This window comes from Cetorhinus maximus, chromosome 31 (assembly GCF_964194155.1).
Source record: "Cetorhinus maximus chromosome 31, sCetMax3.hap1.1, whole genome shotgun sequence".
Classification (NCBI taxonomy): domain Eukaryota; kingdom Metazoa; phylum Chordata; class Chondrichthyes; order Lamniformes; family Cetorhinidae; genus Cetorhinus; species Cetorhinus maximus.
This window is the reverse complement of record NC_135909.1, coordinates 21,516,878-21,588,966: the sequence shown is the minus strand read 5'-3', so window position 1 is coordinate 21,588,966 and position 72,089 is coordinate 21,516,878. Positions and strand designations below refer to the sequence as shown.

General features: G+C 43.9%; 6 non-coding genes across 6 annotated transcripts; 2 read left to right on the top strand and 4 right to left on the bottom strand.

Moving 5' to 3' along the window:
• Positions 1 to 21,398: 21,398 nt before the first annotated feature.
• Positions 21,399 to 21,470, bottom strand: trnaw-cca (transfer RNA tryptophan (anticodon CCA)). The gene has a single exon. It is a non-coding gene; the product is annotated as a tRNA-Trp (tRNA).
• A 3,675-nt stretch (positions 21,471 to 25,145) lies between these two features.
• Positions 25,146 to 25,218, bottom strand: trnaf-gaa (transfer RNA phenylalanine (anticodon GAA)). The gene has a single exon. It is a non-coding gene; the product is annotated as a tRNA-Phe (tRNA).
• Positions 25,219 to 27,009: 1,791 nt separating this feature from the next.
• On the top strand, positions 27,010 to 27,091 carry trnas-gcu (transfer RNA serine (anticodon GCU)). Its single transcript has one exon. It is a non-coding gene; the product is annotated as a tRNA-Ser (tRNA).
• Positions 27,092 to 35,747: 8,656 nt separating this feature from the next.
• trnaw-cca (transfer RNA tryptophan (anticodon CCA)) lies at positions 35,748 to 35,819 on the bottom strand. The gene has a single exon. It is a non-coding gene; the product is annotated as a tRNA-Trp (tRNA).
• A 2,886-nt stretch (positions 35,820 to 38,705) lies between these two features.
• Positions 38,706 to 38,778, bottom strand: trnaf-gaa (transfer RNA phenylalanine (anticodon GAA)). The gene has a single exon. It is a non-coding gene; the product is annotated as a tRNA-Phe (tRNA).
• Positions 38,779 to 40,579: 1,801 nt separating this feature from the next.
• On the top strand, positions 40,580 to 40,661 carry trnas-gcu (transfer RNA serine (anticodon GCU)). Its single transcript has one exon. It is a non-coding gene; the product is annotated as a tRNA-Ser (tRNA).
• Positions 40,662 to 72,089: the final 31,428 nt, after the last annotated feature.

The window sequence follows — 72,089 nt, the reverse complement described above, 5'->3', positions numbered from 1 at the left end:
GTATACCATCTCCATGATGCACTGCAGGAATTCACCAAGGCTCCTTGGACGGCATCTTCTAAATCCACGAGTACTACCACCTAGAAGGACAAGGAGGGGACATCATCACCTGGAATTTCCCCTCCAAGTCACTCACCATCCTGACTTGGAAATATATCTCTGTTCCTTCACTGTCGCTGGGTCAAAATCCTAGAACTCCCTTCCCAACAGCTCTGTGGGTGTACCTACACTACATGGCCTGCAGCTGTTCAAGAAGGCAGCTCACCACCATCTTCTCAAGGGCAACTATGGACGGGCACTAAATGCTAGCCTAGCCAGCAAAGCCCACATGCCATGAATGAATAACAAAGAAACATTTTTATTTATCCACCATCTCCCCACTTTCCATTATCAATTGCCCAGACACATTGTCTTGCGGGTCAACGCTCTCATTTTGTTACCTCTTCTCTTATTTAAGTAGCCATATAATCTCTTGCTATCCAGCTTTATATTAGTATCTGACTTTCTCTCGTACTCTATTTTTTCCCTCCTTGTTAATCTGTCTGTCATTCTTTGCTGTTATTTATATTCTTTCCAATCTTCTGACCTTCTGCCCGTCTTTCAGTTTGATGTTTTCTTTAACTTTGGTAATTAGCCACGGATGGTGGGCTCTCCCCCTTAGATTCTTTTCTTTCTCATTCTATTATATGTATTCTGTGTATTCTGAAATACCCTTTCAAATTTCTGCCACTGAACTTCTATTGACATATGCCTTAACTTCATTTGCCAGTTCACTTTAACTAGATCTGCTTTTATGCTCTCATAACTGCCCTTATTAAGGCTTAAATATTTGTCTAGGGCGCACTCACTTCTCCTTCAAACTGAATGTACATTTCAATCATATTACGATCACTGCTACCTAGGGGTGCCTTCACTAAAAGCTCTTCAATTAATCGTATCTCGTTGCACAATACTAAGTCCAGTAAGCCCTGTTTCCTGATTGGCTGCAGAACGTGTTGTTCTAGGAAACTATCCAGAAAATCCCATTAAAATCCCACCTGATTATTGCTGTACCTTTCTAGCAAGCACCCATGATCTCTTCATTTATTCTCTGCATGATTGTGTCGTACCAGGGAGCCAGTACACCACTCCCACAAGTGACCTCTTGCCTTTATTATTCCTCATCTCCACGCAAACCATTTCTACATCCTGGTTCCTTGAACTTAGGTCATCCTTCTCAAATGTGCTAATACCACCATTAATTGACAGGGCCATCCCTCCTCATTTTCCTAATTCCCCATCCTTCCTAAATGTCACATAGCTTTCAATAATAAGGTCCCAATCAACGTCATACTGTAGCCATGTCTCTGTAATGTCTATCAGATCACATTCAGTTCACCTGTTTTGTTTCGAATGCTACGTGAATTTATGTACAGAGCCTTAATCTTTGTTTTTTTATTATTTTTGTTGCATCTAGCCTTATCTGCTGAGTTACTCTTTGATTTAAACACTCTGTCACTTTCTGCCATAGTCTGTTGAACATTTCCCATATTAAAGCCTGCCTCTCTTACTTTGTCTCCATTCTTTGGTTTAGCCGATCTTGCTAAATTTGACCCCTTGCCTCCACTATACAGTTTTGGGGGCAAGGGGTCAAGTATCATCTAAGACCTTCCCTCATGCACAATACATCCAGCCACCCATTCTCTGTGTAATCATCTCTTTATTCATCCAGCCCGAAAGGGCCTCTTCTGCTCTTCTGTGATCCCATTTCTGCACCCTTCTGGGTGTTGGGAGAAAATTGGGAATGAGTGCTTTTCAGTGCCTGCTTGAGACATTCCTGCATTGCTACGCAATTTCTGACTGGAGGGCCACATAAACATTTCTCCCCACGTCGTTTGTGCTAATAATCACATTATCACAGAATCTAGCAGTGCAGAAGAGGCCCTTCGGCCCGTCGAGTCTGCACCGACACCTGACCTTCCTACTTAATCCCATTTAGCGGCACGTGGCCCACAACCTTGAATGTTATGATGTGCCAGGTGCTCATCCAGGTGGTTTTTAAAGGATGTGTGGCAATCCACCTCCACCAGCCTCCCAGGCAGTGCATTCCAGACAATCACCACCCCCTGGTTAAAAAAGTTTTTCCTCACATCCGCCGTAAACCTCCTGCCCCTCACCTTGAACTTATGCCCCCTAGTGACTGACCCTTTAAATAATGGGAACAGCTGCTCCTTATCCTGCCTGTCCATGCCCCTCATGATCTTATACACCTCGAACAGGTCGCCCCTCAGTCTTCTCATTTCCAACGAAAACAACACAAGTCTATCCAGCCTCTTTCATAACTTAAATTTGTCATCCCAGGCAACATCCTGGTGAATCTCCTCTGCACTCCCTCCAGTGCAATCACGTGCTTCGTATAATGTGGCGAACAGAATTGCACACGTTACTCCAGCTGCGGCCTCACCAAGGTTCTATATAACTCCAACATGACCTCCCTACTTTTGTAATCTATGCCTCGATTGATAAAGGCAAGTGTCCCATATGCCTTTTTCAACACCCCACTAACATGCCCCTCCGCTTTCAGAGATCTATAGACACACACGTCAGGGTCCCTTTGTTCCTCAGAACTTCCTAGTGTCATGCTGTTCATTGAATACTCCCTTGTCAAATTACTCCTTCCAAATTGTATCACCTCACGCATTTCAGCGTTAAATTCCATCTGCCACTTATCTGCCCATTTGAACATCCCATCTATATCTTCCTGTAGCACAAGACAAGCTCACTGTTAACGGCCCGGCCGATTTTTGTGTCATCCGCAAACTTACTATTCTTACCCACCACGTAGTCACCTGTGTCATTTCTACAAATGAAAATAATTGGTGACCCAGCACAGATCCCTGTGAAACGTCACTGGACACTGAATTCCAGGCGCTGAAGCATCATTCTCTCATCATCCTCTGTCTCCTACAACTAAGCCAATTTTGAATCCATCTTATCAAATTACCCTGTATCCCACGTGCATTTGCCTTCTTTATAAGTCTCCCATGTGGGACTTTGTCAAAGGCGTTGCTGAAATCCATATAAACTACATCAACTACACTACCCACATCTACACACCTGGTCACCTCCTCAAAAAATTCAGTCAAATTTGTTAGGCATGACCTCCCTCTGACAAAGCCATGCTGACTATCCCTTATCAAACCTTGCCTCTCCAAGTGGACATAGGTTCTCTCCTACAGAATCTTCTCCAATAGTTGCCCAACCACTGACGTGATACTCAATGGATTTAATTTTCTGGCAGTGGGATTTTACGTTCCTGAGGAAGTCAATGGTTTTTAGTATGGCTCGCCGTATTAATGGCCACATCCCCATTGTGACCGGCCCATATAAACCCGGCCAATTGCCTGCTCATTGAGTGTGAAGAGTGGTATTCTGGATATCTTTTGATGAGCAGGAATTTCCTCTCATTCAGAAGAGATTTAATTGTTCACTGAATATTCTACAGTCTGTAACCCTGGGGTGAGCGGTGAATACTCTTAGAGTCCGATGGGGTTTACGTTCTCAGTGATGGCACAACCTCGTGTGAGAAGGATGGAAGGAGTAGTAGTAGGAAGAGGAGGCGTAGGGGGAGAGGAATATGGGAACACAGGGATGTTCAGAATGCTGTGTTTACTCAGTAATGGGATAGAGAAGCAGCGACTTGGCCAGGAGGGGGCCAGAAACCCTCACTGGAGGTTCAAGTGTGCTTATGCCGCCAGAAAGGTATGCAGGCAGCGATTCAGCTACCTTGGTGTCAGTGCAGAAAAACACTGAGGATTTTCAGGACATAAAAATGTGAGACACTCTCAACTTACTGCTTTGGGAGTCACCCAATGCCTGTTGCATTGAAGTTGCCAGCGGAGCTTTACTTCTTTGCAATAGGTTCAGTCAAGCATGCCTGTGGAGACCACAGTGGGATAGCACAGCCAGCTGCAGGCATATGCATCAAGACGTTCACAGATGGAATGCTTCGAAGGGTTGGGAATTGCATCTCCTTCCAAAGTTAAATAGATAGAGCCTGAGGATCTGCAGCACTTAGATTTCCCAAGGGTCCGTGGAGCCATTGACTGTATGCAGGTAGCCATTATGGCTCCGCCTGCTGGACAGAGATGCACCTACATAAGCAAAAAGAGCTTTCACTCAGTCAGTTTACAGTTGATATGCGACCACAATCGACGGCTCATGCAAGTGTGTGCCAGGTACACGGGTAGCAGCAACAACTCAGATATCCTTTGGGACTCACACATTTCGCACGTTTTCACTGGCCCAAATTCCTTGTCACCTGGTAGGTGATAATGGCGATCCAATGAAAAGACTGGTCAATGGCGCCTCTGAGGATGGCCTGAACTATCGAGAGGTGAAGTGCAATGAGCGACATAACAGCATCAGTGCCACAGTGGAGGAGACCATCAGCCTCCTAAAGGTATGCTGCCTATGCCTGGACAGATCTGCAGGTTCATTGCATTGCTGCACCTCACGTGTGTCCCTGGTGGCTGTAGTTTGCTGTGCACTCCATAACATCATTATCCAGCGAGGCGTTGCCCTAGAGGGTAACGAGATGCCAGATGCCTGCCAAACCTCTGACGACAACATTGATGATGGGTTGAGAGACGACAGTTGTTATCCTGCTGTTGGTCTAGGCCGTGGTTGGCTCTGATGCCTGAACAGTACAAATGGCTTTTGTTGGGCGTCTTGCATCTGCAACAGGAGGAGTTTGGTGAACTTTTGGCCCACCTGTTCTCCAGCACTCAGCAGAAGCTGCTCATGTTGGTCATGTGCTACACGCAAGCGAGCACCAAATGCAGCTTCACGGAATTTGGGGCAGGTTTGCCCCCTCTAGAACGCCTCTCCCATTGCGCCAATAGCACAGACATCGATGGATGGAAATACATAATAAATGTGCAAGTCATCAATCCAAAAAGGTGTGAGACTTGCTGATTTTTAAAATTTCTGCCAGCTATGAAGGTTGACACAGTTGGCAAAGATTAGTCGATATATAAATAGACTTACGTGGCCAGACTGGAAAATGCACAAAACTTCACTCTGCACAGTCGATGCACTCGAGCTGATGGGTCACCTGACACTGTCCGGGGGCGCTTTAACATGCTGGCCCTTACCTTGTTCCAGGTCACTACCTGCAGCCTCAGAGTCCGGACACCCCCCGGTCCAACGCTCATTTTGAGGGATGGCGATCCCCAACCCGCCCTTGCCGCTTATTCGGGGCAGTTCGCGTTTTCTCGGTGCTCACTGACCCCGGGCCCGGAAGTTGGAACCCCGCCGGCTTATGGGTGCAGAACACGGCATGGGCGCGGAACCGTATTATTCAGCCCATTAGCTATGTTTTTCCCTCCACAGACACCGCCAGGCCTGATGAGTTTTTCCAGCATTTTTGTCTTTATTTCAGATTTCCTGCATCCGCAAATACTTATATTTTAGCTGAGCATTAAATTGACGTACCGGACCAGAGTGGAAGACGCAGAAATCTTTATGATGTATGTGGCAAATGCATTGGACTGATCATCTGCTGGGTCACCTGAAACGGTCAAGTGGGAGAGAGACCCTTTCAAATATTGGCCATTGCCATGTTCCAGGGGCGTACAACTTTCCAGGCGGGACCTCCCTCCAGCACTCTGGTCGGGGTGACGGCCAGTAAATCGCCTTTACGGATAATTCGCACCAATTAGCGTTTTATCGGGCGGGCACCGAAGGCAGACCCCGAAGCTGAAAGTCACCAATTTCCGGTTTCGGAACCCACCATCGGCGAATGACTGTCTTATTCTGCCCTAAGAGTGCACACATTTAAAGTAACCGGAAAAATGAGCAACAGCGACATGAGGGATAAGGTGTTCACACAGCTGGCGGTTAAGGTGTGGAATGCACTGCCTGAGATTGCAGTGGAAGCAGGTATAATTGTGACCTTCGAAATGGAAGCACGCGATGATCTGAAAGGGAAGAGTGTGCGGGGTTACGGGGAGAACATGTGGGGAATGCCGCTTAAGTGCATTGCTCATTCGGAAAGCCGCTCCAGGCACATTGCGCCGAATCGCCTCCTTTCTTCACAGTGACAGTTTTGTGATTCTATGACTCTACGTGACATGTGCTGCTGTCATATTAACTGACACGTGCAGTGCTATTATTTTTGACCTGGGTTGTGATTTTAAGTAATATTTGGTGTGGCTTTTTTAAAGAGATACTTGCTTTGTACAGTTTAATTTCTATTTGCTTTGACAATTTGGGTCATATTGGATCAATTTGTGACATGCGCTGGACCCTATTAGGTTTTGCATTTTGCTTTGTTATTTTAGTTGATATTGGCGTTGTCATTTCAAATTACCTGCGCTGTGGAGAACAGTTCTTCACCCCAAAAGATATTTGTTGTTCTCCGAATATTTAAAATATATTTGCAATGTTCATTTTAATTAATATCTTGCCGACGTATTTGGGTAACATTCACTAGTCAGTTAGAAGATGTGCGCCACGTTTTGTTATATCCCTGTCGATGATTTCAAGGCATGTTGTGAATAATTGAATTCATATTTGTCCTGGTTATTTTAAGTGTAATGCACTGTGGTGACTTAAACATTGGCGTGAGCAATGACTTCAAGAAATATTTCCTGTGACCAGTTTTAATGATAGTTGTGTGATAATTTTAATTTTAATTTATATGCATTGCATTTTTACTGATATATAATAGCCATTTTAGCTGAAATTTCCTATCATTATTTTAATTGATAAGCGCTGCAGGTATTTCAACTGGTGTGGCCTGTGACTGTTTTAAGAAATATTAATTGGTCTAATTTTAAGTGATATTTCCAGTAATTGTTTCAAATGACGCTAATTTGAAGTTTTATCCATGACATGTGTAAGTGTAAGACATGTGTGTTCCCACAATTTAACTTGATACACATTCTGGTTGAACACCCGAATGATACACGAAAATGTACACAGGGGTTAGTTCAACTCACACTTTAATATATTTCACAGTGGAAAGCAGAGCAGCTCCATTCTGTCTCCATGGCAGTACCCAGCGCAAGGCTGGCTGATTCCATACGGCCTTTCCGACTGAACCCTGGGAGAACAGACCGAGCCCAATGCCTCTGCATGACGGAGTCAGGGTAGAGCGGACCGCTATCACTGTGTCTGCATTATAAACTAGCGGGAGAAAATACTTTCTTTACTTTGGTTTTATAACAGACCCCAGGGAAAGCAGACTGAACAGACTGTGCCCTTGATCACTGACCCCGGGAACAGCACATTGACTGCACTCTGTCTGCATGACAGACATCGCAGGAGAGCAGCTTGTCCTCACCATGGATCTATCACATGTACTGGGAGAGAGCAGGTCCCTCACTGAGTCTGCTTACAGAGTCGGTGTAGAGCAAACCACTAGCACTGTGTGTGTCACTGAGCGCGGGGGAAGCAGTTCAGACCCATTGTGTCACCATCACAATTCCCGAAGAACAGAAAGATAAAAGCAAAAAACTGTGGATGCTGGAAATCCAAAACAAAAATGAAAATAAAAATATCTGGAAAAACTCAGCAGGCCTGGCAGCAACAGAAGCATCGTACGGACTCGAAACGTTAACTGTGTTCCTCTGCGCAGATGCTGCCAGACCTGCTGAGTTTTTCCAGGTATTTTTATTTTCATTTTTGTTCCCGAAGAATAGGAGACTGTTTCTAACTTGTTATATAACAGACCCCAGGGAGAGCAGGCTGAACCCACTCTCTCTGTCTGGCTAACCCCGTGGACAGCATATTAACCGCACGGTGCTTGTAATTCTGACCGAGTGTCAACAAAATGACTCCACTGCGTTTGCTTCCTAGGCACCACCGAAGAGCAGAGTCCCCACTGTAGCTGTATCACAGACACCGGGAGGGAGCAGACTGCTCCCAGTGTTTCTGTATCACTAACCCGAGGGTAAGGAGATTCACCCAACCGTGTTTGCAAGATGGACCCCGGCAGAGATCGTCAGTCTGGCCGCACTGTGTGTGTATCACAGACCACGGGCGAGAGATTGTCGGTTAGGAAATTGGCGTTGGGTTCACCTGCTGGAAGTTCGTCAGCTCTTCTGATCCTTAATGATCTTAACAATTACAATTAAGGGATATTGCACACAATTAATCAACTGATTCCTGAATTTTGTCTGGGTGACGGCATAAAAGCCAGTGTTCGTGCAGCAACTCAGGATCTGGAGCATGAACCCCATCTCTTGCACGAATGCATGCAGGTAGAAAGATTCATAACCCATCCAAGACATTCGGTACCATATAGAATACACCATTAACACCGCCCATAACAGGATGAAATTCCCCGAGATGACAAAAAGTAAAATCATGGATTTTCTTCTGTTTTCCATCTCTGGGTCTTTGGGGCTCTCGCCGCTGCTGTGAACCCGGAGCCTGCGACGGGCTCTGCTGGCGAGTGCGACGTGTCTGACTGTCGAAGCATTGAGCAGTAGAATGAGGACAAATGGGACACACGGATTTAAAATGTAATGAAGGGACTCGACTGTTATCCAGACCCGGGATAGCAAAGCAGCTATTGTTACAGCGCAAAACCAGGGGCTGTGCCCAAGTAAATACCTGTCTGTTAGCATGAAATACCAGAAAATGTTACCTAAACAGCTCAGCACAGTCACTGTTCCCAGAACGATAGCCGCCGTTTTCTCATTACAATATTTACTTTTCAGCTTCTGGCAGCAAATAGCTACAAATCTATCAAAGGTGAAAGCCACAGTGAACCAGACAGAACAATCTGTGACTGCATAAAGCAGCGTGCTGTGGACATTGCACACGGGGATGAAATACAGGAAATGAAAATGATCACGAAAAACAATCGGAATATGCCTAAATATCAGGTCTATAATAACGACCAGTAGATCCGCTACTGCCATAGCAACGAGATAGTGAGTGACACCGCTGGAGAGACCACATTGACGCCGAGATGGGATGATTATCGTCATTAAGTTGACTGTAACAAGACCAATAAGCAGGATATAAATCATCAGGCTTCCAGCAAAGTTATACGTTTGATAAATTACGTACTGAGATTAGCAAATATGTTACGGGAACTTGCAATATATTAAAATGATAGCACATGTGATAGGATGATCTGCTGAAGACAGGAATCACCAATCACTGGAATCAAACATTAAATGGCAACATGATTTTGGGATGACACAGCACCTGAAGAATGTCAACTGATAAGGGATCAGATAAAGAACAATTAACTTGTATTTGGGGAAGTAGAATAAAGGACAGTGACTCAGGTGAGAGCCAGGCCAGTTTCCTGTTCCTCGGCATTCCCGAGTGACCGCGGCTTATTGTTCGGCATCAGTACAAATTCCTATTCTTGGTACTTACCCGATGACGTTGGCGTTGAATGGGTGAACCAGGCCAAGTTCCTGATCCTGACCATTGCTCAGTGACTCTGGTTAACATGAAGCGAATGAGGATAAGTCTGCCTTTCAGACCTTTACGCAGCGATTTTTGGTACGTTGGAGTATCAGTCCTGTATTAAGCTGTCGTTCACTGATCAGTTTTTATTTTTCCTTTGGAAATTGATTGTGCGGATGTGTTTGCTTGTTTGCTAGGTCCACACTATTTCCCTTTGAACAGATCCTATGCGATCCTACGTCAGTTATAATCATAGACATATACAATAAAAAAGTGCAAGAAGTGATGACAAAGGTTACGTTGGAGCAGGTATTCTGGAAATACTCAGCCGGTCGGGCAACATTTCTAGAGAAATCAATTGTATTAATATTTGAAGTCAGCGACAATATGTAACAAGTAGAAGTGCTTACAGCCTTTGCGAGAAGGAGTGAACGGGGAGGGGAATAAAATAAAAAGGGAAGGTCTACGGTAGTGTGTTAGACAGGAGAGACCAGGGGGTATTTGTGCACATATCGGTGGAGGAGACAGGACAATAATACATTAAGATAATGCAATATATGGTGCACTTGGATTTATTAATCGAGTCACAATGTAACAAAATGACATAAAGAAATGTCAAATATTTCGAACTCATTTGTTAAACCTCAACAGGCGCATTCTTTCCAAGTCTGAGCACCAACATTTGGCAAGGATGTTAAAGTACTCAGCAAAAGTACTGATAAGGCTGATTAGCATGGTTCTCAGGATCTTTGAATTCTGTCTAAAGGGAATACTTGATAATCTATGTTTTTTTCTCTTTGTAGCAGTGAAATGTAGGCAATGATGTGATAAAGAAGTTCTAAAACCATGAGCGAAATTGGTAGGTTAAAGTGGGAAAAACATCTTCGGTATCGGAACGTTCTGTATGAAGACGGCACAGATTTAAAATTATTGGCAACGAAATGGAGTCTGATGGGGCGGGGGGTGGAATTGATGGGGTGGGGGGGGGGGGGGGGTGGGGGTGGAGGAGTGGAACTATATTTTCTTACAGAAAAAGTTGTTTGGATCTTGAATTCACTATGTGCAAACGCGATGGAAGCAGTTTCAATTATTCTCCACTATGCCATTCTGTGGTTGTATGAGTGACAGAAAGAGAAAGGGAGAGAGGTGTTATGTATTAAGGAAGACAGGGAGAAAGAGAGATAAAAAAGACTCAGGGAGAAATGAAGGGAGAGATACAAGGGGAAATTCCATTAAAACTAGAATTGGGATATACTTGAAGGGGAAACAATGATGGATGCGTGTAGTGAGCAGCGTATGTGGGTAATTAGAACTGTGAGGCCTGAAAGAGTTTGAAGACAGCCGTGAGAATATCAGACCGAAACATTGTTGGATCAGGTGCCAATGCGAATCAGTGACAACAGGCGTTATCGGTGAATGGAACTTGGTGTGAGTTAAGAGGGGGCTGCATTTTGACGTGTTAGTTGTAAATTATGCAAGCTTCTTACTGGAAGAATGACCATTGAAATGTTGGAATCGGCGAGTTTGGATTTAACAATGGCACAGATGAGGTTTTATTCAGCAGATGGGCTGAGGCAGGACTGTGGACGGACGTTATTCTTCAGGCTGCACTAGATAGAATTACTAAAGGAGAGGGTATTGATTCATAACTCAGGTCGGATTAAAGGGACTGCTGCGGTTGTGAAAAGTCTCATTCAGCTTCTGTCATTGATCAGTGTGGGAAGTAGATTCGATGCATAAGGAGCGGAGTTTCTGATGAGGATCGAAGAGAATGTCTTTTGTCTTCCCCAGATTTAGATGACAATAATATTATTAGAATGCAAATGGTTCACAGGATTAATGGACATATATGTGTGTGTATATATATATATATATATATGTGTGTGTGTGTGTATATATACATATACATACACATATATATACAGACATATATATACAGACATATATATACATATATAGATATACACATATATATAGCGAGAGAGAGAGAGAGAGAGAAAGAGAGAGAGAGGCTTACCAGAGAAACAGAAGAAAGCTTGGAGAGCGTAATGACAAGAACAGTAATGCACTTAAGCATAATTTATAAGATTAATAGCTAGATGGAGAAGCTTACCAGGGACACCAACAATAACCAGTATGGGGAAATACATGTACTGAATAATCCCGAGTGTCCAATAAATTCGTGATGCGACTGGTAGTACATTATAATTTGCAGTAAGATAGTTTAACTCCAAGGAAAAACTCTTGCCATTTGCTGTTACGTTCCATTCTATCAGTCTCACGTTCCAAACCGTTGTTGAAGCATTCGAATCTATTGGTCTCATCTCTGGAGCTGCTGATCCTTGTAAGTGCCTGAGGTGATGCTCCCGTTGACACTGTGTGAAAAGCCGTTGAAGAAGTTCCTATTAATAGAAAAAAGAAACCCTCCAGTGACACAATTAGGGTCCATGGAAACTGACATTACTTAGAGTCACTGAACAGATTTTGTTAACCCCTATCGATCCGGCACCTTTTGTAACAACCTAAAGGTTAGCATGTGATGATATGTACGAGTGTTCCTGAGCGGGGGAAACAGGTAAGGCAGCAGTGTAAATTTTCCGGATATTTCAGCGATGCAGTGCGTTATTGGTAATGACATTCGGCCAGTAATCGATGTTCTGGGACACGGGTTAAAATCCCACCACCGCAAATGGTGACCTTTAAATTCAAGTAAGAGAACATGAGTTCAAAGCCTTAGAGAAGGCAATTACCGTCCTTACTTGGTGTAGCCTACACATGCCTGCATATCAGCAGCAATGTTGTTGACTGTTAACTGGCCTTACAATTCACTGTGTTGTATCAAACCGCTACAAAGTCAAAAACAAATGAAACTGGGCGGACCATCTGGCATCGAGCTACGCACCTGAAACTATAGCGGCAAACCGAATCCTGTCGACGCTGCAAAGCCCCCCTTCCCTGTTTGCCAAAATTGGGAGAGCTGTCCCTCTGTCTTGACAAGCAACAGCGTGATATAGTAAAACACACGGAATAAAACCTTTCAGTCAATGTCCTTGACACAACCATCACCAACCTTGGTTATGTAATGCAGCATAACAGGACACACCACAAGATGTAGTGGCACAGTGGTGTGCAGTCAGGAGGGACTTGCCTATTGAGTCCTCAACATTGACTCGAACCCCATGAAGTCTCATAGAGTATGAGGAAAAATATGAGATAGGGGATTTCATTATGCATATCATGTACCGCCCCCTCAACTGGCGAATCACTACACCTCCTTCTTGATCACCACTCGGAAAAGTAGTCAGGGTGGAAAGGGTACATAGGAATTCTGAGTGGGGGACCACGATGTCCATTACCAAGAATTGCTTAGTATAACCAACCAACCTGCTGTAGATGCATTTGTCCTTGACAGCATTGGTAGAAGTGATAAATGCGCTGTTCCTGTCGATCAGAAGTCCCATGTTCAGATTAAGGATGCCACCATCGTTTTGTGTAGCACGACAGTCACCATTATAAATGATATAGACTTTTATTGGATCTAGCAGCTCAAGACAAGGCATCCACGAGGCGCCATGAGTCAAGATCAGCAGCAGAATTGTAATTAACACAATTTGCAAATCGATGACCCAGCCAATCCCCAATCTACCAGTACCATCAACCAGGGGTATTATTATTGATAATAAAGAGTGCAAGAGGGCAAGCCAGCAGGAGAGCAAGTATTCCTAAAAATGAAGAAACAGGCTGGTGAAATGAAAACGCAGGACTACTTGTATGCTGAACAGTGGAATCAGCCTGGGAGAGACAGAGAGAGAGAAAGAGAGAGAGAGAGAGAGAGAGATAAACTCTGCAGCCTGTCACATCCTGATTGCTGATGGACAATTAATCAACTCACTTCAGGAGGAGACTGCACAAGTAATCCCATCCTCAATGATGGGGGAGCCCAGCACACCCCTGCAAAAGATAGGGCTGAAGCATTTGGAACCTTCTTCAGCCAGAAGTGTCGAGTGGATAATCCAACTCAGGCTCCTCCAGAGGTCTCGAGCATCACAAATGCCTGTATTCAGCCAACTTGATTCACAGCACGTGATATTCAGAAACGACTTAAGGCACTGCACACTGCAAAGGCTATGGGTCCTGACAACATTCCGGCATAAGTACTAAAGTTTTACACTCCAGAACTAGCTGCAACTGTAGCCAAAAAGTTCCAGTGCAGGTACATCAGTGGCATTTATCCAGCAATGTGCAAAATTGCGTCGGTATGTTTTGTCCAAGAAGCAGGACAGAGAGATCCCAGGGAAGAGCTTCCCCACCCTGCCCACTACCAGGATCGCGTCCCCCCCTCATCATTCTATTCTCGATCATCAGTACAGAAATGGAAGGGGTCATTGATATTGCTAACAAGTGGCACTTCGTCCGAAATGACAGGCTCACTGACGCTCAGTTTGGTTTGCACCAGGTGCACTTAGCTAATGACTTCATTACAACCTTGCTCCAGAAATGGACAAAGGAGCTGAACTCAGGAGCTGAGGTGATAGCAAGGCAGGAGGGTAACGCGGTGGCGTACTGGCATTTTCACTGAACCAGAAATCCGGACACTCAGGGCAATGTTTTGAGGAATCGGGTAGAAAGCCCACAATGACAGACGGTAGAACTTGAATTCAATAAATATCTGGAATGGAAATCTTAATGATGCCCATGGAAACAATGATGATTGCTGGAAACAACTACCTGTTTCACTAATGCCCTTTAAAGAAGGAAATCTACCGCTCTTACTTCGTCTGGCCTAAATGTAGCTCCAGGTCCATTGAATTGACACATAAATGTTCTGAAATAAAATAGAAAGTTCCTCAGTTGTATCAAAAGTGGATGAGGAATGAAAGCGGATCGGGCCCCCAGCATCGAGCTAGGCACCGGAAATGGTAATGGAAAAATAAGCCCTGTCGACCATGCAAAGTCTTCCTTACTTACAGCAGGGGGCTTGTGCTAAAATTGGGGGAACCTGTCTCACAGAGGAGTCAAGCAACAGTCTGACATAGTCAATAGCCAAAGATAATAGCTTACAGGCAATGTGCCAGGCGCCACCATCACCATCCCTACGTCTGTCCTGCCCCACGGGCAGGGAAAATCAGAAGAACTGACGTCACAGTGGTATACAATCGGTGGGGAGTTGACTTGGGAGCCCTCAATAACGAATCTGGACCTCATGAAGTCTCATGGTATCAGGTCAAACATGGGCAAGGGAAACACTTGCTAAATACTATGCACCGTTCCCCCCTCAGCTGATCAACCAGTGCTTCTCATTGCAGAACATCACCTGGAGGAAGCAGTGAGGGTGGCACGGGCGCAGGATGAACTCTGGATGGGGGACTTCAATGTCCATCACCAAGAGCGGATCGGCAGAACCACTACTGACCGAGCTGGCCGAATCCTTAAGGGCATAGCTGGTAGACTGGGCCTGCGGCAGGTGGTGAGGGAACCAACAAGAGGGAAAAACATGCTTGACATCATCATGACCAACCTGCCTGCTGCAGATGCATCTGCCCATGGCAGTATCGGCAGGAGTGAGAACTACTCAGTTCTTGTGGAGACTATGTCCTAAAGTCGCATTGAGGATACCCTCCATCGTGTTTTGTGGCACAACCACCATGCTAAATGGGATATATTTCGAACAGATCTAGCAAATCAAGGTTGGGCATTCATGAGACGCTGTCGGCCATCGGCAGCCACAGAACTGTACTCAACCACAATTTGTAACCTCATGGCAGGGCATAACCCCTACCCTGCTGTTGCCAGCAAGGAAGGAGATCAACCTTGGTTCAATGAAGAGTGCAGCAGGGAATGAGATTGAATCACACACTCACAAACAGTAACAGAGACTGAAAGATACAATCAGGCACCCCCTAAGAGTTGCATAGACTGACAGACTCAGAATAAATCCAGCACTGAAGCAAAGAATCAGAGGCTTCCAGTAGTGGCAGAATTTTGCTTTTCTTTTGACAGATACAGAATGTATCCCGCATTCAAACCAAGACTGATATTTACAAAATGACCCCAAAATTCACATACAGCATCCAATTCACAGAATGATGCTACACAGTCACATGCAGCACCTGAGACTGACAGACATGGAATTAATCCCAGACCCGCATGCAATCGCACATATAGAATGCTCTTTGAAATTTGCATCCACGCACCCCAGAAATGACAGATACAGATTCATAATTACTCCCAAATCCACACAGGCAGCCAGAAACCAACAGGCACAAAATGATTGTCACCTTCACATAGGGTACCAAGAACTGATAAATAATTAACCCTATGCCCTCACACAGTATCAGAGGCTGTCAGAGAATATATTCTACATTTGCTTATACCATTTCAGATTAACAGTAAAATAATGATTCGCCACAGCCTCTCTCTCTCTCTCTCTCTGTCACACACACACAAACACACACACATGTGAAAGATTTGGAATGATTCTCACATTCACAATTTGTACAAGAGGCAGACAGGCAAAGTAATGATTTTCCCTGTCATTTACAATACCAGAGATTGATAAAAGCGGATTGAAGTTTACCGTCACACAGATTTCCACAGACTGAAATATATTGAATGATAATACACTCTCATACAGCTCCAGAGGCTCTCGGAAAGGGATTTGGTCCCAATACCAAGTCAGAGATCCACAGAATATAATTAATACTCATATGAAGTACAAGAGTCTTACAAATATTTAATGAAGCCAGCAGTGTCGTGCAGTGCCAGAGGCTGAAATGTACTGAAATGAAAATACACTCACTTCGAATATTGGAGACAGAGCGATACAGAACGAATACGACGTTCCAAAGAATGCCACTGACAGAACCAGGGTAAATGCTAAACTCACTGAAAGTATCAGTGACCGTGAGCTGATTCATGTTGTCAACACTCAGATAGAAGACCACATAGATAATAGCGTAGAGATCGTGGAAAATGTAGACTATTTTCCACATACTGGGAGCCTCAGTTCGACAAAGACAGATATAGACGACAACATTCTTCATTGCCTGGGAAGAGTCAGCTCAGCCTTCAGCCGACAGAGAAAGTGTATTTGAGGAGCAGCTCCCTGATAGTATCGGTAGGAGTGACCATCCCGGCACAGAGAAGGTCCTGTCTTCACATTGAGGATACGCTCCATCGTGTTAGGTGTCACTAACATCGGGCTAAATGGGATATATTTCAAATTGACCCAGCAGCTCAAAACTGATCATCCATCAGGTGCTGCGGGCCTTCAGGAGAAGCGACCACAACTGGCATATCACCCACTCTACCATTACCATCAAGCCAGGGAATCAACATCTATATCGAGGGTCTGCCTAAAAATAAGAATTTACCAGAGACATTCTGATACCGAATTATTCCCACTTTTCCTATTAGCAATGGCGGCTGATAGACACAGAATGATTCCCACATTGACATTGACTGACACAGAATTAATCCCACCCTCACATACAGTGCCAGGCATTGACCAATAAAAATGGAATCCTACTCCCACAAACTGTTCCAGGGACTGGGGTACAGAACCAATCCTACACTCACAAACGCTACCTGTGGCTGACAGACACAGAATAAATCTCATTCAGGTTCAGTCGCAGAGTTTGATGGTTACGACATGTATCCCACAATCACATTTACTACCAGGGATTAACTGATGCAGTTGAGGTTGATGACATTAATCCCGTTATGGTTTAACCAGAGTTTCACAAGAACTGAGAACATTAGTGTTTTTATTTATTTTTGACGAGATTGGGCATCGCTGGCTAGGCCAGCAGGTATGTATTGTTCAAAAAAAAGTAGGATAAATCTAAAGTGGTCAACTACCGCACCATTAGTCTATTCTCGATCATCAGCAAACTGATGGAAGGGGCCTTCGACAGTGTCATCAAGCAGCACTTACTCCGCAATAACCTGTTGATTGACGCTTAGTTTTAGTTCCGCCAGGGCCACTCAGCTCCAGACTTCACTGCCGCCTTGATCCAAACATGGACAAAAGAGCTGAATTCAACTGGTGAGGTGACAGTGACTGCCCTTGACATCAAGGCAGCATTCGACAGGGAATATTGTCAAACCAGGAAGAAAATGTTATCCCACAGAAAACATCTTCACAGAACAACAGAGAACATCTTTACACAACAGGAAACATCTTTCCACAAGACGAAACAGCTTTCCCGAGCAGAGAAACTTGCACAAGACGGATCACATTTACACAGCCGGGATCATATTGGCACAACAGGGAAACATGTTACACAATCACAGTGAAATAGTGTCAGCGGCAGAGTCACAGTTCCACGACAGAGAGAACAGATTTACAGCAGAGAACACAGTTAGGCAACAGGAAATACATTTAAAACGTCCGGTCTTTATACAACCGAAAGCATCTTTTCATAAATCATAGTATCTTGCTGGTTTGCTGGGCGCCTCCTGTATGCCGTTGCGTGTCCTGATATTCTCTCGCTGCGTTTCTGTGTCTTTCTCTGTCTATTACATTTGTGGTGGTGTGACGTGGAATTGTGCAGCCTGGGTGAGTTTCTCAACACGTGAACTCCTGTGGAAACTGTAATGGCTGTGTGAATAGTTGCCTAGCTACCATGCAGCACTAAAAAGCAGTCAGGAATTGGTGCTGCACAGCCAAAGAGTGCTGGGCCCCGAACCCAGCGATCGACGGCTCAACGCCATTCTCTGCTGTTCAGATTATCATTAACACCAAATAGAAACTCTTGGCTGCGATCCCAAAGAGTACATGCATTTTATTTGCTTCTTTCTTCCAGTAAACGCTTTAGTGTAAAACCAAGCTCTCAAACCGATTTTATTCACACATGGACACAAGATGTAAGCGCTGAAAAATACACCAGCCCAGGATTTGCCCTTTCTCTCAGCCCATTTCAGACCATGGTCCGAATGGCCTTCCCTTGTTATGTATCTCTCCATGATGATCTGCATACAAAAATAAGAAAACAAATCTCTTAGACGGAAACATAGTGGAGTACATATATATATTAGCTGCGGTATGTCCGCCCTACAGGACACCCTGCAGTAATGTTTATTTGGAGGGCAGCTCCTCCCTGAGCCACGTTCCATGGAGACAGACAGGAAAATCAGCATAGCGGAAACAGCATCACGGCAAAGACGCGGATGATGCGCGGAGCTTCTCAGTGTTTACTCATCGATCTTCACAAGTGTTGATTCAGTTTTGACGGTGACTTGTTATCTGTTGTCGATTTATTCGAATTCCTCACTTGATTTCTCTAATTTCCAATGAGGCTAATACACCGTTAATCATTACTTGGATAGCTATGATCATTCATTCTTAATTACTTGTTTAAAATATGGAGTTCCTTCCCCAATATCACCATGAACTGGGAAGGATTCGTTCCTTCAGGTTTGCGTTAGATTCCCATTGTGCAAAGTACTCTGCTCAATGAACTGATGATGCACGGGCCCTTCAATCATTGATCTTCGCAAAGGTTGATCCATTTTCGATGTTGACTTGCTCTCTGGTGAGGATTTATTGGAATTCCTCACCTGATTTCTCTGATGTCCGATGAAGCTCACTCAGCAGAATTTTCAATAATAACTGGACATTTCCTCACAGGATTTCAATCACCATGTTGTTTTTTAACAATTTGTTAAACGATTTGCACACAGCTAGCTTCCAGGAAAAGCAACAATAGAGGACAATAGAATCTGCTTTGAAGTGATGTTGATTGGGGGAGAAATGTTTGCTCCAACATAATAGAATAACTCCCCCCCCTCGCTGAAATGTTGCCATGGTATATTTTACCTGAGAAGGCAGATGGCACCTCAGTTTACCATATCACCTAAAAACTGGCACCACTGATCACGCATTCACTCAAAACTGCACTAGGGTGTCAGCCTGAATTTGTTCTCAGGATTCTGGAGTGAGTTTTGAACTCACGACCTCCTGATTGTAAAATGCAAGACAGAAACTGAATGACCATAGTTCAAGCAGATGGAAAAAAGACAGAAGAGATTGCACTCTGTAAGGAGGGACAGAAGTGGATTGTTAATTGAAGAGATGTGACAGGCAATGAAATATAGACATGGACTACAATGGATCAAGATGGCAGCCACCGACACCTTCCCAAGGGCAACTAAGGACGGGCAATAAATGTTGGCCCAGCCAGCGAAGTCCCGTGAATGAACTATAATTTAAAAAAAAACACCGTTGAAAGTGACGGACTTTATATCACAGCAGGGGGCGAGAGAGTAGCAGGAATTTCCATTCTCAGGGTAGATAATACAAAACCTTAACTTTGTATTAAATATTGGATGTGACAAGCGATCAGAAGATGACTGACCATAATGACAGCAACTGTATCAGCCCGATTCACACAGGGACGGAGTGATTATTTCTGATTCTCACATGTGTCCCAGGAATGAATCAGACAGAATTACGAGCTTGATAAACTGAAAGTAACAAAACGGGGAAACATTTAATCGTCTCAGCCTGAGGGGGAATAAAGGACAACATCTGCTGTGGTGTGTGTGTATTATTGGTGCCTGTATCATATCTCCACTGACCGGAGGAGGTTATGCTTTATTAGCACTGCTCACGTGAGTGTGTAAAAGGAAAACCAGGAGTTTTTCATTATTTCCAGCTCCTGGAACATCGAGAAGAGGCAGGTATGGACCATAATATCCTGTAATGCCCACAGAGAGACATTAAAGATATATGACTATTCCAGACACTAAACGCAATAAAAACCGAGAACGCATCATTGCCCCTCGGAGGAATGTGAAAAATCCACACAGGATTTTTACAACAAGAGAAGAGGAGTTTTACCGAGAGTCCTGGGATGAATATTAATCACTCATCGTGATTCGCTGAAGCAGGTTATGCAGTCATTGACTTGGTCGCGGCCTGAGGATCTTGCTGTGCATTTCCAAGTAGGAATCGTATTTATCAAGACACACCGCCGCTCCCCCGCCTTTGGCCGTGAGGTTTTCGATATCCCTGAGGTTGCAACACTTTCTGGAGAAATTTATGTTCCCCCCCTCTCCAGCCCTCCCCCCAGCTGCCTCGCTACCTCATGCACAGCCCTTCTCTTACCCCTCGCTTTCACCCACGCTGTCTCCCTCCGCCTCTCCCTCCCTGGCTCTTCCTACCACTCCCACTAACTGCCCCACCCACTCCAACACCACCACCCCCACTCTACCACGCCCCCCACCCCCTCACCACCACGCACCCCACCCCTCTCTCTGTCAAATCTTATTTCCTTCCTCTGGGATCTGTCTTCTCCCCAGGCTGCCGCTGACCCTGGGCTCGGGGACTCTCAGACCGGCCAGGACCCTTTAGCCATCTACATTCACAGGAAAAGTGGCTTCTTTTTCAACAATAATATCCCCTCCCTGTATACCCACAAAACTGAAATTCAGGTCAATAGTAAAGTGAAGATTGCGGTCTGCGGTTTCCGCTCCTGCTGTTTAATACAACTCGCTATATGTGTGTACGGTGAGCAGAAAGCAATTGCTGTTGTTTGTCAACATTTCTTCTTGAACTCACTGTCTTTCTGTTTTAACAGGGCGAGTTTGAACCTCCTGATATATTAGAAAAATAATGACGCGGGATTGCAGCTTATATAATAAACGATTATTATAATGTTACTAACACCGCGCTCTCCTTAAACAACTGCACGAAGTGGCTGCATAGACGGAGGCGGTTGTGGATTTAAACCGCATGGTGGACAGTTTGTGTTTTAGTACTCTTACTCGGTAACAGAGCAATTGCACAATTAATGCACACACCACATCCCTGAAACATTGATATAAAACAGCGCAACAGAAAGACTGAGTCTGTAAATCGGGAGCATCTGGAGAAGAATGCTTTCATCATGCTTTTGAAATTCAACATTTCGCGAACATTCCAAAACAATGAACTTTGTCCAGATATAAAATACAGGAACTTAAGCTGTCGGTAAACGTCGTGAGCCTGACGTGATTTGAACACGCAACCTTCTAATCTGGAGTCAGACGCGCTACCGTTGCGCCACAAGCCCAATCACACAAACGCCACTCAAACTCCTTCTTAGATTTTATTCTTTAGACCGTGATTATATTCCGTGAGTTGGATCATGAAAGGGAACACGATATTCCCTCCTTCCTTTTTTTCCTTCTTTAGTTTCTGTGGATTTGCATCGAATGGCAGAGTAACAGGGAAAGCACATACCGAGAGAGCAGAAGGTCAGCATTATCCTGTGAAAGAAATTTATCTTCAAATGTTCTTGTTGCATTAAGTGAGTGAGAAATACTTTGCAGGTGGAGTTCAGAATGCATCTGAGTCTGATGGAGGACACAAATGATCGAATTTAGTTTCGTTGTGTTTTTAATTATTGAAATGCTGCAAACTGTGGATGAGGAGAAACCCAAATACAAAGATAAAAACAAAAAGCTAAAAGCTACTGCGGATGCTGGAAATCCAAAACAAAACAAAAACAGAATTACCTGGAAAAACTCAGCAAGTCTGGCAGCATCGGCGGAGAAGAAATCAGTCAACGTTTCGAGCCTTCATGGCCCTTCGGCAGAACTGCAGCATAGTTTCAACAAGGGAGAAATATAAATTGGTTTAAGGTGGGTGGGTGGGTGGGGGGGGGGGGTGGGGGGGCGGGGGGGGGGAGGGGGAAGAGACACATTGAGGGTGTGGTGTGAGCAGATAATAATCAAAAGATGTCACAGACAAAAGGGTCAAAGAGGTGTTGAAGGTGGTGGTCTTTGTCTGAGAAAAGTGCTAATTAAGAATGGAAAACAGGATATTCAAAGTACAGCTCTAGTGGGGGTGGGGTGGAAAGACTAAAGGTTTTAGTTTTAGATTTAAAAATAATGGAAATAGGTGGGGAAAGAAGAATCTATATAAATTATTGAAAAAAAGCGGGTGGGGGGGGGGGGAAAGAAACGGGGTGGGGATGGGGGGAGGGGGAGTTTAAGATCTAAAGTTGTTGAATTCAATATTCAGCCCAGAGGGCTGTAAAGTGCCTAGTCGGAAGATGAGGTGCTGTTCCTCCAGTTTGCGTTGGGCTTCACTGGAACAATGCAGCAAGCCAAGGACAGACATGTTGGCAAGAGAACAGGGTGGAGTGTTAAAATGGCAAGGGACAGGGAGGTTTGGGTCTTTCTTGCGGACAGACCGCAGGTGTTCCGCAAAACGGTCGCCCAGTTTGCGTTTGGTCTCTCCAATGTAGAGGAGACCGCAAATACAACCCAAATACAAAGACTGAAATTTAGCAGAAAGGTAGGAAAACAATGATGCAGGATTTGTGAGAGACCATTAAAGAATGATCCAGCGCGGAATCCGTTATTCACATTAATTTAAAAAAATGAACATTCTGGAAACATTCAGCCCATCAGGTAACATCTGTGGAGAGAGAGAAAAAAAACTGTCAACGTTTGAAGTTTGTGACCTTTCATCATAACTTTTGTATCCGGTAAATAACAATTCGACGTCCCACATCAACAATTCGTTGTTGAGCCGGAACATTCGGAATACTTTCCCGGTCCCGCTCTCTGGAATCACCCACTCCATGTTTGGACCAAACCTTCAATGATGTCAGGAGCCTCCCGGTTCCCGTGAAAGTAAACTGGCGCCAACAATTTGAATCAGATAAAATTCCATGTCGGGACGTGTGAGGTCATCAACTGAAGACCTCGGGAAGATGCATCAGGATTTTGTGTATCTGGTCACTCTGGAGAAACTGAGAGACTGAGGATTGCAAATGCAGAATTCAACAAATATAGTCAACAATTACCACACTTTTAAAAGACAAATACAGTAACAAAGAAAGAACAAAGAGCAAAGAAAAGTAAAGCACAGGAATAGGACCTTCTGCCCTCCAACCCTGTGCCGATCATATTACCTGTCAAACTGAAACATTTTGCACTTCCGGGGTCCGTATCCCTGTATTCTATCCTATTCATGTATTTGTCAAGCTGCATCTTAAACACGACTATCGCACCTGATTCCACCACCTCCTCCGGCAGCGAATTCCAGACACTCACTACCCTCTACGTAAAAAAAAAAATCCGCATATCTCCTTCATAGTTTTCTCCTCTCAACCTAAATCTATGCCCTCTAGTAATTGACTCTTCCACCCTAGGAAAAAGCTTCTGACTATCTACTCTGTCCATGCCACTCAAGTTTGTAAACTTCTATCAAGTCGCCCCTCAATCTCCGTCGCTCCACTGAGAACAATCCGAGTTTCTCCAATCTCTCCTCATACCTAATAAACTCCCGAACAGGCAGCATCCTGGTAACCTCCACTGCACGTTCTCCAACGCCTCCATATCCTTCTGATAATCTAGCGACCAGAATTGCACGCAATATTCCAAGTGTGGCCTAACCAGGGTTCTATACAGCTGCAGCATGACTTCCCAGCTTTTATACTCAATACCCCTGTCAATGAAGGCAAGCATATATGCCGTCCTGACTACCTTATCAACCTGAGTTGCCACTTTCAGTGAGCTGTGGACCTGTACACCCAGATCCCTCTGCCGGTCGATGCACTTCCTCCCCGTAGTAGACCTTCCAAAATGCATTAACTCGCATTTGTCCGGATTAAACTCCATCTTCCATTTCTCCACCCAAGTCTCCAACCAATCTATATCCCTTTGGATCCTTCGACAATCCTCTTCACTATCTGCAACTCCTCCAACCTTAGTGTCGTCTGCAAACTTACTAATTATCCCAGTTACATTTTCCTGCAAATCATTTAAGTATACTACAAACAGCAAAGTTCCCAGCACTGATCCCTGCGGAATACCACTAGTCACAGCTCTCCATTCTGAAAAGCACCCTTCCACTGCTACCCTCTGTCTTCCATGATAAAGCCAAATCTGTATCCATCTTGCCAGTTCACCTCTGATCCCGTGCGACTTTACCTTCTGTACCATTCTGCCATGAGCGACCTTGTCAAAGGCCTTACTGAAATCCATGCATATAACATCCACTGCCCTTCTATCGTCAATCATCTTTGTCACTTCATCCTAAATGGCTTTCCAATAAACATGCAGAAAACTAACATCCGGTTCCAATATCCCTGACTGAGGAACACCACTAGAAACAGCTGCACACAGAGCGTTTACTGAAGGGTCAAATTATATTGTTTCAATGAACCATGAAAGTATCCTGGCTGTAGATTTAGCAGCATTCCCTGTGTTTCAATGAGAAATTCTGTTCTGAATTTAAAAGGAAAGAGTTAATATTTGTAATACTCAGGAGGTCTGTCCGCCACGTGACTGAGGCGAGCTCGCTTCTCGATCGAATCACTGAGAGATCAAGACACGAAGAAAGATGAATAAATTAGCGGGAGACAGTTGGATTCCAATTCCGCTCCCATGGTTAATGTTAACAAAAGCACCATTGAAATGGATCAACAGAAGGATTTTTCAGGATTTACATTCCCAATGACTGAGCGAGGAATCAGCAGCTGGGTACATTTGTGAGTTGCAGGATAGTTTAATGGCAGCTGAATTGATTAGCGTTTGTTCATTGTTTTTTAAGAAAAACTAAACCCCTCTTCATTCCAGTTACGTGGGCAAGCGTGCACAGAGCTGCACACGTGCAAGGCGGGGAGGTAAGTTTCCCCTACCCTCAGACAAAGGGCCGAATCTCCCCTAAAAATACTAACACCCTCACCCAGCAATAACGCGGAGACGCTAAGGAAAGTGGAGTTGAGGCTCTCTGCCGAAACCCGGGATTGAACCAGGGACCTTTAGATCTTCAGTCTAACGCTCTCCCAACTGAGCTATTTCGGCCGCCTTGCTGAAACTGTGTTTGTTTCCAGTCAGAATTGAACCAGCGACCTAATGATATCACTTTTACAGTCACCTCCAGTCTTCAGCTTACCCTCGAGGACATGACCTCATAATGACAAAGGACAGGCGCTTCAGTTCCCTCCAGGTTTCGATTTTTTCTTCATAACTTCTCAACTCACGGGTATGTAAGCGTCACAGCGGGAGCACATCTAACTGCAGATCAGAAAACTGTGTGTATCGCACATGGTCATGGCTACTTTTGCACCAAATCTGTATCTGAATTAATGGAACCCGATTGCTTTAAGAACTGTTGTCTTTCACTGCTTAGCAGATGAGTTTCATGGAGCCACGTAAGTGATTCCCTCAGTTCTGCTTTTGCACAAAGCTCGGGAAATGCATCACAGGTGTCAGTTTTCAGCCAGCTCCATTCACTCCAAGTGAAATCAGGAAATGGCTGAAGACACGGGTAATGCAAAGGCCTTGGGCCATGACACCATTCCTGCAGCAGCACTGAAAACCTGTGCTCCATAAATAGCCTCGCCCCTCGCCCAACTGTCCCACTACAGCTACAAGACTGGCATCTACCCGGCAATGTGGGAAATTGCTCAGGTCTGTCTTGTCCATAAAGAAAACAGAAAATCCAACCGGCAAAAAACACCCCATCAGTCTTCTCTCTTTCATCAAGAAAGTGAGGGAAAATTTATTCGACAGTGCGATCAAGTGGCCCTTACTCAGCAATACCCCGCTCATTAGGCTCAGTTTGTTTTCTGCCAGGGTCACTCAGCTCCTGACCTCATTGCAGCCTTGGTTCACACATGGAGAAAACAGCTGTACTCAAGAGGTGAGGTGCAAGTGACTGCACTTGAGCTCATTGAAGCCTCTGATCGAGTGTGGCATCTAGGAACCCCAACAATACTGAAGTAAATGAAACTCAGGCGGTAAACTCTCCACCACATGAAGTCCTACCAGGGGTTTCTAATACATTCCACGAGATTGCCAGCATTAACACTAATTGGCTTTTAATTGATGCACTATGGGTAGCAATGAAAGGATTCGTTAAGGACACTTTGGATTGAACGTGGTTCGTTGGTCTAGGGGCATGATTCTCACTTTGGGCGTTTCATTGAGTTAATATCCAAGAAGTCCCGCGTTCAACTTTCGACGAACCCGTCAAGCATTTTAATGCTCTAATTTTTCGCGCTCGAGCTGGTGGCAGTTCCGGAAATCAGGACCAGGTTTCAACACCCGGTAAGTCATTGCAGGGAATGCATCACCTCAACACACGTGAAGAAAATGAACTCAGTAGTTTAAAGAACGTTTCTTCGTTCCATGGGCCTCCAAATTTATCCTAATGCATCAAATAAGGGAACTGTCTGCTTGTGGATTCAGTGGGAGGCTGATTGCACTCAATTACAATCTTGACTGTTTGGCCAAGCATAGCTGGGACCCACAAAGTTTTATTTTAATTTACCACATTTTAGCTGTGTTCCGGTACTTGCAGTGAGCTGGGAGGGGTTTCCTTTTGCTACCAAATGCTTGTATGTTCCGGTATTTCCGCGGTGGTTTTTCCCAAGTTGGATGCCATGTTGAAGTATTGAAGTGATTCACATCAATCAATTTACAACAGTCTCTTATCTGATGTGATGGAAATTTATTTTATTGACAGAAACTACTTTTCTATCTTTAGGCACCTGACAGAATATTCAGGACCTGTACAAAAGAGGATCACTTATTTGAACAGTTCATGAATGCAAAAAGTATAGAAGGAGATTTAATGAACACATAGTACTTGACGAGGTGGCCGAGAGGTTAAGGCGATGGACTGCTAATCCATTGTGCTTTGCACGCGTGGGTTCGAATCCCACCTTCGTCGTCGCTTTATCAATTGTTTCTTCTGAAGTGCGGTTCTTTTGCAGAATGTTTGTCTGCAGTCACTGATGTGATTCTCCGACCCAGAGTGTCTTCTAAGAGCTTTTACTAACAATAACATGGGGACCCGAATTAGATCCCACTCTACTTGATATTTTCATCTCTGTCAATACTGACTCTAAGGGGAGACGATGACGTCATGGGAATATTCCGGGAACTTGGGTTCATTTCCCCCCATGGCTGCTGGTGGAAAGTAAACTCAATAATTTGAATCTGCAATTAAACGCTAATCTCAGTGATGGTTCATTGATCTCTTCGCTCGTCTGTCCTACATCTGTTGTTGATTCCTAACTGCCAGCTGAGTTCAACGACAAGTTTGGACGTGTAACAAACACTGGCCTTAACAGCGACGCTCTCATCCCATGAAATACTATTAAAGGTGGTGACTGCATATCTCACTGATTGGTTCTTTCATCTGACCTGTGATGGACTGATGTGTTGAATATTAAAGCACTTTGTGACTTAAAAACAAAAAAACAGAATATCTCAGTGAAACACAATAAATTATCTTCAATCTGCTCCAGGGTTAGTCTCACGACTCACAGAAACAATATAATTTCTCTCCCCTCACGGAATGAAGCCAGTCAGGAGCAGATACATTTGTCTCAATGATCACACAATGTCGGTCAGGAATTGTGTGTTCCGATGGCCGATGGATTCCTCTGTGAGGAATCTCTGGGAGGGGTTTGTTTTTGCTGTGAAATGTTTGTCTGTGTCAGTCTTTCCGCAGTGGGTTTTCACACTGTAGAGATACATGCTGGACATGGCGTTGAAATGTTTCGCATTAGTCCATTCACATCAGCCCGTGAACTGAGGCGATGGGAATTTCGTCTGCTGACAGAAACTCCATTTCCATTTTGAACATCTGGCTGAATATTCAGGACCTGTGCCAAAGAGGATCATTTAGTTCAACAGTTCGTGGATGCCAAAGTTACATGACGTCATTAGATAAGTGTCATGCATGTGGCGAGGTGGTTCAGAGTTTAAGGCTGCTAATCCATTTTGCTTCCCACGCGTGAGTTTGAATCCAGGTTATGTATGGGACAGCGTTATGCAGAATGGGAATCTAAAATTAACATTGTGACATCAGCCCAATTTAGGAGAACAGACAGATTGTCTGCACATTTCTTGTAATACCTTGAATATCGATATTTAAGGGGATGTGCACGATCATTAAATTACCTGCTCGCTTCATTATTTAGTTTGGCGGACAGTGTGCAGTCCAAGGGGGAATTTACCTTGGTCAGGGGTGTTGAGAAGATGAACTTCTTCACGTGAAGTGTATTGGAAATCAAGAAGCCTCCCCCACAAGAGTCACTGCGGACGAAAATCATTGGAAAATTATAAACAAGAGAATTCGTATTGTCCATGATTATTTATTTCTTCACCGGGGTTGGCTCTCTCTGGCTAAGCCATCAGTTACTACGCATCCTTACATTCCCCTGTTGAATCGCAGCAGTCCATGCGGTGTAAGTGCATCCACAATGATGTTAGGAGGAGAGATCCAAAATGTTGTGCCAGTGACAGTGAAGGAACTGCGATATAGCTCCAAGTCAGGATGGTGTGTGGCTTGAAGAAGAACATGCAGGTGGTTGTGTTCCCAGGCATCTGATGCCCTTGTCCTTCTAGGTGGTAGATTTCAAGGTTTGGAAGTTGTTGTGGAGGGAGCGTTGGTAAGTTACAGCAGTGCATCTTGTAGATGGTATACACGGCCGCAACTGTGCGGCATTATTGAAGGGAGTGAATGTAAATGCTGGTGGGTAAGGTGCCAAGCAATTGACCCGTATGGTGTTGAGCTTCTTGAGTGCTCTTGAAATTGCATGCATCCAGGCAAATGGAGAGCATTCCGAACAGTCCGACCAGTGCCTTGTAGATGTGGGAAATGATATAGGCTGGCAGGTGTTGAGTCACTCTCCACATAATTCGCAACATCTGTACTGCACTTGTACACACAGTATTTGTATGTCTGATTCAGCACAGTGTCTGCTGAATGGATACACCCAGCATGTGAACGGTGCATTATTCAGCGATGTTAATTCCACTGAACTTCAAGCAGAGAAAGTTGGATTGTCTCTTGTTGGATATGGTCATTGCTTAGCACTGATGAGGCGCAATTCTTGCTGGCCACATATCAGGCCATGTCTGAATCTTGTCCAGGCTTCGCTGTACATGGAGCGGAATGCTTCACAATCACATGACCCGCTAATAGCGCTAAACATTGCTCAATCACCTGCCAACATCCGCAATTCCAACCCTATATTGGGAATGTCATTGATGAAGCAGCTGGAGATTTTTGGGCATAGATCTTTTATGTAGATCCTGCAGTCCGGCTTTACCAGAAGGATTGCGGGGGACGCTAGACTTGCAGGGGAATAGGAACCTGAGTGAAGAGACATAAGAGACGGAAACAAAGGTAGAAATGAAAGACAGAAAAACAAAAAAAAAACAGAAGTGTAAGGCAGAGGAAACGGGGGCGAGCAGCTAAAACTGCCATAGTACATAGAAATATTTGTAAAAAGAGAAGTCTAAATGCACTGTATCTCAATGCACGGAGCATTGGGAATAAGTTGGACGAATTGACACTGCAAATAGATGTAAACGGGCACAACATGATTACGAGAATAGAGACATGGATGTAGGGTGACCAATTCTGGGAACTGAATGTCCAATGGTTTTCAATATTTAGGGAAGACAGGCAAAAAGGAAAAGGAGGTGGCATGGCATTTTTCTTTAACGATGAAATCAGTGCAATATTGAGAGAGGATATTGGTTCATAAAATCTAGATGTAGAATCAATCTGTGTAGAGCTAAGAAGCAACAAATGGCGGAAAACATTAGTGGGAGATGTATATAGGACTCCAAGCAGTATTGATAAAGTAGGGGATGGCATTAATTAGGGATTTAGAGATAAATGTTTCGAGCATACGGCAGTGATCAGGCGTAACTGAAGTTTCTCAGATAAATCATTTTTTTCCCTATGTTTCCTGCGCACTCTCTAATGTCGCCACATCTTTCTAAAGTGTGGTGATCATTGTTGGACACAATGCCCTGCTCCCGGCACAACCATTATTTTATAAAGCTGCAGCGGTTCAAGAAGACAACTCACAACCTCCATCTGAAGGGAAATTAGGGTTGGGCTATAAATGAAGGCCAACCAGCGACGCCCACATCCATGAATAGATTAAAAGGAAGTAGCTCGGATGCTAGAAACCTGAAATGAAAACGGAATGCTGGAAAAAGTCAGCCAGTCAGTCAGCATCTGTATAGGGAGAAAGGGAATATCCGGCGAAGAGTCATATTAGACTTGAAACGATAACTCTGTTTCTCTCTCCACAGATGCTGCCTGAACTGCTGAGTTTTTCTAACATTTTCTCTTTTGATTTCAGTGTTTATAACGATTCTCCATTGCTGTTTTGCTTTGGTGCTCGATGCTTCTACTTATAAAGCCCAGGAACCAGTGTGCCTTTTGTTCAGGTCTCCGTGGAGACCAATAGAATCAAATTTACCCAATGACATCTACGAGAAAAACAAAAGACAAGATTTCGCTTCTGATGTTTTTACTTCTTACTTTGTTTTAACAAACAAACCAAAATCAACACCAATTACACATGAATTAACAGGCAGATTGCTGTCGATGTAAAGTATAAATGAGTTATTCGGATTGATTTCACCTTGAAAAAATGTAGCCTGTTCACTCAATTTGGTGATTTCTGCATTTGAAACTCTCAGTCTCTTTGCTCCACCAGAGTTCCAAGCCCCTCACCAGACAGGAAATCAGCTGATACAAAAACATAAATAACTGGAAAAACTCAGCAGGTCTGATAGCCACTTTGGAGAGGAACCAGAGTTAACGTTTTGAGCCCGTATGACTTCATCAGAACTGAAGAGAAATAGAAAAGAGGTGAAATAAAGCCGTTTAAGGGGGGTGGGACAGGCAGAGCCGGAGAGACGGCCAGTGACAGGTGGAGACAAAGGAGAGATTGCCAAAGATGTAACAGAGAAAAGGACAAAGGGGTGTTCACGGTGGTTTTATGAGCTAAAGGGTGTGCTAATAGTGACATTAAGGATAGAAAGCAGGATAAGCAAGTGACAAATGGCCCTAGTGGGGGCGGGGTGTGGTGAAGGTATCGAAATAGGCTAAAAGGAGAAGATAAAACAATGGACGGAAATAAATTTAAAATAAAATAATATAAATAGGTGGGAAAAGAAAAATATATTTAAAAAATTATAATTATCATTACTGGAAAAAAAAAGGATCGGAATTGGGGTGGAGATGGAGGAGAGAGTTCATGATCTGAAGTTGTTTAACTCAATGTTAAGCCCGGAAGGCTGTAGAGTGCCTAATCGGAAGATGAGGTGCTGTTCCTCCAGTTTGCGTTGAGCTTCACTGCAACACAGCAGCAGGCAAGGGATGGGCATGTGGGCTTGACAGCAGGGTGGTGTGCTGAAATGGCAAGTGACAGATATTTCTGGGTCAAGCTTGCGGACAGACCGAAGGTGTTCTGCAAAGTGGACACCCAATCTACGTTTGGACTCCAATGTAGAGAAAACCGCATTGGGAGCAGTGAATGCAGTAGACTAAATTGAGGGAAGTGCAAGTGAAATGCTGCTTCACTTGAAAGGAGTGTTTGCGCCCTTGGACAGTGGGCAGGGGGGAAGTAAAGGGGCAGGTGTTGCACCTTCTGCGGTTGCATGGGAAGGTGCCGTGGGAGCGGGTTGAGCTGCAGGGGGTGATGGAGGAGTGGACCAGGGTGTCCCAGAGGGAACGGTCCCTATGGAATATCGACAAGGGGCGTGAAGGGAAGATTTGTTTGGTGGTGACATCATGCTGGAGTGGTGGAAATGGTGGAGGATGATCATTTGAATTCGAAGGCTGGTGGGGTGATAAATGAGGACACGGGAGACCCTATCATGGTTCTGGGATGGAGAGGGAATTGTGAGGGAGGAAGCACGGGAGATGGGCAGGACAAAGTTGAGGGCCCTGTCTATCACCGTGGGTGGAAAATCTCGGTTAAGGAAGAAGGTAGACATGTCAGAATAACTGATTTGGAAAGTGGTATCATCGGAACAGATACAGCGGAGGCAATGGAACTGACAGAATGTGATGGAGTCCTCACAGGAAGCAGGCTGTGAGGAGCTGTAGACGAGGTAGCTGTGGGAGTCAGTGGGCTTGTAATGAATATTTGTGGACAGTCTATCACCAGAAATTGAGGTAGAGAGGTCAAGGAAGGGCGGGGAAGTGTCAGCGATGGGCCTTGTAAAAATGATGGAGTGGTGGAAATTGCAAGCAAAATTAAGTAATTTTTTCCAGTTCCAGACGAGAGCATGAAGCGGCACAGAAGCAGTCATCGGTGTTACAGAGAAAGAGTTGTGGGAGTGGGTTGAGTAGGACTGGAACAAGGAATGTTCCACATACCCCATAAAGAGACAGACATAACTGGGGCGAATGTGGGTACCCACAGTGACACTTTGTATTTTGAGGAATTGAGACGAGTTTAAGGTGAAATTTTTCAGTGAGAGAACAAGTTCAGCCAGACGGAGTAGAGTAGTGGGGAATGGTGATTGTTGTGGCTTCCGGTCGAGGTAGAAGCGGACAGCCCTCAGACCATCCCGGTGGGGGATGAGGGTGTAGCGGGATTGAAGGTCCATGGTGAAGAGGAGGATGGTGGGGCCAGGGTTCTGGAAATTGTTGATATCATGTAGGGTGTCAGAGGAATCACGGATGTAAGTTGGAAGAGACTGGACAAGGGGAGAGTGAATTGAGTCATGATAGCAAACAATGAGTTCCGTGGGGCAGGAACAGGCTGACACGATCGGTCTGCCGGGACAGTCCTGTTTGTGGATTTTGGGTAGGAGGTAGGAGCGGGCCGTCCGAGGTTTGGGGGTCATAAGGTTGGAAGATGGTCATCTGATGCACCTTCTTTAGGTCTTAAGCAAACAATCTCACATTTCCCTACATGGAACCCTATCTGATCGCATCTACATTTTTTACGGCTTCACCCAACTCGATGGCGCCAGTTTACTTCCACAATAACCAAGAGGCTCCTGCGCTTATTACAGCGTTTGTCCAAACACAGAGCGTTGATTACAGAGAGTGGCACTGGGATAGTATTCCGAATGTTACTGCTTAAACAGCAAATTGTTGATTTTGTGACACGGAATTGGTATTTACTGAACGCAAAAGTTCTGGTAAAAGGTCGGACACTTGAAACGTTAACTGCTCGGTTTTCTCTCCACAGATGTTACCTGATCGCAGAGTGTTTCCAGCTTTTTCTATTATTTTGTGAATATGATCAACGCAGTCGGCGCCGTCACAATTGTTGCATCGTTATTTTTTTCTACCTGTTTTTCAGTTTTTCTTTTTGGATCTCTGCTCCTCCACAGTTTACAGCATCTCACCAATTAAAAACAAAACGGAACAAAACTCGATCATTCGTGGCCTCGATCAGATTGGGCATCATGATGAGCTCCATCTACCCAAGTATTTCTCACCCCCTTAACCTATTTGGAGGACTTGAAAATGCATTTAACCCACAGGATAATGTTGTGTTCTGCTTTCTCATTATTTGTATTTCCTTTTACTTTTCCATTCAGTGTAAATGCACAGAAAGGAAAGGAAGAATGTGTAGAAGGAGGGACAATGATTTCAAATTGCCCGTCGCAATTTCCATAAAAGATGGTTAATTCTGGAACCTCCAGTTTGATGAATTGACAGGAATGTGATTCCAGGGCTACTTTATGGAAAAGGTGATCAAATGCAAAGAAACAATGCGTTAAACATTCCGGAACATAACGACGAGAGTAGAATTGGAACACAGGCCTACAGGCCACAACAGAATAATATTCGATCACCTTATTCGCATTGCCATTTCAATATCGATACGTTCTGAATCAGTCTCGTCCCATTTTGTTCCATCCATGAGAAGTTTGGGAAGAAGATCATCTTCACCGTCCGTCATGGATGTACAGCAAGATGGAATATGTTGGGAATGTAGCTGCTTAACACAGAGGAAATTCCTTTCACATCAGGTCAGTGGCTGTTGGGAATGGGCCGGTGTGAAACATTTCCAGAACATGTCCGACATGTTTCTCCTCAGCATGAAAGGTCACGGCGGAAACAGTGAAACATACCCTCATCTGACCACATCATGATTTACATCACTCAGGCACCTTACCATGAGGCCGCTGGTGAAGTCCTGATCACTTCAAATTTCTCCCAAAATGCAAATTGAACACATTAACTGGCAGAATCGCAATTCCCACGTGATTGGCGAGGCGCAACCACGGGCCGACTTGGCTGGTGGTGAAAACTGATATCACTGCTTCGGATATTCACCGGGGCAGATAGTTAAATGCAACACTGTTCACTAAAGTTTCTTATTCTGTCATTGCGTCGTGAAAAGATAGCATTTGTGCGTCACTTTTAGAGAACTGTCTCTTTGGCCTCGGGGTATGATTCCTGCTGCGGGATTTTTCATCGTATTAGCGTGCGACATGCGTTCGCAAAATACTTCACGCTCCAGATGATGACAATTTCTGAAGTCGAGGCGATGATTGAGCAGCCAGGAAGCCATTGCAGATATTATAACACAGCAACGCACGTAACGTAACTGAACGCAATGTTTAAAGTACGTTTGTCCTTGTCTTGTGACACTGAAACTACCATGATACACCAAATAAAACAACCTCATGCTTGCGGGTTCAGGTAGGAACCTTAATACAGTCGGTTGCCATCTTTTCTGAAAGAATATACAAACTGACAGAGCTGCCAGTCCCGCAGTGTGATTTGATTTTCTTCTTTCCATATTTTAGCTGTAATGTAACGGAGCATTTTCCTGCGTTTCAGCAATCAGGTTGAAGAGGAATTATTTAGAGTATTTGAGAAGGAATGAAAACAATTACTGGGCAGAAAGTGTCGATGATGCAGCTTCTTAGGGCAACAATTGTTCGAATTGGGATTTCAGAGGACAAAAGGTGCTGGAGCGGCAATTTCTGGTGAGAGAATTGATACCCAGGTTCTTCCGGTAAATCAGCAGGAACTCGATCCAACTCATCCACACAGTCAAGCTGGTGAAACAAAATGACTGGCGGCCTGGCTCTTCCGCAGATCACTCGGCTCTCGGCCTCCTGCAATGTTCCTATGAAGCTCAGGTACGCTCGAAGAACAGCGCCTCATCTTTCAATTAGACACTTTCCAGCTTTCCAGTGAGATCATTGAGATCAACAATATCGCTCTGGAAAAGTGTCCCCAACCCACCCACCCATTCTCCCTCCCTCTCGGACCATTTTTACTTCTCTTCTGTTTTTTTACAGAGGTTAGTTTCAGCCTCTGTTTCCACGTGGTTTTGTTTTCATGGTGGACAGTTTGTGTTTTACTACTCATACTGGGTAACAGAGCAATTGCACAATTAATGCACACACCACATCCCTGAAACTTTGATATAAAACAGCGCAACAGAAAGACTGAGTCTGTAAATCGGGAGCATCTGGAGAAGAATGCTTTCATCATGCTTTCGAAATTCAACATTTCACGAACATTCCCAAACAATGATCTTTGTCCAGATATAAAATACAGGAACTTAAGCTGTCGGTAGATGCCATGAGCCTGACGTGATTTGAACACGCAACCTTCTGATCTGGAGTCAGACGCGCTACCGTTGCGCCACAAGCCCAGTCACACAAACGCCACTCAAACACTTTCTTATATTTTATTCTTTAGACTGTGATTATATTCCGTGAGTTGGACCATGTAAGGGAACACGATATTCCCTCCTTCCTTTATTTCCTTCCTTACTTTCTGTGGATTTGCATCCAATGGCAGAGTAACAGGGAAAGCAAATACCGAGAGAGCAGAAGCTCAGCATTATCCTGTGAAATAAATGCATCTTCAAATGTTCTTGTTGCATTAAGTGAGTGAGAAATACTTCGCAGTTGGAGTTCAGAATGCATCTGAGTCTGATGGAGGACACAAATGATCAAATTTAGTTTCGTTGTGTTTTTAATTATTCAGATGCTGCAAACTGTGGATGAGGAGAAACCCAAATACAAAGACTGAAATTTAGCAGAAAGGTAGGAAAACAATGATGCAGAATTTGTGAGAGACCATTAAAGAATGATCCAGCGCGGACTCGGTTATTCACATTAATTTAAAAAAATGAAAATGCAGGAAACATTCAGCCCATCAGGTAACATCTGTGGAGAGAGAAAAAAAACTGTCAACGTTTGAAGTTTGTGACCTTTCATCATAACTTTTCTATCCGGTAAATAACAATTCGACGTCACACATCAACAATTCGTTGTTGAGCCGGAACATTCGGAATACTTTCCCGGTCCCGCTCTCTGGAATCACCCACTCCATATATGGACCAAATGAGGTCGGGAGCCTCCGGGTTCCGGTGAAAGTAAACTGACGCCAACAATTTGGATCAGATCGAGTTCCATGTCGAGACGTGTGATGTCATCAACTGAAGACCTCACGATGATGCATCAGGCTATTGTGTATCTGCTGAAGAGCTGGTGACTCTGGAGAAACTGAGAGACTGAGGATACCAAATGCAGAATTCAACAAATATAGTCAACAATTACCACACTTTTAAAGACAATTACAGTAACAAAGAATGCAAAAAGAACAAAGAAAAGTACAGCACAAGAACAGGCCCTTCGCCCCTGCAACCCTGTGCCAATCATATTACCTGTCAAACTAAAACATTTTGCACTTCCGGGGTCCGTAGTCCTCTATTCCAACCTATTCATGTATTTGTCAAGCTGCATCTTAAACACTATTATCGTGCCAGCTTCCACCACCTCCTCTGGCAGCGAATTCCAGACACGCACTACCCTCTGCGTAATAAACTTCCCCGCACATCACCATTATTGTTTTCTCCTCTCAACTTAAATCTATGCCTTCTAGTAATTGTTTCTTCCACCCTAGGAAAAATGCTTCTGACTATCTACTCTGTCCATGCCACTCAATTTTTTAAACTTCTATCAAGTCGCCCCTCAATCTCTGTCGCTCCACTGAGAACAATCCGAATTTCTCCAACCTCTCCTCATAGGTAATAACCTCCAGACCAGGCAGCATCCTGGTAAACCTCCTCTGCACCCGCTACAACGCCTCCATATCCTTCTGGTAATGCATCGACCAGAATTGCACGCAATATTCCAAGTTTGGCCTAACCAAGTTTCTATACAGCTGCAGCATGACTTCCCAGCTTGTATACTCAATACCCCTGCCAATGAAGGCAAGCATACAATATGCATTCCTGACTACCTTATCCACCTGCGTTGCCACTTTCAGTGAGCTGTGGACCTGAACACCGAGATCCCTCTGCCCGTCGATGCAATTAAGGGTTCTGCCATTTACTGTATAATTCCTACCCGTAGTAGACCTTCCAAAATGCCTTACCTCGCATTTGTCCGGATTAAACTCCATCTGCCATTTCTCCACCCAAGTCTCCAACCGATCTATATCTCGTTGGATCCTTTGACAATCCTCTTCACTATCTGCAACTCCTCCAACCTTAGTCTCGTCTGCAAACTTATTAATTGGCCTACTTACATTTTTCTGCAAATCATTTACGTATACAACAAACTGCAAAGTTCCCAGCACCGATCCCTGTGGAACACCACTAGTCACAGCTCTCCATTCAGAAAAGCACCTTTCCACTGCTAGCCTCTGTCTTCTATGACCAAGCCAATTCTGTATCCATCTTGCCAGCTCACCTCTGATCCCGTGCGACTTTTCCTTCTGCACGAGTCTGCAATGAGCGACCTTGTCAAAGGCCTTACTGTAATCCATGTATATAACTTCCACTGCCCTTCCATCGTCGATCACCTTTGTCACTTCATCCTAAATGGCTTTCCAATAAACATGCAGAAAACTAACATCCGGTTCCAATATCCCTGACTGAGGAACACCACTAGAAACAGCTGCACACAGAGCGTTTACTGAAGGGTCAAATTATATTGTTTCAATGAACCATGAAAGTATCCTGGCTGTAGATTTAGCAGCATTCCCTGTGTTTCAATGAGAAATTCTGTTCTGAATTTAAAAGGAAAGAGTTAATATTCGTAATACTCAGGAGGTCTGTCCGCCACGTGACTGAGGCGAGCTCGCTTCTCGATCGAATCACTGAGAGATCAAGACACGAAGAAAGATGAATAAATTAGAGGGAAACAGTTGGATTCCAATTCCGCTCCCATGGTTAATGTTAACAAAAGCACCATTGAAATGGATCAACAGAAGGATTTTTCAGGATTTACATTCCCACTGACTGATCGAGGAATCAGCAGCTGGGAACATTTGTGAGTTGCAGGATAGTTTAATGGCAGCTGAATTGATTAGCGTTTGTTCATTGTTTTTTTAAAGAAAAACTAAATCGGTCTTCATTCCAGTTTCGTGGGCCAGCGGGCACATAGCTGCACACGTGCAAGGGGGGGCGGGGGAGGGGGGGAGGGGAGGTTAAGTCTCCCCTACCCTCAGACATAGGGCTGAATCTCCCCAAAAAATACTAACCCCCTAACCCAGAGACGCTGAAGAAAGTGGACTTGAGGCACTTTGCGGAAACCCGGGATTGAAGCAGGGACCTTTAGATTTTCAGTCTAACGCTCTCCCAACTGAGCTATTCCGGCCGCCTTGCGGGAAGGTGTGTTTGTTTCCTATTTCCAGTCAGAATTGAACCAGCGACCGAAGGATAGCAGTTTTACAGTCACCTCCACTCTTCAGCTTACCTCCGAGAACATGACCTCATAATGACAAAGGACAGGCGTTTCAGTTCCCTCCAGGTTTCGGGTTTTTCATTGTAACTTCTGAACTCACGGGTATGTAAGCATCACAGCGGGAGCACATCTAACTGCAGATCAGAAAACTGTGTGTATCGCGCATGGTCATGGCTACTTTTGCACCAAACTTGCATCTGAATTAATGGAACCCACTTGTGATAAACACTGTCGTTCTTCACTGCTTAGCAAATGAGTTTCATGGAGCCACGTATGTGATTCCTTCAGTTCCGCTTTAGCACTAAGTTGGAGAAATGTATCACAGATGTCAGTCTTCAGCTAGCTCCATTCACTCCAAGTGAATTCAAGATATGGCTGAAGGCACGGGTAACTGCAAAGGCTTTGGGCCCTGGCACAATTCCTGCAGCAGTACTGAAAACCTGTGCTCCAGAAATAGCCTCGCCCCTCGCCAAGCTGTCCCACTACAGCTACAAGACTGGCATCTACCCCGGAATGTGGAAAATTGCTCAGGTCTGTCTTGTCCACAAAAAAAACAGAAAATCCAAACGGCAAAAATCACCCCACCAGTCTTCTCTCTTTCATCAATATAGTGAGGGAAAATTTATTCGACAGTACGATCAAGGGACACTTACTCAGCAATAATCCGCTCACTGAAGCTCAGTTTGTTTTCTGCCAGGTTCACTCAGCTCCTGACCTCATCGCAGCCTTGGTTCACACATGGAGAAAACACCTGAACTCAAGACGTGAGGTGAAAGTGACTGCACTTGTTTTCATAGAAGCCTCTGACCGAGTGTGGCATCTAGGAACCCCAGAAATACTGAAGTAAATAGAACTCAGGCGGGAAACTCTCCACCACATGAAGTCCTACCAGGGGTTTCTAATACATTCCACAAGATTTCCAGCATTAACTGTAATTGGCTTTTAATTGATGCACTATGGGTAGCAATGAAATGATTCGTTAAGGGCACTTTGTTGTGAACGTGGTTCATTGGTCTAGGTGCATGATTCTCACTTTGGACGTTTCATTCACTTAATATGCGTGAAGTCTCGCTTTCAACTTTCGACCAGCCCGTCAAGCATTTTATTGCCGTAATTTCTCGCGCTCGAGGTGGTGGCAGTTCCGGAAATCAGGACCAGGTTTGAACACCCGGGAAGTCATTGCAGAGAATGCATCACTTCAAAACACGTGAAGAAAATGGACTCAATAATTTAAAGAACGTTTCTCCGTTCCATGGGACTCTGAATTTATCCTAAAGCATCAAATAAGGGAACTGTCTGCTTGTGGTTCCAGTGGGAGGCTAATTTCACTCAATTACAATCTTGACTGAATGGCCAAGCAGAGCTGGGACCCGCAAAGTTTTATTTTGATTTGCCACATTTTAGCTGTGCTCCGGTACTTGCAGTGAGCTGGGAGGGGTTTCCTTTTGCTACCCAATGCTTCTATGTTCCGGACTTTCCGCGGTGGGTTTTCACAAGTTGGATGCCATGTTGAATTATTGAAGTGATTCACATCAATCAATTTACAACAGTCTCTTATCTGATGTGATGGAAATTTATTTTATTGACAGAAACTACATTTCCATCTTTAGGCACCTGACAGAATTTTAAGGACCTGTACAAATGAGGATCACTTATTTCAAAAGATCATGAATGCAAAAAGTATAGAAGGAGGTTTAATGCAACCGCAGAGCATGACGAGGTGGCCGAGAGGTTAAGGCGATGGACTGCTAATCCATTGTGCTTTGCATGCGTGAGTTTGAATCCCACCTTCGTCGTCACTTTATCAATTGTTTCTTCTGAAGTGCGGTTCCTTTGCAGAATGTCTGACTGCAGTCAGTAATGTGATTTTCCAACCCAGATTGCGTCGAGTGTCTTCTAAGAGCTCGGCTGTGATGCTTTATTAACAATAACATGGGGACCCGAATTAGATCCCACTCTACTTGATATTTTAATTTCTGTCAATACTCTCTCTAAGGGGAGACGGTGACGTCATGGAAATATTCCGGGCACTTGGGTTCATTTCCCCCCATGGCTGCTGGTGGAAACTAAACTCATTAATTAGAATCTGCAAACAAATGCTAATCTCAGTGATGGTTAATTGATGTCTTCGCTCGTCTGGCCTACATATGTGGTTGATTCCTAACTGCCAGCTGAGTTCAAGGACAATTTTTGAAGTTTAACAAAGACTGGCCTTAACAGCGACGTTCTCATCCAATGAAATACTATGAAAGGTGGTGAGTGCATATCTCACTGATTGGATCTTTCATCAGACCTGTGAAGGGCTGATGTGTTGAATATTAAAGCACTTTGTGACCTAAAAGACAAAAATCAGAATATCTCAGTGAAACACAATAAATTATCTTCAATCTGCTCCAGGGATAGTCTCACGACTCACTGAAACAATATAATTTCTCTCCCCTCACGAATGAAGCCAGACAGGAGCAGATACATTTGTCTCAATGATCAGGCAATGTCGGTCAGGAAATGTGTTTTCCGTGAGTCGATGGATTCCTCTATGAGGAATCTCTGGTAGGGGTTTTTGTTTTTGCTACGAAATATTTGTCCGTTTCAGTCTTTCCGCAGTGGGTTTTCTAAATGCGCAGATACATGTTGGACACGGTGTTGAAATGTTTCGCATCAGTCCATTCACATCAGTCCCTAAACTGACTCGATGGGATTTTCGTCTGCTGACAGGAACTACAGTTCAATTTTTGAACATCTGGCTGAATATTCAGGACCTGAGCCAAAGAGGATCATTTAGTTCAACAGTTGGTAGATAACAAAGCTACATGACGTCGTTACATAAGTGTCACGCATGTGGCGAGGTGGTTCAGAGTTTAAAGCTGCTAATCCATTGTTCTTCCCACGCCTGAGTTTGAATCCAGGTTTTGTATGGGACAGCGTTATGCAGAATGGGAATCTAAAATTAGCATTGTGACATCAGCCCAAGTTAGGAGAAGAGACAGACTGTCTTGACATTTCTTGTAATAACTTGAATATCGATATTTAAGGGGATGTGCACGATCATTAAATTACCTGCTCGCTTCATTATTTAGTTTGGCAGACAGTGTGCAGTCCAAGGGGGAATTTACCTTGATCAGGGGTGTTGAGAAGATGAACGTCTTCACGCGAAGGGCATTGGAAATCAAGTAGCCTCCCCCACAGGAGCCACTGCGGCCGAAAATCGTTGGAAAATTTCAAACAAGAGTATTCTTATTGCTTATTATTATTTATTTCTTCACCAGAATTGGCTCTCTCTGGCTAAGCCATCAGTTACTACCCATCCTTAACTTCCCCTGTTGAACCGCTGCAGTCCATGCAGTGTAGGTGCATCCACAATGATGTTAGGAAGCGAGTTCCACAATGTTGTGCCAGTGAAAGTGAAGAAACGGCGATATAGCTCTAAGTCAGGATGATGTGCGGCTTGAAGGAGAACTTGCAGTTGGTTGTATTCCCAGGCATCTGTTGCCCTTGTCCTTCTAGGTGGTAGATGCCACGGGTTTGGAAGTTGTTGTGGAGGGAGCGTTAGTGAGTTACAGCAGTGCATATTGTAGATGCTATACACGGCCGCAGCTGTGCGGCATTATTGAAGGGAGTGAATGTAAATGCTGCTGGATAAGGTGGCAATCAATTGTCCCCTATGGTGTCGAGCTTCTTGAGTGCTCTTGGAGTTGCATGCATCCACTCAAATGGAGAGCTTTCCGAACAGTCCGACCACTGCCTTGTCGATGTGGGAAATGATTTAGGTTGCCAGGAGTTGAGTAACTCTCCAGAGAATTCGAAACATCTGAACTGCTCTTGTACACACAGTATTTGTATGTCTGATTCAGCACAGTGTCTTCAATTGGAGAAAGTTGGATTCTCTCTTGTTGGATATGGTCATTGCTTAGCACTGGTGTGGCGCAATTCTTGCTGGCCACATATCAGGCAATGTCTGAATCTTGTCCAGGCATCGCTGTACATGGAGCGGAATGCTTCACAATCTCATGACACGCTAATAGTGCTAAACATTGCTCAATCACCTGCTAACATAAACAGTTCTGACCCAATATTGGAGGGAATGTCATTGATAAAACAGCTGAAGTTCGTTGGGCATAGATCTTTTATCTAGATCTGCAGTGTGGCTTTACCAGAAGGATTGCGGGGGAAGCTAGACTTGCAGTGGAATCGGAACCTGAGTGAAGAGACATATGAGACGGAAGCAAAGGTAGAAATGAAAGACAGAAAAACAAAAAAAAAAACAGAAGTGGAAGACAGAGGAAACGGGGGCTAGCAGCAAATACGGCCATTGTACAAATAAATATTTGTAAAAAGAGAAGTCTAAATGCACTGTATCTGAATGCACGGAGCATTGGGAATAAGGTGGGCGAATTGACACTGCAAATAGATGTAAACGGGCACAACATGATTACAAGAATAGAGACATGGATGTAGGGTGACCAATTCTGGGAACTGAATATCCAATGGTTTTCAATATTTAGGGAAGACAGGCAAAAAGGAAAAGGAGGTGGCATGGCATTTTTCTTTAACGATGAAATCAGTGCAATATTGTGAGAGGATATTGGTTCATAAAACCTAGATGTAGAATCAATCCGTGTAGAGCTAAGAAGCAACAAATGGCGGAAAACATTAGTGGGAGATGTATATAGGACTCCAAGCAGTATTGATAAAGTAGGGGATGGCATTAATCAGGGATTTAGAGATAAACGTGTCGAGCATACGGCAGTGATCATGGGTAACTGAAGTTTCTCAGGGATATCATTTTTTCCCAATGTTTCCTGCGCACTCTCTAATGTCGCCACATCTTTTTAAAGTGTGATGATCATTGTTGGACACAATGCCCTGCTCCTGGCCCAACCATTATTTTATAAAGCTGCAGCGGTTCAAAAAGACAACTCATAACCTCCATCTCAAGGGCAATTAGGGATGGGCGATAAATGCAGGCCTAGCCAGTGACGCCCACATCCATGAATGGATTAAAAGGAAGTACCTCGGATGCTAGAAACCTGAAATGAAAACAGGGAATGGAAAAACTCAGCCAGTCTGGCAGCATCTGTGGAGAGGGAAAGCTAGTATCCGGCAAAGAGTCATAATAGGCTCCAAACGATAACTCTGTTTCTCTCTCCACAGATGCTGCCTGACCTGCTGAGTTTTTCTAACATTTTCTCTTTTGATTTCAGTGTTTATAACGATTCTCCATTGCTGTCTTGCTTTTGTGCTCGATGCTTCTATTTATAAAGCCCAGGACGCAACGTGACCTTTGTTCAGGTCTCCGTGGAGACCAATAGACCAATAGAATCAAATTTACCCAATGACCTGAACGAAAAACCAATGGACAAGATTTTGCTTCTGATGTTTTTACGTCTTACTTTGTTTTAACAAACAAACCAAAACCAACATCAATTACATATGAATTAACAGGCAGATTGCTGTCGATGTAAAGTATAAATGATTTATTCGGATTGATTTCACCTTGAAAAAATGTACCCTGTTCACTCAATTTGGTGATTTTTGCATTTGGAACCCTCAGTCTTTCGGTTCTCCCAGACTTCGAAGGCTCTCACCAGACACAAAACCATCTGATACAAAAACAAAACTAGCTGGTAAAACTCAGCAGGTCTGATAGCCACTGTGGATTGGAAGACAGACTTAATGTTTTGAGTCTGTAAGACTTCAGCAGAACTGAAGAGAAATAGAAATGAGGTGAAATGAAGCTGATTAAGGGGGGTGGGACAGGCAGAGCCGGATAGAGGACCAGTGACAAGTGAAGACAAAGGAGAGATTGCCAAAGATGTCAAAGAGAAAAGGACAAAGGGGTGTTGATGGTGGTGATATTAGCTAAAGGATGTGCTAATGGTGACATTAAGGGTTGAAAGCAGGATAAGCAAGTGACAAATGGCCCTACTGGGGGCGGGGTGTGGGGAAGAGATCGAAATAGGCTAAAAGGTGAGGAAAGAAAAATGGATGGAAATAAATTTAAAAGAAAATAATAGAAATAGGTGGGAAAAGAAAAATACATTAAAAAAGATATAATTATTATTATTAGAAAAAAAAGAGATCGAAAAGGGGGTGGGGATGAAGGAGAGAGTTCATGATCTGAAGTTGTTGAACTCAATGTTAAGCCCAGCAGCCTGTGGAGTACCCAATCAGAAAATGAGGTGCTGTTCCTCCAGTTTGCGTTGAGCATCACTGGAACATTGCAGCAGGCCAAGGATGGGCATGTGGGCATGAGAACAGGGTGATGTGTTGAAATGGCAAGTGACAGGGAGGTCTGAGTCATGCTTGTGGACAGACGGAAGGTGTTCCGCAAAGTGGTCACCCAGTCTGCGTTTGGTCTCCAATGTCAACGAGACCGCATTGGGAGCAGCAAATGCCATAGACTAAATTGAGGGAAGTGCAAGTGAAATGCTGCTTCACTTGAAAGGAGGGTTTGGGCCCTTGGACGGTGGTCAAGGGTTGAAGGCGAAGCTTGAATGTATGGAGAGATCCAGGATACAATAACCTTGAAAAGAGATATTGAAACTCTGGAGGTGGATCCTTGTTGATGACATCTGAGCGAAAGCACGGTTTGGGGAAGAATTCTAAAGCGAGTTCTTCAAATGGGAGGATTGGAAACACTTGCGAGAAAGACAGAGTTTCAGTGAGACCGGTTGGTTTTTGAGCATCTGGGGGGTTAATGAGCATTCCCTAGAAACTTGACTTCGGAGATTGGTGTGTCCGACTGCAGCTCACCCATTAAGATGAATGGTCTGTATAGTGGCTGTGAACGTTAGAGTACAAAATATTTTTTTGTAACTGATGTTATCTTCATAGGCTTGAGTATACCGGTAAAGATAGAGTTTGGGTGAAGGAGCAGTGTAATGTACTCCTTCTTTTCTTGATTAATAGATGTTTTATTATTTTGTTAAAAGTTCAGCGGACTCCTGTCATTCTGGTCAGAAACCATCCTCCACGTTTCTAAGCAAAGGAAAAGTTAGAATGTATTAAAAAAGGTTCCGCACTGAGAAAGAGTTTTGAAATGTTTGGAAGGAAAAGCTTAACACCCAACTGACGAGTAAGACCACGATGCTCTGGATGTCTCACTTAGTTTCTACATAAATCGACAGCGACAGGACTCGAACCTACAATCTTTTGATAGCATAATTACAAGCACAGAAGTCAGAGGCCTTACTCCTTGAGCAATGCGGCAAGTGAACAGGTACCCAGCAGTGACATCAACTGGGATCGTGACATTTGGTGTTATAAGAGATAAAAGGCCAAAGTTGTCATTTTTTTCTTAATTATTATTCTTTTGATGAGATGTGGGCAGCATTTTGTTCCCTTCCCTATTTTCCCTTGAACTGTGTGGCTTTCTCAGCTGCTTTAGAGAGCTGTTAAGAGACAATGATATTGATTTGGATGGGAAGTCACATGCAGGCCCGACAACAGAAGGGCGGAAGACTTCTTTCTCTCAAGTACTTTGCTGAAATAGACTGGGTTTTAGAGCAATTGACTGTAGTTTTATTGTCGCCATTACTAAGATGAGGTCACAATTCCATATTTATTACCTAATTGAATTTGGATTCCACCAGCTGCCATCGCGGGATTTAAACCCTTGTCCACAGATGAGTTTGGGCTTCAAGATGAGGAATCCAGGGATATTGCCGTCCACCGCTGTTCACCAAAGCAGCGCGTTCAGCTTATGATTGAGCCGCTTCACGGGGAGGTGGGAAATCCATTTTATTAAACCAATTGAGGCAAAACATTTTATTCCATTTGGAAACACCAATAATTGTCCGAGATCCATCAGATATTGTGAATTTGTTAGAAACTAAACAAAATACAAAGGTGAGTGAGAAATAATTGCGCAAAATAACAAGAAAACGCATTCTAAGAAAGAGCTCCGAAATGTTTGGAAGAAATTGCAGAACCTTCAACTGACGAGAAAGACCGAGGCTTTCAGGAAGTTCATGTAGTGATCTCAGCACAAAGCAACCGCGACGGAACTCGAATTTGCAATTTTCTGACGGCATCACGGCAAACAACGAGGTCAGACGCCTTACCCATTAGGCCACGCGGCCACCGTACTCTTTGTGTAAACCGATTCGTGTGCCGTGTGTGTATAAATATGTGGTTGTATTCATTCCAGAAATTAATCCATGGAACATTTAAACCGCTCCTTGAAGGAAGTCCTTCTTTCCATTTAACGAGTAATTTGATCGAACTTTCCGTCATGTTAAGGCGATAGCATCAGAGAGAGAAACTATTTCCGATGGCTGGGAGTCCAGGAATCGTGCACTAAAATGAAAGAAAAATACTTGCAGATGCTGGAAATCCGAAATAAAAACTTCTGCCAAAGATCAGCAGATCTGGTAGCATCTGTGGAGAGAGAAACAGAGTGAACGTTTCGACTCCGTTTGAATCTCCTTCAGAGCTGAAGAGAGTTAGACATGCGATGGATTTTATACTACGGAAGAGAGCGGGTACAGCAGGTGGAGCAAAACAGAAGGTCAGGGATAGTCGGGACCTCTGCATGGACTTGACTAAGATTTCATGGACATAAGGCAAAGGTAGTTTTAAAGGTAGTGATAAAGACTAAAGGAGATGCGAATAGTGGCATAAAGGTCACATTGCAGAACAAGGGTCAGCGCTCTCCGAAAGCAAAGTCTAAGAACAAGTAACAGATGACCATGTAGGTTGGGGGGGGTGGGGGGGTGGGGGGGGGGGTGGGTGGGATGTGTGTGTTATTGTTCATGGTCTTGAACTCAATGTTAATCCAGAAGGCTGTAAATTGACTTGCCAGTAGATGTGATGCTGTTCCTCCCATTTGCGTTGGGCTTCACTGGACCATTGCAGCAGACCACAGCGGAAATGTTGAGCCTGAGAGCAAGGTGGTGATTTGAAATGGCAAGAGACCGGAAGGCGGGGTCATGCTTGCAGACCGAGCAAATATGTTCCAAATAATGGCCACCATGCGATTAATCTCCCCAATGTAGTTGAACCGAATGCGACCTGAAAATCTACATCTAAGTACAGAACATCCAATGTATTTTATCCATAGCACCTGTTGCTTCTTCAAAGAAATCCAAGAAACTGGTTAAAGTTGATTTCCCTTTGCCCAAAACCATGTTGACCCTGCTGATTGCCTTGAATTTATCTAAGTGCCCTGTTATAACTTCTTTAATAATAGCTTCTAAAAAATTCACTATGGTGGATGTTAAGCGAACGGGCATATTGTTTCCTGCTTTCTGCCTCCCGGCCTTTTTGAATACAGGAGTTAAATAAGCTACTATTTGAAAATGTAGCTTCTGTGAGCAAATTACATTTCCATCAGGGATTTTTATGAATGGGCTGATGTGAAACGCTTCAGGAACATGTGCAACATGTTTTGCCACTTTGTAAATAAAACACCGCCAAATGACCGGAAGATACAGTCTTTTGATCACATCAACATTAACATCACTCAGACGTATTAAAAATTAGGCCATTGTCGAAGGCATGACTATTCTAATATAATCTGTCCAACTGACATTACGAATTGATTTAATTCCACATGATTGGCGAGGTGCAGCCTCAAGCCGACGAGGCGGATGGTGCTGCTGATCTTCACCAGAACAGACAGTTAGACGGAACATTGATCATCAACCAGACCGTGAGAGAATTCAACAAAACAAAACGTACGCAGAAAAAATGAGAAATATCAAATCGATTCGATGGAATTTTGAATTTCTTTAGGAATTGAGAAACCATCGTTGGAAAAGGAAAATAAATTGGAATTCCCGTTGGTTTATAGATCCGGGAGGGAAAAGAGAAACGGAGGGAAAAATGTCGAAACGAAGAAAATAAATGATGGAGCTGCTCCCTTGTTTTCTATTTATCCGGTCGCCAATCAATACTGCATTCAAAAATGTAAAGAAAAACTGGGTAAATTTAACCGAAAGGAGATTATAATCGCCGCCCGAATGCACCAGACCTCTCCAATTGTGCTTGTTGGAGATCGCTGGCAGCAGGCGGCAGAAGCGAGTGTGACCTGGGCACTGACAGGGAATGCTGCTTCTTATAGCTGTCTCATGGGGTGTCGTGTGGGGAGGGGGTAGTGGTGTTTGGAAATCAACACGTATCCTAAAATCATAATCGAGGAAACCCTGTCTCAAATACAGCAGATGAAGGGAGAACAATCACCTCTTTTCATAGCCGGAGCACATCTGACTGCAGATCAGAAAACTGTTTGTGAATCACTGATTGGTCACGGATACTTTAGCACCAAATCTGTGTCTGGCTTAATGAACTGGCTCCTTATAAACATTCTGTTTAGCAGGTGAGATTCATAGGGCGACCTGTGCGATTCCCTCAGTTGAAGAAATTTGGGGAAAAGCTTCACAGTTGCCAGTATTCAGCAATTCAGTTCATTCCACGGGATATCAAGAAATGGCTGAAGACACTGGATACTGCAAAGGCCGTGACAACATTCCGGCAACAGTAATGAAGAATAGCCGCACCCCTAGCCAAGCTGTTCCATTACAGCGACAGGAGCGGCATCTATCCTGCAATGTGTACAAATTCCTAGTTATGTTCTGCCCAGAAGAAGCAGGACAAATCCAACCCAGCCAGATACTGCTCCATTAGTTTACTCTCCATCATCAATAAAGTGATGAAAATTGTCGCTGTCTTTGCTATCACCATTTACTGCACTAACTCAGCAAGAACCTGCTGACTGACTCTCAGTTTGGGTTCCGCCTGGGCCACTCAGCTACTGAAATCATTGCAGCATTTGCTCTCACTAGGACACAAGAGCTGAAGTCAAGGTGTGAGGTGAGAGTGACTGCCCTTGACCCAGTGTGGCAACAAGGAGCTCTAGCAAAACTGGAACTAATGAGAATCAGCTGGCCAACTCTCCATGAGATGGAGTTAGGCCTGAAACAAAGGAAGATTGTTGTGGTTGTTGGAGGACACTCAGCTCAATTGCAGGACATCGCTGCGGGAGTTCCCCAGGGGAATTTCCTTGCTTCAACCATTTTCATTTGCTTTATCAATGAACTCCCGTCCTTCATAAAGTTAGAAGTGGAGATGTTAGTATATGTAATGCAATGTTCAGAACCATTCACGCTTCAGATGGTGGAGCAGTCCAGGCCATACAGAATAATACCTAAACAATATTCAAGCTTGGGCTGATAAATGTAAGGTAACATTTGCCCCACTAAGTGATAGGAAATGGCCACCCACAGCAATAAGTAATCTAAACGTCAGTCCTTGACATTCAATGGCATTTCTGCAGCAGAATCTCCCACCATCAACATACCGGGGGTTACCATTGTCCAGGAATCGAACTGCACCATCTATTTTAATACTGAGGTTGCAAGAGCAGAGGTGAAAGGCTGCGATTTCTGTTGAGAGTAATTCACCTCCTGACGCCCGAAGGCACAGATCGGGAGTGCGATGGAATGGTCTCAACTTGCCTGGATAAGTGCAGCGCCAACAGCACTCAGGAAACTCGACACTGCCCAGCGCAAAGCAGCCCGCTTGATTGGCACCCCATTCACCACAATATACATGTACTCCCTCCACCACTGATGTACAGTGGCAGCAATGTGTACAAGAGGCACGGCAGTAACTCACCAAGGTTTCTTCAACAGCACCTTCCAAACCCACAGCTCTACCACTCGACGATCAAGGACAGCAGAATAATGGGAATGCCACCGTCTGCAATTTCAACTCCAAGCCACACAGTATCGCGGCATCGTGGATCCTTCACTGCTACTGGCTCAAAATCCTGCAACTCCGTTCCAAACTGCGCTGTGGGTGCAAATACAACAAGTGGAATGTAGCTATCATGACAGAGTAATAATTCTCACAATTTAATTATGATTATTTTTGAAAAGTAGGTTAACATTGCGGTTCCGATAGTTCCTGAGCGTGTGTGTGGGATTTAACTGAGTTGGAGACAGCTGGTCTGGAGGCTTTGACTCATCAAAAGGAAACTTTGTTTGAAATGTGAATTGCGTAAACATGGCTGAAATTTTAGAATGTGAGGTGAGGAGAATTTGCAGTTTTAGATAAATCAGTGTAACTTGAATTTCAAAGAGATCGTAGAATGCTACACTTGGCCAGAGAACCTCGGCCCTGCAGTGTGGTTATTTCCCCCAATGGTTACTTTAGTACAAGCATCGCACAATGATTTATATTATGAGAAATGTAAAGTTCCGAAGACATATGGAAACAATGGAATTTACATTAAAAGGGAGAAACTTGTCTAAAGGAGATAGAAGCGATGTGTAAGAGGAGGCATTGCAAGACCTACCAGAAGTGTAAAAAGCCTCCAGTGTTTGTGCATTAAGATGCTGCCTACAGAAACCGAAGCTGGGAAAAGCCACTTTGAGTTCTACTGTTCAGGGTATTGTGTTTGACTTGCCTGGATCAGTTTAAATCTATTTTTTTTTAATGCTGCCTTAACGGGGGTGTAACTGGAAGCCAGATTAATTAGCGTTTTTAGAAGTTATTGTAGTATTAATTTGTAGACACATGTATGTGCTTGAAATATTGTCTTTGGCTCATAAATGTTTAATTTAGTTTTGAAAAAACCTTTAGAGTCTGAGTAGATGTTATACTACTGAGTTCTGGGAACGCATTTTGAAGTAAAATACAAATTTCCAAATCGTTGTGACCGAGTGATCAAGTTTCCTTTGTGGATTTGACCCGCCTGACTCACACCACCTGCCGCGTCATAACAATAGCGGATTAAGAAGACATCTCACCACCACCTTCTCAAGGGCAATTCAGGATAGTCAAAAAATGCTGGCCTATCCAGCGACGTCAACATCCTATGAGCGAATAAAATAAAAGTAAACGACGGAGCTGTGAAATATTTAAAGAGAAAAGTTCTACCCAGATCTTCCTGCTTCCCTCCCTCTCAATCACACAGAACTGCAAACTCACGGAATCGTAACATACCCAGAGACGGAAGATACAGAGCTAAACACATCAAATAGACCCCCAAGACCCCTTAGAACAGGTCAGCAAGCTCATCTGCTTTCTCACTATGAGTATTTGGTTAAAATTTCCTCCTAACAAATCATTTTATTTTCAGAAAGGTTTTCAGAATGGCTGTTTGAAATTGTCCCTTCTCATAAAGTAATTCGCCGCACAAATTCACAATTGAAAGTTGCCGAAATCCCCCACAACTTCGGTCAACGGCTTTTAATTTTTTTTTAGATTGCATTTGACCCGGAAACCGCTCTAATTTTTTTTTGCAAAGATATACTTTATTCATAAAATATCTTTAACCACATTCCAAACCATTTCAAAAACACCATTACAAAGGTCCAATCAGGTTCAACTTTTACAACATGTATCACCAGGTGCATCAGTGCAAACAATATTAAAATCATTTGCAGACATTCATTTTGAGCTGTACAGCCTGAGGGGATTTAAACAGTTCCCAGTCCCTCGGTGCGCTGTGGCAGAAATGTCTTAGACAGCGACCCTTCCCCATTGCGCCTTTGCGGCAGCTGCCCCAAGCTTTAGTGCGTCCCTCAGCACGTAGTCTTGGACCTTGGAATGTGCCAGTCTGCAACACTCGGTCGGGGAGAACTCTTTGCGCTGGAAGACCAATAAGTTTCGGGCAGACCAAAGCGCGTCTTTCACCGAGTTGATGATCCTCCAGCTGCAGCTAATGTTTGTCTCGGTGTGTGTCCCTGGGAACAGCTCGTAGAGCACAGAGTCCTGTGTCACAGAACCACTCGGGATGAACCTCGACAGAAACCACTGCATTTCTCTCCAGACCTTCTTTGCAAAGGCACAATCTACAAGAAGATGAACAACGGTCTCTTCCCCTCCACAGCCACCTCGAGGGCAACGTGCCGAGGGGGTGAGACTCCTGGCGTGTAGGAAGGATCTGATAGGGAGGGTCTTTCTCACCACCAGCCAAGCTACGTCTTGGTGCTTGTTGAAAAGTTCTGGCGATGAGGCATTCTGCCAAATGACTTTGACAGTCTGCTCAGGGAACCATCCCACAGGATCCACCCTCTCCTTTTCCCTCAGGGCCTCTAAGACGTTAGGTGCCGACCACTGCCTGATGGACTTGTGGTCAAAGGTGTTTTTTCTGCACACATTTTTCCACGAGGGACAGGTGGTACCGCACGGTCCAACTACTTGGAGCGTTCCGCGGCAGCGTGGCCAGTCCCATCCTTCGAAACACCGGGGACAGGTAGAACCTCAGCACATAGTTACACTTGGTGTTTGCGTACTGAGGGTCTACGCACAGCTTGATGCAGCCACACACAAAGGTGGCCATCAGTATGAGGGCGATGTTGGGCACGTTTTTTCCCCCTTTATCTAGAGGCTTGTACATCGCTTCCCTGCGGACACGATCCATTTTTGACCTCCAGATAAAGCGGAAGATGGCTCGAGTGATCGCCACCACGCAGGAGTGTGGAATGCGCCAGAACTGCGCCACGTACAGCAACAGCGAGAGTGCCTCACACCTGATGGCCAGGTTCTTACCCGCAATGGAGAGGGAGCGTCGCTCCCACATGCCCAGTTTCCTTTTCACCATAGACACTCTCTCCTTCCAGTTTCTAACGCACGCCCTGATCCCTCCGAACCATATCCCAAGCACCTTCAGGCCGTCAGCCCTGACAGTGAAGGGGACAAATGATCAGTCAGCCCAGTTCCCAAAGAAAATGGCCTCGCTCTAGCCATTTATCTCACTGACCCAGTGCGTGACCACATTGTATCTGTCAGCGTGGAGGTAACCTGGTTTGGGTCGCTTTGGGCCACTTTGAACCGAGACTGAGACACGGCACATGAGAGAGGAGCGAATGTTGCCGCGAGGTTTCTCATCCATTCCGAAAGCGAAATAATGAAGATGCTGCAAATCTGAAGAAAACACAGAAAAAGCTGGAAATACACAGCAGAACTGGGAGCGTTTGTGGAGGGAGAAACCGAGTGAACGTTTCAGGTCGGGATCCGTTTGGTGAAATTCACCCAGTTATTTCCATTCTGTTTTATCCAGTATTGAAGGGTGAGTGAAGAAACAGATAATAAGGCAGCAGTTTTTTTTTCCATTTGTTTTCTTCCTTCTTTCATTTTTCATCAGTTTCTCTTTTCTCCTCCGGATCTATAAAATGACGTGGATCCAATTTAATTGGCTGTTTCCGATATGTCAATCGAAATTCAACATTTCAATCCAATAGATTTGTTGTTTCAGGTTATTTATCGCTCTCTATGTTTTATTGTGATTTAATCTCTCGCGGTTTGTATGATGATCAATGTTACATCTTACTGCCTGTTCTGGTGAAGATCAAAAACAGAAACGACATTTCCAACATTGCACATCTGGCTGCACAGTCGGATCCGTTTTCACGGACAGGACGGGCCTCATTCTGCGCTGTTGTAAATCTAAGAGTTTATCTTTCCCTCTCACTGGCCAAACTGCACAAACTTTATTCTCCTTTAATCTTTACTGATTTCCAATATATCGCAGGCTGCCGCTTTTACTTTTTTCCTGCGTTTCACTGGATTGAAACTTATGACAACAGTAACATTTTCCATGATTGACCAAAAGTAATCGATGTGAAACGTGAACTCGGTTTCACTGTTTGTGTTACTGCCTGAGATACGGAGGAATTGCTAAAATACCTGACTCCACAATCGCGATGTGAAAGGGTGTTTGATCGGCCGAGGCGTCGTTGAAACGATTTTTTAGTTGCGCCGGCACTCTTTGTCAGCTGGCTCGTTGGTCTTGGGGTATGATTCTCGCTTAGCGATTTTCATGGTTTGAGCATGCGAGAGGTCCCGGGTACAAATCCCGGACGAGCCCTAGTCCCGTTTTTAGAAATTATCGAGCAGAACTCAGAACGAGACCTGAACACCCGTCATTGCAGACATGAAGAAAATGAACGCAAAGCTTTAAAAAAGTCTCTTCCTGCCATGAGAATCTGAATTCATCCGAATCCACCAAATACAGCAACTCCCTGTTTGGGGGATGCGCAAAATCTAGTTTGATTTATTTTTTCGATATTTGAGCTGTTTTCTAGTATTTGTACTGAGCAGGAAGTCAGCGTTTCAGCAATCCGGTTCAGGGGGAATTATCAATCAGGATATCAGGGCAGGAATAAAATTGTGAAGCAGCAAAGTGTCTCAGTGGCAGTTTCTTAGAGCAGTAAGTGTAGGAGTTGCAGTAACTTTGAACAGATGTTCCATAGCGGCATTTTCTTGTGACAGAATTGATACAAAATCCGCCCAGTAAATTAACAGGAACTCTAACCAACACATTCATAGAGTCAAGGTGGTGAAATAAAATGACTGGCGACCTGACTCTTACGCAGATCACTCGGACCTCGGCCTCCTGCAATGTGCCAGTGAAGCTCAGAACACTCTCGAGGAACAGCACCGCATCTTTCAATTGGGCACTTTCCAGAGGTCCAGATTGACCAGAGAGTTTTCAAGGGCACGACCGATGGAATGACCACATCCTGCGCTGTTACTGCACGAGAAGCTTATATTTATCACTCTCTAGACATGCAGCACAAACTCTATTGTCATTTTAACTCTCCTTCCTTTTAAAATATCACCGGCTATCTGTTTTGCTGTTCTCCTTCATTTCACTGGCCCAAAACGTATTAAAATGTTAACTTTACCCAGTTTTGAGGAAAGGCTATTGACCTCAAACATGAAATCTGTTTCACTCCCCGAGGAGAAAATCCCCACAATTTCATTCAGGGGAAATTGACAACCGGCATGGAGCTGCAAGTAAGAATTTCTTTGCAGGTATTGTGTGCTGCATAAAGATAGGCCCTGTTTTTCAATATATTTCCTGTTGTGTAACTGTGCTCTCTGCTGTACAACTGTTCTCTCTGTCGTGGAACTGTGACCCTGCCGCTGACACATCTTCACTGTGTTTGTGTAAAATGTATCCCTGTTGTGTAAATGTGTTCCCCGCTGTGTAAATATGATCCGTCTTGTGCAAAAGTTTTCTCTGTTCTGTAAAGGTCTGTCTTGTTGTGTGAAGATGTTCTCTGTTGTGTTCTGAGGATGTTTTCTGTGGGAAAATATTTCCTTCCTGGATTCATAATGTTTCCTGTCAGATGCTGCCTTGATGTCAAGGGCAGTCGCTGTCATCTCGCCCGTTGAGTTCAGCCCTTTTGTCCATATTTGGGCCAAGGCTGCAGTGCAGTCAGGGGCTAAATGTCCCTGGTGGATCCCAAACTAAGCATCAAAGAGCAGGTTATTGTTGAGTTGGAGTTGTTTGATGACACTGCCGAAGACTCCTTTCATCACTGTTTTATCGGGAGTAGACTAATGTGGCGGTAATTGGCTGGGTTTGATTTGCCCTCTAGTTTTTGTGAACAGGACACACCTGCAGCCTCGCCAGAGACGCCCACGTCTCGTGAAAGCAAAAAACACCCAGATGTTCAGGTTCTTGTGTAAAACTCTGGTCAAACCACAATGGGATTACTGTCATCATCATCACTTAATCTCTGGCAGTAAATGTGATTGTGGGATACATGACGTATCTATCAAACTCTGCTACTGTACCTGAATGAGATTTGTTGTGTATCTGTCAGTCACAAGTAGTGTTTGTGAATGTAGGATTCATTCTGCATTTCAGTCTCTGGAACAGTTAATGAGAGCAGGATTCCTTCTTTATGGGTCAATGTCTGGTACTGTATGTGAGGGTGGGATCAATTCTGTGTCAGTCAGTGGTACTGAATGTCAATGTGGGAATCGCTCTGTGCCTATTCGGAAAAGTGGGATTAATTCGGTATCTGAATATCTGTGGTAAATTCTTATTCTTAGGCATACCCTCGGTATAGAGGTTGATTCCCCTGCTTGATTGGAATGTTGGAGTGATGATATGCCGGACCATGAGTTTACCAATTATGGTCGAATACAATGATGGACCTCAGCACCTCATGAATGACCAGTTTTGAGTTTTATATCCGTTCAAAATTGATCACATTTAGCACTGTGTTAGTGCCACATAACACGATGTGAAGATGTGACCTTGTCTCCACAAATACTGCGCGATGCTCAGTCCTACCCATAGTGTCATGGACCCGGGCGTCAAATACTCTTTCTCAAGTTAATCATGAAGGGTCAGCATGGTTTTTTTAAAAGGGGAATCATGTTTAACCAATTAATTTAAGTCCTTTGAGTGAACAACATGTGCTGCGGATGAATGGGAGCTTGTCGGCCTACTGAACCTGTATTTCCAGAAGGTATTTGACAGGGAGCCTCATCAAATGCTATTGCGGAGGGTAAAATGTGGTCACGGTGTTGGGGGTAACATATAAGCATGGATAGAAGATTGGCTGGTTGTCAGAAAACAGAGAGTTTGCATAAACGGTATATATCTGATTCGTAGGACTTTGTTTTTATTCATTCACGGGACGTGGTCCTCGCAGGCTAGGCCAGCAGTTATTGCCCATCCCTCAATGCCATTCAGAATTGGTGGTGAGCTGTCTTCTTAAACCGCTGCAGCCCTTGTGATGTACGTGCACCCACTGTGCTGTCAGAGGGCAGATAAGAGTCAACCACTTTACTGTTGGCCTAGATTCCCGCGTAGCCAGACCGGGTAAGGATGGCAGCTTTCCTTCCCTAAAGGGCATTAGTGAACCAGGTGGCTTTTTCTGACCATCAATGATAGTTTCATGGCCACTATCAATAAGACACTCTTTATATTCCAGATTTATTAACTACATTCAATTTCCCCCAGTCGCTGTGGTGGGATTTGAACCCATGGACTTAGAGCATTAACGGGGGCCTCTGGATAACTAGTCCAGTAACAGAACCAGATTTCTGTATCGGTCATTCTCTGATACAATATATCATCGTCATATTCCATTTGTATCTAGCATTTTCTCATACTCTCTGAGGTTTGGGTCACTTGTTGAGTCTATGAATGGAACTTTCCGAGCACAATTGATTTTGTTCCGACAGTCAGCTCCCGGTACTGTAAATGAGTGTGGCATTTATTCTGCGTTTGGTATTGTAAGCGAGTTTCTGAATCTCTTCATTCTGAATCTCCCAATGGCTCTGCGTTTGTGTTTCTGTACATATCTGTGTGCGTGAGTGTGTGTGTGAGCCTGTGACTGTGTAATCTACTCATTATCACTGAGAGCTACTGTGTGTGGGTGTGGATTAAACCCTTATATTCTCTGTCAGACTCTGTGATCCCCTTGTCTTTGCGAAGTCCTAAGAAACGCTGAGACTACCTGACGTGTTAGTGGGCGGTGGGGGGTGGGGGTGGGGGTGGTGGTGTGTGGGTTGGTGGTGCGGGGGAGGGAGGGTTTGAAAGACATTTCGGAGGATGATGTGTGTGAAAAAGGACGAATTTAAAGCATGTGAATTGCGAACTCGCCTGTGAGAAGATCACAGAAAAGCCGACTTGTCAGTAAAAATAAATAACTCCTGTAACGAAGAACAAATCAGAAACAGGAAATGCGGGGAATATTCAGCAGGTCCGAAAGCAGCTGTGGAGAGATATTCCTGTCGCCAGGATGTAACTCTCCAATTGGACACTTCATGTCGCTCAGATCCTACACTCTCATCACCTTCGTGTGAGGAACAGGTCGGGCGGGAATTGGGTCTTTGCTGATTTGAGCAAACAGAGCAATGCAGCACTGAAAAGCTCCTCACCCCCCGGCGGCTTGGGGAAGGATGGGTCTCAGATTCAGGAACCTGACAGGTGCTGAAAAAAGGAAAATCACATCGAGTTTCAAATGCAATGAATGTGAAAATAGAATTCAAAACAATTTGTGTTGACCGCAATGGATAGTGTCCCATGGAAGCTCCCATGGTGTGTTAGGATGGCCGAGCGGTTTCAGACGCTCTGTTCAGGTCGCAGTCGCTTCTGGTGAAGTGGTTTTGAATCCCACTCCTCACCTTAGCTTTCCTTATACAGCTCATTTCAAACGCCCGACTTCTACCATCGAAAGGACAAGGGCAGATGTTTGGGAACACCACCGCCTGCAAATTCAGCTGTATCGCTTGGAAGGAGTGCTAGGATATTGAGGAGGTAGAAATCAGGTGTTGTATCTCCTGCATTTGCATCAAAAGGGGAGGGGATATTGGCGGTGGAGCAGCGGTTGCGGATGGGATTGTCTCTTCAGTCTGGTGAATGGGGAGGGCAGGATAGTATGTTTTTGATGGTGCCATAAATGCTCCGTGACTGATGTGATGATCTTCAGGGAAGGAGAAGTTGTCTGGGACATTATCTGTAAGGTATGATACCGTGAGGTTTACTGTCAGGTGGTTGCTTGACTAGTACCTGAGACAGCTCTCCAAATTTTGTCACTAGCCTCCAGATGTTAGTAAGGAGGACTTTGCAGGGCCGACAGGGCTGAAATTGCCGTTCTCATTTCCAGTACCGAGGTCGATATCAGATGGTCCATCAGGTTTCTTTCCTTTTTTATAACTTTGTAGCGGTTTTATACAACTGAATGGCTTGCTAGGCTGTTACAGAGGGCAGCTTAAGAGTGAACCACATTGTTGTGGGTCTGTAGTCACTTAGGCGTGACAGATTTTCTTCCCTAAAGGACATTAGTGAAACAGGTGGGTTTTTAGAACAATCGACAATGGCTTCAGGGTCATCAACAGACTTGTAACTCCGTACTCTTCTTGAAATCAAACACGGGGCAAGTGCAGTTGAGGCCTTGTAAACCTCAGAAGGGGGGAGATCATTAGTTGATGAAAAGAGTAGAAATCTCAGATGTGCTCATATGGAAGGTTGCATTTTCTCTCTTCACTGTTCAAGACCCTTAACAACGTCCCAGTGAAATCGTGATGCATTTGCAATTCTTTTTTTCATTTAGTATAATATATACATTGTTCACCGTGTGGTCTGTTATACATTGGGTAGAGTGAGTGACTGGCTTTGTGGGGCACCTCCATTTACTCTACAAACATGACTCTGAGCTTCTGATGACCTTTAATTTTAATCCAAACCGTACCCTCCCACTGATCTTTCCGTATTCGGTCTCCTCTTGTTTTCCAATGACTCTCGACGTGTGCTCGAGGAACAGCACCTCATCTTCTGATCAAACACATTACAGCCTTCTGGACTCAACATTGAGTTCAACAATTTCAGATATAATCAATGTAATCGTAAGAGAATCAGGCAGAGTCAACTTAGTTTTTAAGGAAATCGTGTCTGACAATTTTCTTGAGCTCATTGAGGGTGTAATAATCAGGGATGATAAACGGGAACCAGTTGTATTCCAAAATACATTTTATAAGGTGCCAGGAAAAATGTCACGACACAAGTTAAGGGTATATATTATTAGGGTTAATATGTTAGCATGGATTGAGGACTGGCTAACTAACAGGAAACAGAGATTCCGGATAAATGGGTCATTTTGAGGTTGGCAGACTATACCTAGTGGACAGATACAGAGCTCAGAGCTGGGGCCTCAACTATTGACGATCGATGTTAATGATGTGGATGATGGTATCCACTGTATTGTCACAACATTTGCTGACAATACAAAGATAGGAAGCAGAGCAGGTTGTAAGCTGGATACAGGCAGTCTGCAAAGATATTTGGATGTTTAAGTGATTGGGGATACAATGGCAGATGTAGTATAATCCAGGAAAATGTGAGGTTGCCAAATTCTGCAGGAAGCATTGGAGACAGGAATATTATTTAAATAGAGAAAGACTGCAGAATCCTGTGCTGCAGAGGGATCTTTTTACATGAATTACAGAAAAAAGTTAAGATGACACTGCAGAATGCTGCAGTGCAGACGGATATGGGTGCCACTGTATAAGAATCATTGAAAAAAAGTTAGCATGCCGTTGCAGCAAATAACTAGGAAAGTATGTGGAATGTTGGTCTATTTCACAAGGGGAGTGGAATAGAAAAGTAGAGAGGTTGTGCTGCAACTGTACAGGACATTGGCGAGACCACACCTAGAATAATGGGTGTTGATTTGATCTGCTTACTGGAGGATGGATGTACTTGCATTGGAGATAGTTCCCCAGAAAGGTGACTGTGATATTTCCTCGATTGAGGGGATTTTCCAATGAGGAAGGGTTGATCAGGTTGGATCTAGACTCGCTGGAATTTAGAATGACTTAACAATGTGATCGTGAATGAGCATCTGGTAATGAATGGCCGCAATATGTTAGAGACAGACATTCAGTTCGAGCAGAAAGGTCACATAGATGCTGTTTATCACCTCAAGTAAGGCCAATATGGACGGAATGAGTGGTAAACTGAGCACCTTAAATTCCGACCAGCTATTAACTGGTAAAACAAAGCAGGAAACAATCAGAGACACTCAAATAATAATTTGGTGTAACCTGTACCTAATGCAAGCTCGAAGGAATGAAGCTTCACTATTATTGTTAATATTGTTAATAATGATGACGGAATTCCATCGTTTAAACCAGTTAAGAGTGGAAGTCGATTCCTGTCCAGATAATGATGAACTGTCTATTTGCTGTCTCCGCTATGCTGAGAGTTTTGTTCTTCTCGGTGGTTCATGTCACAGGGAGGACGATGCTGTTCAAATAAACATGGTGGATTACTGCAGGGTGTCCTTTTCATCGGAAAATCTGCAACTAAGCTCCCCACCGAGTCACTCAGCATTCTGACTTGGAAATATATCGGCCGTTCCTTCACTATCACTGGGTCGAAACCCTGGAACTTCCTTCCTAACAGCACTTTGGGTGTACCTACATGGACCTCAGCAGTTCAAGATGTCAGCCCACCATCACCTTCTCAAGGGCAAAACGGGATGGGTAATAAATGCCAGCCCAGCCAGCGAAGCCCACATCCCATGAATTAATATAAAACATATGACCTTCAATATATTGTTTCCAGCTTTTTATATTCAGATAATCATATAGTGAGTGTGAATAAGAGGTGGCCACTCAGGCCATTGCGCCTGCGCCAGATATTTGGGGTCAATGGGCTGAGGGAAAGGGGAAAGCCATGTGTTGTCCAGGGGCTGCAGCCGAACTGCTGACACAGGCAAATCAACTTTTGACCTGAAGTAACCTAAGTCCAGTCACTGGCCTGAGCTGGCTGGGATCCGGTTTGAAGTAGCTGAGTTTCTTGAAAAACGAAGGGAATATGATAAGACACAAGTCCTTATTTAGAAAAGGAGTAATGAGGTAATGCTACCTAAGTCCTTGGGACAGAGCCAATGAGAAGATGCCACAGACTAGGCAAGCAAGCCTAAATCGACGGGAGAGAGACAGCACAGCTTGAAGATATAAGATTCAGTATAAGAGTGGAGAATCTCGGTCGTGGTGCCAGCGAAGACTCCAGAGAACAACCATCGCGGAAGTGGAAGAACCGACGTCAGCAACGTAGAGACGGTGTCGAAAGAGAGAGAGAATGGAACGCCTGGCCAGCGTCAGCTCTCCTTTTTGGGTATTAGCTTTTATATTCTGTGACCACTCAGGGAGTGTCAGAGAAACCTAGTGGATGTGCGTTTAGATCCTAGTTTGGGTAGAAGACTGTATAACCTGGTGCAAACTGCGTGTCTATATCTAACCAGACGTATAAGCTATATGAGTATGACCTAACAACGTGAATAAAGCGAATTTAGATTTAAGAGAGAATTGACTCTTCTCCTCTTTCACCTCAGCTAATAACCATTACCGGTGACATCCTGCAACAACTGGCTGGGATTTGTTTGCAGCATTTACAGCTTGTGTCCGTCTATGAATAAACACCATACCAGAGATTTGTTGAAGATTGAATTTTCGTACTGGAAGCAAGACACTGATGTAAATAACAGGCATGATTGTGGATTGCAGGAAATGCTTCTTTAGTATTGAGGAGAATGTAAGTAGCAGAAGATGGTTTCGAGCCATTCACCTCTGGGCTATGGGCCAAGCACGCTTCTACTTCTCCTTGGTCATGTCCGTATACTGTTACATGATGGTGCTGAAGTGCTTCCCTTTTAAAACATATTTTTCCTGCTATGCTGTTGAGAAATGTTCTTTGTTGTTGTGTAACATGCTTCCCTGTCGTAAAAATGTGTTTCCTTTTGTGTAAATATGATTTGTCTTGTGAAAAAGCATCCTTTGTTCTATTAAAATGTCCCCTGATCTGCAAAGATGTCCTCTATTGTGTGAAGATATTCTCTGCTGTTCTGTGATGACGTTTTTTGTTGAGCAAATGCTTTCTGCCTGTTCTCACGATGTTGTCTATCGTGTTAAGATGTCTTATGTTGTGTTAAGAAGTTCCGTGTTCTAGTGTGACAATCAGGTGTAGGGATTAATTCTGCATCAATCATTGATACTGAACGTCAGTGTGGGAATCATTCTGTATCTCTCAGTCCCCGTTACTGTCAGCGAAAGTGGGATTAATTCTGTATCTGAATGTCTCTTGTATTCCCTGTGAGTGTTGGCAAAATAATTCCGCTCTCAGACTCTGAAACTGTGTGTGAATTTGGAATTCACTCTGTTTCACTCAGTGGTATTGTGAGGATAGTAGGATTCAGACTGCGTCGCTCTGTCTCCCACATTCTATGTGAGTATAATATAATTTCTTATTGGCCAGTCTCTGGCACTGTATGACAAAGTAGTATTGATTCAATATTTTTAAGTCTCTGGTACTCTATATCAGTGTTGAAAACATTCTGTGCTGCTCTGTCTCTGGTACTGTACGTGGGTGTGGGGTTAAATTCCTTCCCGTCAGTCTCTGGAACCTTTTGAGAGTGTCAAATTCATCCAGCATCTCTCAGTCTCTGGCGGTCTATGTGAGGGCAGAATTCACTCTGCGCTTATCTATCACCCGAATTGGAATTGTTTGGGGAGCTCTTACTTCATCGGATGGTCTCTGTACAACTTGTTCATCTGAGATTCAATGTATCTTTCAGAGGTAGTGTATGTGCGTGGGGGATGGGTGGAATCATTCTTTAACTATCAGTCTCAGGTTTCATACGTGAATGTTGGACTTATTCGAGAACTGTCAGTCTCTGATGTTGTGTGAGAGTGTGGGTTTAATTTTTCATCAGTTCATGATAACCTATTCGAGAGTGGGAATGATTTTGTGTCTGTTGTTTTCTGTTAGTATTTGTGAGTTTGGTGGTAATTCCGGATCATTTTCTCTTGGTGTGATACATGGATACAAGATTCACTGTGCATTTTATCAATAGTATTGCATCTGAGTGTGGGTTCTATCTGATGTCTCTGTGTGACTGTGTTGTATCTTTCTGTAAATCTCAGTCTGATGCTTTATGTGAATTTTGGGTTCATTCTGTAATTGTCAGTCTCTGGTTTGATTGTGTGACATATTTTATATCTGTCAGAGCAAACACAAAATACAGCAGGATCTGGAAGTCTCTGCTACTGTGTTTGAGTGTGGGATACATTCGATATCTGCTTGTCTGTGTTCCTGAGTGTGTTTGTTGTATTCATTTTGTTACTATCAACCTCTGAGATACTTTGTGAGTTTGAGACTCAACCTGAATTGGGCCTTCGTACTGTATGTGTGCATGAGGTTGTCATTGTATATGATAAACTGTGATATGGTGCTTGAGTGTGAGATGCATTATGTTACTAAAAGAAGGACAGAAACTTCCCCTCTCTTCAGTTCGGAAGCATGATCCCAAACTTTCAATGACCCGCAATCTTAAGTCTCCATCTTGCTCTCATGCTGATATCTCTATCCTCGGTCTGCTGAAATGTTCCAATGAAGCTCAACACAAGCTACAGGAACAACACCTCATCTTTTCTGTTAGAACTTTAGAGCCTTTGAACTCAACATTGAGTTCAGAACTATTAGATCATGATGTCCACCCCCTTATCCCCAATTACTTCGTTTTGTTTGCATGTGTCTTGTTTTTCTTGTTTTAGTCTCGGGTGTCAGTTGTTCATTATTCTTCCATTCATACCTCCTTTAGGCACATCTTTTATTTCTTTACTTGTCCCTTGCTGCTCTCTTTGGTTCTGCCCCACTATCATTTCTGCCATTGAATGCCTCCCATCTTCTACCATATCTTCCCCTATTATTTGTTTCCCGCCCTCCCCCATTACACCTCTATCAATGTTATAACAATTCAAACTTTTCCCAGTTCTGGTGAAAGGCCACGACCTGAAACATTAACTTTGTTTCTCTCCACAGATGCTGCCAGATCTGCTGTGAATTCCCTGCATTTTCTATGCTTATTTCAGATTTCCAGCATTCACAGAATGTTGCTTTTGTATTTCCATTATGTTACTTTTTTGTACTGTGGAATGAATTCTAGGTCTTCCTTCCCCTTGTACTTATGTGTGCAGGATTTCCGCTGCACATGGCAATATCTAACAAACATTTAAATATCATTAAATTTTGAATCTCTCTTGAAACGAATTGTCTGAGTCGGCAATATATCCGACACAGATACTATTATCAAATCAATTCCTGGTACCAAACTTTTGGAAATATGGGAAGGTTTAAGAGTGAGTGCAGAAAAGGCTTATAAGAATGGTTGTACGGGTGAAGGACGTTAGTTACATGGGTACATTGGGGGAGCTGTGGTTACAAGGTGTCCAAGGCAGAGTAGAAAGCAAGAAACTGTTCCTGTTGCCAGAAGGCACAGATTTAAAGTATTTGGCAAAACAACCAATGGTGACATGAAGAAAACTATTTTTACACAGTGAGTCATTAGGATCTGCAATTCACTGCTTGAGAGTGTGGAAGAGACATGGTAAACTCAGAGTTGTCAAAGGGGGAATGGATACAAACCTGAAGAGAAAAGAGTTGCCACGTTATGGTGATAGGGCTGGGGATCAGGACCAGTTGAGTTTCCCTGGCAGAGAACCACCAGAGGCACAAAGGGCCGAATGGGCTTTTTCTGTGGTGTAACTATTCTAAAATTCCATGTCTATAAGTGCCGGATGCATTCTGTATCGCTCTATCCCTTGTAAAGGATTCGAGTGCCTGATTCATGATGTATTTGTCAGTCTCTGAGGATGTGTGACTCATTCTGCATTGCTCTCTCTGGAAAACTATGTGAGTGCGGGATTCATTATGCATTCGTCAGTCTCTGGGGATGTGTGTGAGTGTAGGATTCACTCTGCATTGCTCTGTCTCTGGTACACTATGTGAGTGTGAGATTCATTATGTATTGGTCAGTCTCTGGGGATGTGTGTGAGTGTATGATTCACTCTGCATTGCTCTGTCTCTGGTACACTATGTGAGTGTGGGATTCATTATGTATCTGTGAGTCTCTGAGGCACTTTGAAAATCGGTATTCATTCTACCAAGAATATTCTTCATTGGGCCATTTGGACACATTGGTACATTATTGCTAACGATCTTCAACCCAGTTTACTTATTGTAATGTTACTTGTTTATACATGAACTCTAACCCCACTACTATGCTTATTTTCTTTTCCCTTAAATGCAGCTGTGCTAATCGTCTTGACTGCTCAATATGACAGCCAGTTCCAAATCCTACTGACTCAGCGGGAAAACAAGTTATTATCGAATTCTCTTTGAATTCATCAGTGATCATTGACATGCCCGCCCTATCACATCCAATCACTCATTCCGCATGTTCAGCTGTTTCTGCTACACACACAGTTCATGTAATTGTATCAAAATCCTGGAACTCCCTCCCTCACAGCATTGTCAGTCTACCTACACCACAGGAGCTGCAGCGGTACAACAGGTCAGCTCACCACCACCTTCTCAAGGTCAATTAGGAATGGACAATAAATTCTGGCCGAGCCAGCGAATCTCATATCCATTGAATCAATGAAAAAAAACGTTCTGATCTATTTCACTTCTCAGCTCTGGCCAGTAGATGTCAGCACACTCAGAGAGCGACAGAACAGAAAGGAACCGTTCACATTTTATTGGATGGCGAATTTATAATTAGCATTTTGAATTACCAAGGGGTGGAGATCACTTTTCATAATATTTTGTTGTATCAAGCAGTAGTTACAATGTTGTGCTGAAACCATCAGACCGTTGTTTTGTACTTGAGAGTGAGATACATTCTTCACTGCCCTTTTCTGGACCATTTTGTGAACGTGGGATTTATTATCTATGTCACTCACTGGTACTGTGTGAAACTGAGAGAAATTCTGAACCTGTCAGTCTTGGTTACTGTATGTGAGTGTGGAGACATTGCCAGCGGAACTGCCAGTGTGTTTGGATTTATTCTGTAATAGTCACTCTCTCGTATATTATATTTGTCTTATATTCCATTCCTAGCTTTCATTTCCTGATACCGAGAGGTGGGATGCATCCTGAAACTGTCAGTGGAAATGTACATGTGGCGGGATTTTGCTCTATCAGTCAGCTTCTGGTACTGAAAGTGAGTTTTTCAGACATTCTGTGTCTGTCATTCCCTGGTGCAATATACCTGTGTCATATTCAGACTGCATATTACAGTTTCTAGTACTGTATGAATGTCGGGACACTTTTTGAAGTAGAACTGTAGGTATTCAAGTGTTTTGTTCTCAATCACTTTCTGGTAATGCAGATCAGTTTGGGAATCATTCTGAATCTCTTAATGGTGTGTGTCTGTGTTTAAATCTATCAGTCAGTAATACTGCATGTGAACATGGAAAAAATCTGAATCTGAAGTCTTTGGTGCTCTATTTTTATTCATCCACGTGGTGCCAACAGTTATTGTCCATCCCTAGTTGCCCTTGAGAAGGTGTTGGGGAGCTACATTTTTCAACCGCTGCAGTGCATGTGGCATATGCACATTCCCAGTACTATTCGGAAGGGAGATCCAGGAAATTGACCCAGTGACAGGGGAGGAACAGCGATATATTTCCACGTCAGGATTTTGAGTAAAGTATCCACTCTGAATCCGTTACATCCATGTCAGACTCTCGTAACGTGTGTGAGCGTAGGATTCAATATAGATCTGTCAATGGCACTCTGTATCTGTGATATTTTTGTTGTAATCGTGGGAATCATGTTTCTTTCATTACTTGGTTCTGTTTGTGAGCATGAGTTTCATTCTGTATATGTCAGTGGGATTAATTTTACATCTGTCAAACTTTCCTATTATAAAGAATTGTGAGATTAAATTGTTGTTTTCCAATCATAGGTATTGTATGTGAAAGTGGAATTTATTGTGTCTGTGTTACTGTGTGGTCTTCCATTTGTATCCGTCAGCATCTGTTACTCTATGTGATTCTTGGACTCTTTCTAAATCTCTCTGTGGTACAATTGGTGTGTCATATTTTTTTAGTATCACACAGATTCAGCTATTGTGAGTGAGTGCAGTGAACAGCCTGTAACTTTCAGCATCTGGAACTGAAAATGTGCTTGAGATTATTCTCTGCTTCTGTGTGAGTGTGGGATTGATTATATAACCTTCAGTCTCTGGGACTAATTATAAGTTTGGATTCATTCCATATACATTTCCAGCCGAACAACAAGCCACTGATATGGTAGGTTTAAAGCAAACAATGTGTGTCAGTTTTGGCTGAGTATTAAATCTCTGTCACTGTGAACACAATTGTGAAAGATAAAGTATCCTTCAATCTGATCCTGGATTGGTCCGCAAGTGTAACTCCAGCTTGTACAAAACGATTTTATATGTGGCATTCAGTCTGATTCTGGGTCAGAATTTCCTCACAAATGCAAAATGGAGCTCAGTCCTGAATTGGTAAAGTATCTTTAATTTGACACTGTGTGAGGATTGAGAATTAGCATGTAGTTTATAGCTCAATTCATACTCATCAAATTAATATTGCATCTCAGTTTCATAATCAGGGTGAGTTTTAACTAGAATCTGAGTTTGTATCTCAGGTAATTCTCGCTTTCAGAATATCTCAAACTGATAAAGTAATTTAGATTTGTATTTGCATCTAATGTATGTGTCAGGACACAATATGGGAATTAATACTGCAATTTATAAATTAATGATGTTGGACCGGTGCTTAACATGAATCTCAGTGTACATTGTTAAGGTTAAGACTGTAAACTTGAAATTGGAAACATGCATCAGTTTTATTTGACCTTTAGTTTGTAGCTGAGGCTGTACTATTGTGGGATTAACCTGGTGAAAATTGGATCGTGGGTGAGAATTTGGACTACCCGCCTGTTGTACTTAGTCGAGGTAAGATTGGAACAACGTCTATCTCTCCTGCACTGTTTAATTGGTGGGTGGAAAAAATGACTCTGGAACTATTTATGCTGTCTGAGACTGTGAAATTGTTGACCTATCTGTGTCTCTGCGCTCTGTCAGTGATAATGTACGGACTGTGTGGGAGGAGCTGGCGGGAATCTTCATTCTAACTTGGCTGGAGGAAACACCACGTTTATTCTGGTTCCTTTATTGTTTGCCTGTTGGAAAAAACGTAGATTTTAGGTCTCAAGTACAGGTGAAGTAGGAGATACAGATTCCTTCAGCTAACCTCGCTATAAATAATCATTGTGAATGGTTTGAGAGGCTGTTTCCAGGATCCAGCTCTGATTGATAAATCCATTCTCAATCCAAACCTTCAACCAATCGCAAAGCCACGTAGCAGAAATTGGAAGTGTAAATAGGCTTATATTTTCAAATTTGAAAAGCCCGCCAATTTCAACAAAAATAAAAATAACCGAATGATTTCCTTTCCAGACAAGGATTTAATTTCATACTTTAGAAGCTGTGGTAATGCATTTTGTGTCAGAGAATCCACGTGCAATTTTAGGAACCGTATGAATTTGTCAATCTCTTGTATTTATTCGGCGCTAATGAGACCCCGCTCAGCAATTTAAAATGTAGCCAATCTCTGCTCACTGGAAACGCAAACACATAGATTTCCAACCAACTCCTTCACACAGTCTTCATCTGGAAAGAGAGAAACGGCGAATTTCTGGTCCTTATCCCTGAAAGCGGCCGAGAATGTTACAGTCGGAAGAGCGGAGCGCTCCAGCAGCCACACGCTCAGCATAGTTGCTCTTTCTCAGGAGCCTGTGAACACGGCCCGCGGGGAGCTGCAGTCCAGCCCGGGAGGAGCGAGACTTGGCTTTGGCCTTGGCCCGAGCTTTACCGGCGGTCTTTCTAAAATCTTACACACACTTTCGCAAAAAATGACGAAATCTCCTGCACTCACCCTTCTCCCTTCTGACAGAATGCAGTCGGCCTAATCCTTAATGGTCACTGTGTTCGGAATAGAACAAAAAACAAAGAAAAGTACAGAACCGGAATAGACCCTTTGGCCCTCCAAGCCTGCGCCGATCATATTGCCGGCCAACTAAAACATTTTGCACTTCCGGCGTCCGTATCCCTCTATTCCCATCCTATTCATGTATTTGTCAAGCTGCCTCTTAAACACCACTATCGTACCTGCTTCCACCACCTCCTCTGGCAGCGAATTCCAGACACTCACTACCATCTGCGTAAAAAACTTGCCCTGCACATCTCCTCTATAGTTTACTCCTCTCACCTTAAATCTATATCCCCTAGTAATTGACTCTTCCACCCTGGGAAAACCTTCTGGATATCTACTCTGTCCATGCCACTCATAATTTTGTAAACTTCTATCAAGTCGCCCCTCAATCTCCGTCGCTCTGGTGAGAACAATCCGAGTTTCTCCAACCTCGTTGTTGTAGCATGTTTGATGTAACCAATCAGAGAGCTGCTTATTTGATCAACCATAAAAGGGCAATGAGAAAATGGGCCAGAGATTGGCTGGGCCAAACTGGCAGAGCTGAAACGGGTTTTCAAATTGAACATTAGCGCCAATGTATTTGAGTGTGGTTGAAATAAGAGGCATGTCAAAGCTTTTCCTTCTGCACTCAACAGGACACTCGCAAGAAATATAAGGGGAAAACAATATAAGGGGAGGACAGCAATGTATACTGTATTTGAAGAGGGTGCTGATTGGTTGGCAAGTGAATTTGCCATGTGGAATGCACCACTGATGGTGACTGACAGTTAAATGCCAAACTGAAAATGATTGGTCAAAGTGTTGCGCTGAGGAATGCGTCAGTGAATCGATGTTACCGGGTTTGTTCAGCTGAAACAGGCGCAATGAGTGCACATGCTCCTTCTGTCTGCAAAGAACAGGGCCCTGTGTATTAATATCTGTAGCTTCCAGTGCCCGCAAATGCGCCGCACTGCGACCCGACTGACAACCTTAAATTGGCTGTCAGCGTAATTCTCAGCGCACTGAGGGTTATTCAGCAAATGTTATCCAGTCGCAGAATCGCATCTAATGTTGGACACTGTGTTTTGAGTTTTGCGAGCACGGGCTGGTTGGCTCCAGTCTTCACTCTGCCGGTTGAACAGCAGGTGGGAAATGCGGTTTGATTCGATTCGACAGTATTTGGGCCGAGATACCGAGCACCACACTGGCACTGAAATTCATACACCACATTACTCACTTGTGTGATAGGCAGAACGTCTTTTTGCTTTGATGGCAGCATCCTGTTAGTGGCGAATACCACCCGTGTTGCCACTGCATAGTCACAGCCTGAAACACCTGTTACTCAAATTTTTGGAGCTGCCTTGCTATTCCAGGGTAATCTGAGGTAGGCTGGGCACTTTTCACGTTGAGAAGTGACGGGGCTTAGGCCCGTGCACGAGCTTCCGTGATACACAGCGCGAAATGATCTGATCAGTGTAGCCATTACCCTGCAGGATGCCCGTTTTCAGCACCGAACTTGCATGGAGAGCAAATGGCTCGGGCCCTATTTGCAAGGTCGCTGATAAGACCAATCTTACAGTGCGTGGAACTATAAGAATCCCAATGCGTATATTGACCAGTGAAGGTCGGCTTGCGGTAAACCGTGGTAGAAAATCTTCTGGCAGATTTTTCAACTAGTGTGTCAACGGAGGGGAAGTCATTTGACTGCGCCATTTCTCAGGTGAAAATGAGCGCAGGATGGAGCCCAAAAAGACATGTAAGGAAATTGTTACATGCAACTTTGGGTTTAAATATTGCAAACGTATTCCACATATCGGAAATATGCGAGAGGTAGGAGTTTAGGTGTCACCCCATTCAAGATCCGAATTTTATGTTAGAAAACACATGAGTCATAGAAATCACAGAATCACACAGTGCAGAAGACGCCGTTCGGCCCATCGACTCTGCACGAACACGTGAGAAACACCTGACATATCTAACTAATCCCATTTGCCAGCACTTGGCCCATAGCCTTGATTAGTTCCAGAACCTACAGACATTTGGAAGATGTTAACCAGCGCATCCATTATTTCCATGGCCACGTTCTTTAGTACCCAGGAATGTAGATTTTCAGGCCCTGGGGATTTATCGGTTTTCAGTGCCATTAATTTCTCCAGCGCAGCTTTTTAGTAATACTA